Below are 72,089 nucleotides of genomic sequence, written 5' to 3' on the forward strand. Positions count from 1 at the left end.
GAGAAAACACATTTCAGAATCTCAAGTAGGCCTTGAACTTTACTTGAGGACTTTATTTGAGGGCCCCTACCACTCCATCTTAAAAGTCCAAGAGACTCTAGATGATTTCTAAACTGCATAACCATTGTGTTAAACCAAGAATTTCCCATCAAAATCTCCCCGTTGGTTCTCATCTCCCTACCCAAAAGATAAGCTACAGATATTCAGCCCTGATCAGAAAACAGAGTGTCCAGACAGAATGAATGTGTGGGTGACAGTATTTATTACCAACAGCCTCCTTAGAAAAATCTACAATTCAGATTCACATTAGCAGTAATAGGAGATGGATGAAATCTATTGTGGTTTCTAGATGAGGTATGAATTACAGAATTCTCCAACTATCACTGAGGTTTTTTACTTTTAACAGCATATAATCAGTGAGCAAGAGAGTTGGTCATCTTGACCTGAGAGAAATTTTCATCTAAAGACTGTTACCCTACCTGTTTTAATCAAAATATCCACGCGAGTAAGTTTCATAAACCATTTCTCAGAGCTAACATAATCAATCCAATATTCTAGATAATCCTGTTCAGTTTCAAATAAACTGAGACCTGAAAACAACAGTATAGTCACATGGAAGTTAATTGTCTTCCAGGACCGATGTGATGAATCATGGATTCATGGATATGTCTCTCTCATTCAGGCCCTCCCTCCTCACTCTGTGGCTTCTATTTCTAAGGGCTCATACTAGTTTGATGGTTGCCGGAAAACCAGCTATACAAGAGGAAGAAGCACTGTGTTTCCTCTCATGAGGCACTTCAGAAATCTCACCTATCACTCCTGTTTATGTTTCATTATATAGACACCTGGTAAGTCTTTGCCATAAGACATACCCCTTATGGCAAAGAGAAGGGGAAATGTAAGTTTCTCAGTGGGCATCTGGCCTAAGGTTCTTCTGAGAAAGTGGGGAAGCAGATGTAGAAAACATCCCTCCATATTTGTTTTGTTGTTGTTGTTATTTGGGGCCTATACCTGGCTGTGCTCAGGGATCACTCCTGGTGTTGCTCAGTGGACCATATGAGGTGAAAAAAAGCACAGTAGGAATGATATCTGCACTTGTATGTTTATTGCAGCACTGTTCACTGTTCACAATAACTAGAATCTGGAAACAACCCAGGTGTCTGAGAAGAGGCGACTGGTTAAAGAAACTTTGGTACATCTACACAATGGAATACTATGCAGCTGTTAGGAAAGATGAAGTCGTGAAATTTACTTATAAGTGGATAGACATGGAGAGTATCATGCTAAGTGAAATGAGTCAGAAAGAGAAGTACAGACATAGAAGGACTGTACTCATTTGTGGAATATAAAATATCATAATATGAGACTAACACCCAAGGACAATAGAGACAAGGGCCAGGAAGATCCCTCCATGGTTAGAGGCCTGCCTCATAAGCTGGGGAGGAATGCAGCTGGAATAGAGAAGGGACCACTAAGTCAATGTTGGTTGGAGGGATCGCTTGGAATGGGAGATGTGTGCTGAAAGTAGAAAAAGGACCAAACGTGATAGCCTCTCAGTATCTGTATTGCAAACCATAATGCCCAAAAGTAGAGAGAGAGTATAGGGGAAATTGTCTGCCAGGGGGAGGGGTTGGGTAGGATACTGGGGACATTGGTGGTGGAAAACGTACACTGGTGGAGGGATGGGTGTTTGATCATTGTATGACTGAAACTCAAATATGAAAGCTTGTAACTGTATCTCATGGTGATTCAATAAAAAAAATTATTAAAAAAATAAAATTTACTCTAGGAATTTAATTCATTGCTCCATTTCAATTCATGTCTATTTTACCAACATATCCTTTATGTCATTCTGAGATTTCCGGAGTGATAGCACAGCAGTAGGGCATTTGCCTTGCATGCAGCAGCCGTGGGCAACCCAAGTTCGATTCCTCCACCCCTTTCGGAGGAAGCTACTGAGAGTATCTCGCCCTCACGGCAAAGCCTGCAAGCTACCCGTGATGTATTCATATGCCAAACACAGTAACAACAAGTCTCACAATGGAGATGTAACTGGGCCGCTCAAGCAAATCGGTGAACAATGGGAAAACAGTACTACAGACATTGCTACATTATTTCTACCAAGGTTAAATTTTATAATAAAAGGGGGTATGGTGCCACCAGCAGGTCAATCTGTACCTGTGAGGTGAGTGCATCAGCAGCCTGATGGCAACGTCAGACTTTCAGATACCCCAAAATTGCTGCTGTGCCTTTGGCCAGACCCCAAAAACTTGGGGCAAAGTTTACCAAGAAAGTAAACGGCCAAAAGTTAGGTATGTGGGAGACACACCCACAAACCACCTCCGGCTCAGCTATATAATTGGAGGCATGGCCTCTCTGGGTCCTAATCGAACTGCTTAATGGCTATGATCCCAGAGTCTCAGAAACGAATCTCGGAACCCAAAGGCTTTTGGCAGAAATGAGTCCTGTTCCTGCAGTAGATTACTGGTGCTGGGCCACTCCAGGTGGGAATAGGTTTCGTGCCTTGGCCTGTTCCCCCTGGCGGCCTGGTGACCGCCATCATCCAGAGGCCACTGGACAGTCAGGTTTGGGCCTGCAGTGACGAGACACATGGGGCCTCACCACATGGGGGTGGGGCCGACTCTTTCTACCCATCCCAACGAGACCCCAAGTTGCCGCCTACAAACGGCCTCTCTGGCTCCTGATCAAGCTGATTAATAGCCATGATACCAGAGACTCAGAAACAAATCTTGAAACCCAGCAGCTTTTGGCAGAAATGCATCTGGACTGCATACAAGGTGGTCGCCAGCTCAGAGCTTATTGGAAGGCCAGGTATGAGCCGGCAGTGACAGGGCAACTGCAGTCTCATGGGAAGGAGGGTGGTACCGGCTCGTCCTTCACGCCCTACCGAGGTCATGAGTTGCCCCCCACAAGTGGCTCTCTGGCACGGCCATGGCTCCAGAGGCAAAAGGACTTAGTCCAGAGCCCAGCAGTTTGCAGAAGAAAAGTGAATGGACCATGCATTAAACTACAGCGCCATGCCTCCCCAGGAGGGAAAGGGTGTTGCTCCCTTCCGCCTTCCCTCCGCCCCCGGCAGCAAGGTGGCCACCACCTCAGAGCTTATAGGAAAGCCAGGTACGAGCCGACGGTGACGGGGCAACTGCAGTCTCATGAGAAGGGGGGCGGTACCAGCACGTCCTTCACGCCCTACCAAGGTCACAAGTTACCCCCTACGAGCAGCTCTCCAGCACAGCCATAACACTAGACACACAGAAATCAATCTTGTAATTATCTGGCTCTTTGCAGAAATCCAAAATCGTGGCCACATGACATTATATAATTCTCGTAACCAGCTATAGAAAACAAAGTATTTCACAATACCTTTTCAGCAATTCTGATTGTTTGGGGGGAAATTGCAAACAATAATGGTGCATCTTTTGTCGAAATAATGAATGTAATCAATGTAGAGAAGAGTTAAGTAGAAATCATCTGCCTCACAGGCATTTGGAGGGGTGGGGGGGTATACTGGGGTTCTTGGTGGTGAAAAATGAGTACTGGTGTTTGATCATTGTATGACCGAGACTTAAACCTGAAAGCTTAGTAACTTTTCCCACAGTGATTCAATAAATAAATATAAAAATTTAAAAAATAAAATTAAAAAAATTAAGGTGGAGTTCATGCCCAATTCAATCAGCTAATAAGTGGCTGAATAAATAGCAGTACTCATACAAAAAAATTTTATAATCAAATACTGCATTTTAAGTTATCTCAAGAAAAACTTTTTTTTCTATCCAAATTGACAATGCCCGTAGCACTGTAGCACTGTCCTTCCATTGTTCATGGATCTGCTGTAGCGGGCCCAGTAACATCTCCATTGTGAGACTTCTTGTTACTGTGTTTGGCATATTGAATATGTCACGGGGAGCTTGCCAGGCTTTGTCAAACAGGCGAGATACTCTTGGTAGCTTGCCGGGCTCTCCGAGTGGGGTGGAGAATAAAACCTGCGACGACCGGCTCAGCTGCGCAAGGCAAATGCCCTACTGCTGTGCTATCGCTCCAGCCCCAAATTGACAATGCCTAAAGAATAAAAATAACATTCCAACTAATTTGCAAATTAGCTCAGATTATATAAAAGTTCAAATTCTACCTTCATGGCTTCGTCAGAGAAGACCACTAATGAAACATTTCATGGGTGTCCTTCCATAGGAAGCTGTCTTTAAGTTTAATCCAGGAGAACAAAGAGAATAATTTGGTAAAAGTAAGTGTTATAAAAGCAGAGAAGATAAGAAAGCAAGAGGGGACAGAAAGACAGTTCAGAGGCTTTTATCCCTGGCACTACATAACAAGTTCTATATCTGAACACAGAACTGGAAGAAACCCCCTACAAGAAAGACCTCTAAAGTGTTTGATCCAAAGAAGCACAAGTGGACAGTAAAGAAAAGGAAAGCCTTCCCCCAACACCCACCCAGAAGCAGGATAAGGCAGGTAAGACAAAAGCTGAGCAATATGTCCAACTTCTAACTCCTGTCTGGAAAGACAGTGTGGTGGCTCCTATAGGGGGAATGCTTGCCCCTCTCGGAGAGCCCGACAAGCTACCAAGAGTATCTCACCTGCATGGCAAAGCCTGGCAAGCTGCCCGTGATGTATTCAATATGCCAAACACAGTAACAAGTCTCACAATGGAGATGTTACTGGGCCCGCTCGAGCAAATCGATGAACAGTGCTTGCCTTGTACAGTGTTGGGAAATGGCAGGAGACGCCTGAGCAAGGTGGCTCTGTGCCTACAGAGCCTGGGAAAGTAGAAGATAGAATGCTCAGGCAGAGAGGAGATTCTCTTTTTCTTCCTGAGCCCCCAGCTGAACTTCCCCAGGCTTACCTTCTTGGGTACAAAGATTGAAGCTGTGCTTCCTTTTAGATGCCTGGAAGTTGGAGATTGAACTGTTTGTAAATCGGATTCTCTCTATTAGTGGTCCAGCTGCTTGAGACCAGTAGACTCACAGCTCTGCTACAAGTCTGACAGAAACCGGGTGGACTCATGGCAGAGACAGCTGACAAGAAGATTGAAAGAAGACACGAAAGAGTCTCTAAATCCGCTTTACCCAAAGTAGGTGGCACTGCTTCTCCTAGGTAGTGGTGAGGAAGGACACTGGAATGATCCAGGGGACACCTATTATCAGCCACAGGGGCAATTGTGAGTAGGGGCACTTTCTGCTTGTTCACTTAAAAAAGGTAGAATTTGGGGCTGGAGCGATAGTACAGTGAGTGGGGTATTGACCCAGGTTCAATTCCCAGCATCTCATATGGTCCCGTGACCGCCAGAAGTAATTCCTGAGTGCAGAGCCAGGAGTAACCCATGTGCAATGTCAGGTGTGACCCAAAAATAAAAAATAAAAACTAAAAAAAGGTAGAATTCTCGGGCTGGAGCATTAATACTACAGCAGTAAGGGCATTTGCCTTGCACACAGCTGAAACACTATCATTATTAGCATTATTGTTATTATTATTATTATTATATTATTATCGTGCCTAAAATTTTAAATATATTTTTAAAGAAAGGATTCTCGGGGGGGGGGTGGACATTAACATTAACAAGCACATTCTGGGCTTCTCGAGCCAAGCAAAGAGTAAAGCAAGATCCGCACACCCAACCAGCCATGGGAGTTGCTCCTCTGCTGCCCTCTGGTTGAGCGTGTTGCTCTCCCTAAGCGTCCACAAAACCCTCATACAAACCAGACCCCAGTTCTCATTTCATTTTCTGCCAAGGACAATTTTAACTCAGCCTTCCCAATTCTCACAAGACCTCGTTGCAGTTCTGCTGATCCAATGGAATTAAAATCAAGTCCCGAAAAAAAAAATCACCTACAGACCCTGACCTATAACAGTGTTGTGTTCCTTATGGCTAATTTACTGGAAAGGCATACATAAACCCCGCTGAGCCAGACTGCCTGCAGACCCAACCAGAGCATCATCCAAAACGTTCATTTCTCACTTCCTCAACAAGCCAAGTTCAGGTTCCCAGAAAACCCTAAGACCTCGCGCAAGAACGGTTCCAGGGTACAAAGATCAAGGTCTGTTCCCTTTAAGGTGGACTGGAATTCAAGACTTGAAATGATGTTTCCAAATCAGATCCTCCCCATCTGCAGGCTCCAGCTGCTTGAGTTTCATGAGGACCTTCAGATCATATTTCACATCAAACTGAATCTGGTCTTGATTAAAGTCACAGTGAAAAAAGCATATGGCAGTTAGGGCTGAGGCAGCTGGGTAATAAGCCTCCGCCTGGTCACACTGAGGGGGGACCCCATAAACAGCCGCTGTTCATTGAAGTTGGGCCCTAAACCTAACACTCGCATGTGCATTCCCTGTGTACTGTGCGTTGGTGTTCACTGAGTTTTTAATTATTACAAGTGAGTCCAGCCAGCCAAGGGATTTAGTGAAGTATGGCAATCACATGTCATCGGTGCAAGTTTTTCTCCAAAGTCACCCTTCCAGGATGAGTGGAGACCTTCTTTAGGGTCATCTATTTTAATAGGAAAGGACAGCTGGCGCTAAGACCCTTTCATTTTCGGGAGTTTTTACATCTGCAAAATGGAAGGGATTACGTTAGGGGCTCTTGAATTCCTCTAGGACAGGCCAAACACTTCTCCAAGGACATACGTCCATTTGTGTCAGAAACTAGTCCTACAGTGAGGCAGTGTCGGCTCACTTCCTGGCTTCAAAGCTTCAGAGCAGCCCAGACCAGAAATGCTGCCTGTTACCCCTGCAGTCCCTGTACTGCAGCCTGTTATTCCTGCAGTTCTAGTATTGCCGACTGTTACTTCTGCAGTCCTGGTACTCCTCCTGTTACTACTCCTGCAGTCCCTGCATTGCCACCTGTTACTCCTGCAGTCCCTACATTGCCTCCTGTGACTCCTGTAGTCCCTGCACTGCTGCCTGTTACTCCTACAGTCTCTGTATTGCTGCCTGTTACTACTCCTACAGTCCCTATACTGCTGCCTGTTATTCCTGCAGTTCCTGTATTGCAAATTCATCTCCTGATGGGAAGAACCAACCCAGGCGTTTTGCTCCAAATGCTCAGGAGTTCTTAACGCTGTACAGATGAACTTTAGAGTCAAGATTCTCCTACTACGGGAAGCTTTTGCTTTCTAATAATAATGTGGACATTTTTCAAAAAAAAAAAAAAGAGAGCATCTCAGCTGGGTGCCCTTTGTAAAATACCTATTTCCGTTCCTACAAAAGCTGTTTATTCTTCTACCCTTTCTCACATGTGCAATTTTTTTTGGTTTGTTTTTATTTGGGGGCAGCACCCTGTGTTGTTCAGGGTCTTACTCCTGGGCAGACTTTGGGGGCAATCTAAGGGGTGCCAGGGATCAAAGCCAGGTCAGTCATGTGCAAGGTAAGGGCCTACCAAACAGTACTGTGGATGCTGGTATTGACATGGGACAGACAGCCTTCCTCCCTCGGACAGCAGAAGTATTGTTCCTGGGGAAGATATGGAGCATCTCAGTTCTCTGAACATTACCCTCTCCACCTTATCCCATTGAAAGGGAGCAATTCCATTAGCTCCTTTCCCTGATTCCCAGGCTATCCTCAGTTTTCTAACTTCTGTTCCTGGGCTTGGGCAGTCATAAATTGTTGTACAGATCATTGGGAAGGCCTGCTGGTGAATGCAGGCTGCAATAATAGCCCAGGAAAAACAGCTCCAAAGCACCCAGGTTACCAGGGCTAGTTTTGTATGGGCTATGGTGAACACATATTACTATGGTATCTTTAGGAAGTGCTCATATTTTTATTTTTATTTTTTATGGGATATTTTGTTTTAATTCAAAGTATCTCTAGTAACTAGAAAAAACTTTTTACAAAACAAACCCCCACCCCCAGCGTTCCTGACTCACTGTAAACATAAGAATCACAACATAATCCCTGAGTGTTCGTATTTTTAAAAAGCCGCAGTCAGTGAATTGTGCATGTGAGGGGCTTTTAGGTTAGATTATATGACACTTTTAAAAAATTACAGATGAGGGCCTGAGCAACTGTACAACAAATAGGGCATTTGACTTGCATGCAGCTGACCCGAATTTGGTCCCCAGAACCGCATATGGTCCCTGAGCCCACCGGGAGTGATCCCTGAGCAGAGTCAGGTATGGCCCAAAAGCAAAAAAAAAAAAAAAAATGTAGATGTATGCGGAGATGGCGCCCATATTTTCTCAAAGGCTCAAGGACTCTGAAAGCAAAGCAACACCCACAAAGTAAAAACATGAAGCCAGTCTTCAGAAACCTGTAGAGACAGTGACCAGCCTGCACACGTGTAGATGGCTCTGATGTGCAGCCTGTCTTTAATTAACAGAAACACCCACTGGAGAGGAAGCCAGTGGTGTCTGGAACATTCCTTCTGCTCTTTATCACAGGGACAGCACCATTGCCCCCTGATCTCAGAAGCCCTCTCCACACAGCTTCCTGCACAGGGTCCCAGGCCCATGACTCTGACTGCAGAGTCCCCTGCCCCAGGCCATCCCACCCATCTCCACTATCTTAAGGTTGAAGGAAAACTGAACAAGGGCGCAGGGCTGTGGAATGATTCCCTGGGCTTACGTGCTTCACTGCCTTCTCTGCTAAGCTCTGACAATGCTGCTGTCCTGTGTATGAGGCTGGAGTAGCAGCTGAGCTTCCATCAGAGTCAGCCCACACCAGCATTCTTATTTCCTAGGGCTGTTTGTCTTAGGGTTTGGCACAAGAAGGGGTCAGCTACTCAGCACAGAGCCCAAAATAGTGCCTAAATGCTGCTAGATGTAACTCCCCCTGGAAAGCCCCCAAATTTATACAGGACAGACTGTTGGTCCCCTCCAAGCTTGCACAGATCTGCAGTTATATGGGAAGAAGGAAATAGCAATCTTACTGCCACAACTAAGAATGTTTAGAAATTGGGCTTAAGAGATAGATGGGATGGGAGGGGGGGACACAAAGATATGCAAGGACCTAAATTTTATTCCAGCACTGTGTGACCTCAGGGCTGGAACAACATTGCCTCCACACCACAGCATTCAGCATGCAGACCGACTCGCTGAGATTCACAAGAGAGTGGCCCCCAGCAGCTCTGAGAAAAGTTGGAGAGGCCCCAAAGAGCTTAAAAATAAAAATTGAGAGTATTTAGAAATGTTAACTTCTCTTGGGGAGGAGCAGAGAGTCTCCAAGAGGAGATTCTGCAGTGTCACCAAGAGTGACCCTGTACTTAATCTAGTGCTTAATCTGTGTTTAATCTAGTTCCCGTTGCTCTTCGGAGATTGCTCAAGAACCATCATGCAGCTACTGGAAGGGAAGCTCTTCTGGGAAGTGATTCTCCAGAGTAAAGAGTAAAACCAAGCAAGGCAATATTTTCAGAAAGTGGAGTCAGGGGACACAAAATAAGGCACACCATGATGAACCAGACTTCATAAATGTGAGATTTTCCAAGGAAAGGTCTCTCTTCCTGACACATTCTCTTTCAATGTCAGTATTAGAGATTCACATTTTCCCCCAAATAAAAGAGCTCCTTTGTTTATTGAATCTCTTTCAAGTTTTATTCATCAAATTATTGAATGATTAGAAATGCCTTTTAGGTCTGCTAACTCTCATGTCCACATATGGGAAAACTGATCATTTCACCCTGTAGTTTGTATTGGCCTAGAATCCTTTTAAGAATTAAAAAAGGGGGGGTGCTGGAACAATAATATAATGGGTAGGGCATTTGCCTTGCATATGGCCAACCTGGATTTGATCCCCAGCACCTCACAGGGTCCCCTGAACACTGTCAGGAGTAATTCCTGAATGCAGAGCCAAGAGTAACCTCTGAGCATCACGGTGTGTGAACCAAAGACAAAAAAAAATTAAGAATTTTTAAAAAATTTTAATTAAGTGTTATATTGACCAACCCATGGAACACAGTTGTCATGAACAGAAACTGAATTTGAGCAAGTTCTCATTTTATTCTGGGCTCTGGCTTATTTTTATTTTTGAGGCTACAGAGAAAAGTTGCTGATAAGCACAATTTCATTTGACACAGAAACTTATCTTAGTTTTTGTTGTTTCTAGCCTGATTTCCTGAGAGATGCAGATCATAGGACTCTTCACATCCCAATGACATAGATGAACAGAGCCCAGGTGCAAACAACAGAATATACAATCAGAACCCATGAGAATGCATTAGCTGTATCATCCTGTCTTCACTTGAAATGCTTGCACTTGGTTTCTGGTGGAGTTTTTTTTTTTTTTAGCTATTTAGCTTTGATTTTTTTCTAATATTTTCTAATCACTTATCACTTAACTTCCCGTTAGTCGTCGATTTGCTCGAGCGGGCGCCAGTAACGTCTCCATTTGTCCCTGTCGCGTGCTAGTGTAGCCCAATGGCATCTCTTCGCTCCGGGAACATGGAGGGCCTCAAACCGATCGTTAGGGTCAGGTGAATGAGACCAGTTGTAGTTACTGGTTTTGGCATATCGAATACACAGCGGATAGCTTGCCAGGCTCTTCCGTGCGGGCGGAATACTCTCGGTAGCTTGCCAGTCTTTCCGAGAGGTATAGAGGCTTTTGGGGTGACCTCTAATATTTTTATTGAAAAATATTTTCTAATATTGCATGAAAATATTTTATGACTAAAGTTTTCATATCAAATTTATCTGAACATTTCTCACCTCACTCTGGTCCAGAGTCAAGTTTAAAGAATATTGTACCAGGGCTGGAGCAATAGTACAGTGGGTAGGGCATTTGCCTTGCACGCAGCCAACCCAGGTTCAATTCCAAGCATCCCGCATGGTCCCCTGAGCACCACCAAGAATAAGTCCTGAACGAAAAGCCAGGAGTAACCCCTGTGCATTGCCGGGTGTGACCCCACCCCCCCAAAAAAAGCAGAAAAAAATTTAAAAATATGGTACCTGTTTATTCTGCAGGAAAATAGTGAAAAACGGTTCTGATGAGCCAGAGACTTTCTTGAACACAGCTGACCTTGTTCTATCCCCTGCACCACTTCTGATCCCCTGCACCACTTCTGGTCCCCGGAACCTGAGTAGAAATCCCTGAGCAGAGAGCAAGGAGTAAACCTCAAGCATCAAAGGGTGTGCCCTCCCCCCCACAAAGGCAAGCAAAAATACTAATCAGGTAGATACCCTAGTTGTTAACGATCACGATCAAGATCACGATCATCCTGTTGTTCGTCAATTGCCTCGAGCAGGTACCAGTAATGTCTCCTTTGTCCCTGAGATTCTAAAATGTGTCACATTCAAGGCTCTGTCAGGGTTAGGAGAATGAGACCCATCATTGTTTCTGGTATTTGGCATATTGGGTACACCACGGGGAGTTAGCCAGACTCTGCCATGTGGACAGGTTACATTCGGTAGCCTGCCAGGTTGTCCAAAGCAAGAATGAGATAATAAGATGTCTTCCGGGAGCTGGGTTTTATAGTCTCTGGGTCTTGGCCGTTGATAAGATTACATGGTGCCGTGGCTGGGGTGGGGGGGTGGGGGGGGTGGGTAAAGGCGCCTACTGGAAGATGGAGAATCTGGGTGGAGGTTGTTCAGCCCCAATCAGAGTAGGCTTTGAGATCTCAGCCCTGGGACCTGCATGCCTGTGTTCCTCTGCCGGTACCTTCATGCGTGTGGAGAGTGGTCTCAGCATGGTTGTAGCTGGTTCTGGAAGTCTTCGGTTACCGGAGCTCTGCTCAGGGTGAGGAAGGAAACTCAACCCGCCCCCCTCCAAGGGGCCCCGGTGAGGACAGCCAGGCGCTAGGGCAGGAGACTCTGTGCTGTTCTCTTCCTGTAGCTGGTTTTTATAGTCTCTGGGTCTTGGCCGTTGATGGGATTACACAGCGCAAGGGTGTGTGGGGGGGGGGCAGTTGGTGGGTGTGACCCCTGCCTACTGGAAGATGGAGGATCTGGGTGGAGGATGCTCAGCCCCGATCCGAGCAGGCTTGGAGATCTCCAAGTTGTTAACAATTAATGCAAATATTTTAGGCTCACTGCTCATGTATACAACAATTATTCCAACCTAGCCCATCCTTGTTGACAACAGCACACGTGAAGGAAAAGTTTCCTTTTCTTCTGTCATCAGTATAATAGCATTTTAAACAAATTCAATCTCTTAGGATACTCCAAAATTGAGGACTTGAACCCACCCCAAAAATCTGAGCTAACAATTCAGAGCCTAAAGAGCTGAGCTGAAAGCCAAGATTAGATAGGGAGAAACAGAAAGACCGTGTACATTATTATAGAGGGCATGGGCAATGGCTCAGTGGCTTAAAACACTTGCCCAGGAAGCATCTCTCTACAAAGCCTAGTCCTGACATATGCACAGAGGCAGTCCTTTTTGCTTGGAGATTGCTATTTTAACCGAAACTTTTGGTGTGTGGTCTTATGCAGATGTATGTTTGATTCACAGGCTCTAAAGACATTAATTTAAGATCAATGTTTTCTGAAAATGTTTCGTAAGCAATAAAGTAAGGAAAAAGCAAAAAAGAAAACATTTTTACTGGAAATATTTCTGCATCTGCAGTTTTGTTTTGTTTGAAGAAAAATTGGACTCTGTAGCACTGTAGCACTGTCCTCCTGTTGTTCATCAATTTGCTCAAGTGGGCACCAGTAATGTCTCCATTGTGAGACTTGTTACTGTTTTTGGCATATTGAATACATCACAGGTACTTTAGGTAGCTTGCAGGTGTCTCTGAGTGGGGAGGAGGAATCGAACCTGGGCCAGCCATGTGCGAGGCAAATGCCCTACCCGCTGTGCTATCGCTCCAGCCCAATAAATAACAAACTTACTTATGTAATTGGACTCTAGTGATCCAAAAATACAATGCAGAAAAGCCATCTGCACTCATATGTTCATTGTAGCACTGTTCACAATAGCCAGAAGCTGGAAATAACCCAAGAGCCTAAGAACAGATGAGTGGATAAAGAAATTATGGTACATCTACACAATGGAATGCTCTAAGGCTGTTAGGAAAAATGAAGTCATGAAATTTGCTTATACATGGAAGGACATGGAGAGTAACATGTTAAGTGAGTGAAATCAGTCAGAGGGAGAGGAACATAGAATGATTGCATTCATTTGTGAGATATAAAAAAATTACATGAATATTACTCAAAGACAGTAGTAAAAAAAGACCTAGATGGCTGGTCCATGGTAGGAATCTGGCCACCAAGGGGAAGAGGGAATGCAGTTGGGACAGAGAAGGGACCACTATGGCAATAATAGCTGGGAATGGTCACTCTGGACACAAACTGAGTGCTGAAAGGGGGTAAAGTGACAGTGCCTAAAGGAAAAATAAGAGGGGTGGGGCAGAGAGAGGGGAAAGAGAGAGAGAAGAGTATCTGTCATAGAGGCAGGTTGTGGGGGTGGGGTTGGGGTAGGCAGAAGGGAAACACTGGTGACGTTGGTGGCAGGAAATGTGTTGGTAAAGGATGGGTGTTGGAACATTGTATGACTGAGACTAAATCATGAACAACTTTGTAACTGTATGGTGATTCAATTTAAAAAAATCAAAAGAAAAATTGGGGCAGGAAAAAGGAAAATAGTTGTTAATGTAATCAATTTTTCTGCCCTTGAAGCCGCAGAACTTTTGCTTTATCACTCTAGCAATATTTTTGTGGTGAATCCCTTTATTTTCTCAGAGACTTTATTAGCAATATGTTCCATCATCGGGGTCGGGGGGGGGGGAATGAATGTATTTGCTTAGAATCACCCTACAAGTTCCTAAAATTGAGCTCTCTACCCAGAACCTACAAAATATGGGCCAGGTGAAATGCAAACAAAGTCTTGGAAAGTTAGAGTTTCATTAAAAAATCCATGTTTCTCCTCAGTTTTATTAGAAAAAGGTCATCAAAACATTTAACAAACATTTAACAAATTCATTAACAAAATGAATTATGCCTCTGTAAGAACTCAGTTGACAAGATGATATTTTTTGCTTGTTGGTTGGTTGGTTTACATTAGTTTGGTTTGGTTTGGTTTGGTTTGGTTTGGTCTGGTCTGGTCTGGTCTGGTCTGGTCTGGTCTGGTTTGGTGGCCATACCCAGCAGTTCTCAAAGCTTATTCCTGGCTCTTTGATCAAGGATTACCCCTGGCAGTGCCTTGGAGATCATATAAGGTCCTACGGTTGAACCAGGGTCAACTCCATGCAAGGCAAACACCTTCACCTGTGGCAAACCTCTGTCCAGAGGGGATTGAAGGCAAAGAATAAGACAAAAACACACAAGGACTGTCCAAACTTTGGGTTTACCTGGGCAGCTATGGGAGAGCTCATAGGCACTGTCATTTTGTCAGTAAAGTATCAGTCACCCACCTTGGGTCCCAACATGTGAGCCATTGTTGATGTTAATTGAGACATTAAGGACGTTTAGGAAGGACAACAAAATTCAATGGGTACATTAAAAGCAAAGACTGGGATATTTCACAGAAGCAATCAGTTTAAAGTCATGACAACTTCTTTTTCATTTTAAACTCTTTCCCTCTACATTTAACAGATCTTAAAATTTTATTCTTTCCTTTCCTGGGCCCACCCATTTTGTCCTGAAATGTTTTGCCACCCCATTTTATACTGAAAAACCTAACCTGTTGTGCCCAGGGAGTCTTCTGACCTCTGGTGTGCTCTCTCTCCCTTAGGGTGATGGAGAGAGGCAGTATCCACAATGGGGCCCAAGAGCCAGTCACTGCTTTCAGTGCTTTCAGTGACACTAACCCAACCTGGCTAGGGGCTCAAGTCCAGTAGGAGTTAGTACTGCTTCTGCCCAGTGGGATTCGGAACCCTTGGGCTATCCAGGAAAGTCATCTTATTTCTTAAACAACATTGCCATCTTGTGGCTAAATGCACATACAAATTTCAAACCTGAATGGGCTAAAGATACTGCAAAGAGTACAAAGATTGAAATTAATTTTTATATTCCATCCCTAAAAATTTTCTACGTTATACATCTGGTTGGTTGGAAGGAAGCAAATCACGTCACCCAAATTTTATACTTTTGGTTTCCAATAATCGATGTGGATTTTTCTCCCTTTTCCAACTTTTGGAACCAATAAACACTGAAGTTATGCGAAGTAGGTATGATAGCTTCTTTGGTTCCTTTTTTTTTTTAATCTATCATTTCCACAAAATACTAGCATCCTAGCATATCGTCATGTTTCCAAATGCTGGTAGATTCAAATTAGGTTGCCTTTGATCCCTTTGTGCCAGTATTTTTTTCCAGGAACTTTTAAGAAGTTGGTTTTTTTTTTTTTTAACCCAGAGACACTATAAAGATAATTTTTAAAATAGGGCCATTTAAAAAAAAACAACAGGGATCTTCAGTTTTCATGAATGGAAAATGAAACCACGTCATTTTTAGTGTTTTCTTTGAAACATCTGTTACTTTGTCAAGTAAACAGGAAAGGCCATATGTGGCCAGTTTGGAGGGAAATTCCAGATTAGATCTCTCAAATGGGCCACCTGAGTGGTCTGGGTGTCAGTTTCACTGTTTTAGATATTTCCCTGGAGACTCATGAATAATCATTTGTTCCTGAATCTGAAGAGCCCAGGTGACTCCACTACTTGGCATATAACCACGACTAGACAAACTACAGCCGGAGAGGGACTCATTATTCTAATGGGAAGTCTCACTCATTTCTACATCATTAGACACATCTACAGGGCAGACAGGAATGACTTGTGAGTTTAGCAAGAAATGAAAATTCTGACAGCTCAACAGAGCATCTGCACAAGCATGAAACTGAGAGAAAAAGTTGAACCTTTAGGGAAGAAAACTTCTCTTTTATTGATAATCTGTTGTACGACCCATAATAAGCCATATTGTATAAGCGCTTAAATATATATTAATTTTTTTCACGGATTTCTCTATTGCTAGGACATATAAGCCATTCTCAGAAAGGTTTTTTTTTAATATATTCTTTTTTATTTACAAAATTCAAGACAGTTGAGCATGTGTAAAAAATTTTCTGCTACCTTTTTCTTGTACCATGAAAGGCAGATCTTGATAAGTGGTCTTATTTTGTTTACATATTTGTCAGTGTCAAAAATAGAAAATAATGTTGGATATTTTCATGAGTGTCTTATCCGAAACAGGACCTAAATGCATCTTTCTGTGGAAAGCTTACTCAGTGTGAACAATATTTATTTCTCTCTTTTATTGATGTATAATCAAAGAGTGGGTGAAGGTATAATCAAAGACACGAAAATGGATCTGCATAAGAAAATTAACTAGTACTGACAGAAAAGGAAAATAGAAGAGAATTGGGGAAACGAAGATACTATCTAAAACTTCAAACACCATGATCGAATAATATTCATTCCGGGGATGCACAGATGATTTAACATACACAAATCAATTAATGTAATACAGCACTTCAATAAGAGGAAAGTTGAAAATCATATGATGATATCAATAAATGAAGAGCAAACTTTCAGGCAGCTCAGATAGAGAAGGGAGCACCAAATAAAGGGTATTGGGAGGATTCTCCCAGGATGGGAGAAGCATGCTGAAAGTAGACTATAGACCGAATGTGCTTGCCACTCAATGGCTCTTTTGCAAACCACAGCACCCAAAAGGAGAGAGAGAACAAAAGGGAATGCCCTGCCACAGAAGCGGGGGGGGGGGGGGGGGGGGGATGGGGGGGAGGGATACTGGGATCCGTGGTGGTGGAAAATGGGAACTGGTGGAGGGATGGGTACTTCATCATTGTATAATTGAAACCCAAGCACAAAAATTTGTAAATCTACAACTGTACCTCTTGGTTTGTCACTAATAAAAATTAAAAAAGAAAAAAGCAAACTTTCAATAAAATTCAACATCCATTCATAATTTGGAAAAAAGAAAGCCTCAACAAAATAGTGTTGGAAGGAAACTTTCTCAAGATAGTCATGGTAAACCTAAAGCCAGTATCATTCTCAATGGTGAAAAAACTGGACACAATCCTGAGGTACAAGAAAAGGATGTCCACTGTCTCAGTTTTTATTCAATACAGTATATTAGAAGTCCTAGCACCAGCGACCTAGCATGAAAAAGTAATCAAAAGGATCCAAATTGGAAAAGCACTGTAGCACTGTAGCACTGTCCTCCCGTTGTTCATCTATTTGCTCGAGTGGGCACCAGTAATGTCTCCATTGTGAGACTTCTTGTTACTGTTTTTGGCATATCAAATATGCCATGGGGAGCTTTCCAGGCTCTGCCGTGCAGGCGGGATACTCTCTATAGCTTGCTGGGCTCTCCAAGAGAGACTGAGGAATCGAACCTGGGTGCAAGGCAAATGGTCTATCACTATGTGCAGATACTGTGTAAATCATGGTGCTTCAATTGTTTTTAAAAAATCAATTTAAATGGACACCCAGCCCCTGCTCATGGATCGGGAGAAATAACATTGTCAAAATGGCAATAATCCCCGAAACATAATCTCCACATATTCAATGCAGCCCCTATAAAATACCCATGACATTTTTTCAAAGAGATAGACAAAACCCCCACAGATAGCTAAAGCAATCCTTGGGAGAAAGAAGATCGGTGGCATCACCTTCCCCAATTTCAAACTACTACAAAGCTGTAGTAATTTAAACAGCATGGTATTGGAATAGAAACAGACCCACAGACCAATGGAACAGAGTTGAATATTCTGACACATTCTCTCAAGTATATGATCACTTAATCGTTGATAAAGGAGCAAGGAATATGAAGTGGAGCAAGAAAAACCTCTTCAACAAGTGGTGCTGAGAAAACTGGACAACTACATGCAAAAAAATGAACTCGACCCCTGTCTAACGCGAAGCACAAAAGTCAGATCCAAATGGATTAAAGACTTCAGACCTGAATCCATAAGGTACATGGAGAAAAATGTAGGCAGAACCCTCCATGTTATTGACCCTAAAGGCATCTTCAAGGATGAATCACAACTGACCAAGTAAGTGGAAACAAATATAAACAAATGGGATTACTTTAAACTCAGAAACCTCAAAAGAAACAGTGACCAAAATAGAGAAAGGGCCCACAGAATGGGAAAAATTATTTTCCCAATGTCCATAAGATAGGGGCTTAATATCCAGGATATACAAAAAAACACTGGTAGAACTTTACAAGAAAAAAACTTCCAACCCCATCAATAAATGAGGAGATGAATAGAAACTTCCTCAAAAAATAAATTCAGATGGCCAAAAGGCACATAAAAAATGCTCAACATCACTAATCATCAGGGGGATGCAAATCAAAACAATGAGATATCATGTCACACCACAGAAACTAACACACATTAAAAAGAACAAGATCAACCAGTGCTGGCGCGGATGCGGGGAGAAAGGAACGCTCCTTCATTTTTGGTGGGAATGCTAACTGGTTCAGCCTTTTTGGAAAACAATGTGGACATTTCTTAAAAAACTAGAAATTGAGCTCCCATATGAGCCAGCAATACCACTTCTGGAAATATATCCCAGGGAAGAAAAAAAAGCATAGTACAAATGACACCTGCACTTGTAAGTTTATTGCAGCTCTGTTCACAATAGCCAGTATCTGGAAACAACGTGAGTACCTGAGAACAGACAACAGGTTAAAGAAACTTTGGTACATCTACACGATGGAATATTATGCAGCTGTTAGAAAAAGATGAAGTCATGAAATTTGCTTATAAGTGGATGATCATGGAGAATATCATGCTAAGTGAAATGAATGAGAATGAGAGGGACAGACATAGAACGACATAGTGTTCATTTGTGGAATATAAAGTAACATAACAGGAGACTAACACCTAAGGACAGTAGAGATAAGGGCCAGGAGAATTGCACCATGGCTTGGAAGCCAGCCTCACATGCTGGGGGGAAAAGCAGCTGAGATACAGGAGGGACCAGCAAGTAAATGATGGTTGGAGGGATAGCTCGGGATGGGAGATGTGTGCTGAAAGTAAACTACGGATCAAACATGATGGCCTCTTAATTACCTGTATTGCAAACCATAACACCCAAAAGGAGAGAGAGAGTAAGAGGGAAATGTGCCTGCAACAAAGGCAGGAGATGGGAAGGGATGGGTGTAGCAAGAGGGATACTGGGAACATTGGTGGTGGAGATTGGGCACTGGTGGAGGGATGGGTGCTCAATCATTGCATGACAGAAACATAACCATGAAAGTCTAAGTCTAACTGTATCTCACGGTGATTCAATTAAAAACAGAAAAAAATTAGTTTAAAGATACATTTCTTGAGGATCCCATGGTAGAAATTATAAATGTTGACATATTCTGTATATGAAGTATCAAAACTAATATCTGACATTATTTTTAAAAAGGGAAGGGGCTGGATCGATAGCACAGCAGGAAGAGCATTTCCCTTGCACGCGGCTGACCCAGGTTCGATTCCCAGCATTCCATATAGTCCCCTGAGCACCGCCAGGGGTAATTTCGGAGTACAGAGCCAGAGTAACCCCTGTGCACCCCCGGGTGTGACCCAAAAAAAAAAAAAGAAAAGTGAAAATGCTGATTTCACAATAAAGCATTACTGAAAAATATTGGAATGATATAAAAATAGTATCAATATAAGTCCTACACTCATGGAGATTTTATCATACAACTGACAGGTGGAATTGCAGCAGAGGGTCCTGGAGGCTTTGGGGGAGGCAAAACAGTATTTTATGGTCAAAGAACCTACAGATACAAATATACTCTTTCCTTCATTTTATTAGATGTTAATTGGTGATACAGAAAAACCTACCCAGATTATGAAGTAAAACTTTTCCATTTTTCAAAGTCACTGAAGTGAAGCAACAAAGCATGACCGAGTGAAAGGAGAACAGCTCAGCCTCATTTGATTGGGGGATCCTTGGTCAATTACTCCAGCCCATTTCCTGTTCCCTGCATTGTCACAGTCCCCATCAGAGACTTGAGAAACGGCACTGGGCAGACAGGGTACAGAGCCAACACTCTGAGCTACAAGGGACCTTTTTCCCAAGGTGGGCACGTAGGTCTGTCGAGAACTCCCGCAGAAGTTTAAGATTTGCAAGCATTTGAATTATTTTGTGGTTTTAGAACTGACCTCTTCCCATGTGAAATAAAGGAATTGTCCTGTGGTTTTAATATACACCCACTTTTCCAGGAAAACCGGAAAACTGACCTGTGTAAGACAAGGCACAAGGGTAAGACTTTTGTTGAGAACTGGTCAGGAGTGCCAGCTGGTGAACAGCTCTGAGCACCTCTCCATGAGCCAGGCACCCTGCCCAAGTGGCTGCTGTACAGCAGTGACACCCTGCATTTGGGGCGGGTGATTCTACAGACAGGTGCAGACACAACTCACAGCTTAATTTTGCTCTTTTTAGATGTTTATACTTTTAACTTTTTATCATTAAAAATTAAGTTATTAACTTTTTTTCCTTTTTTCTGCTTTACTTGATAGCTAAGGATACAGTGTGTTTCTACACCTGGATTACATTAATTTTGAGTTCAGTATAGCGAGAATAAAATAGGTATTATAGCAAGGTCAAGGTTTGGGAGAGGCAAGGCCACCATGGGGCTCATTCAAGCTCCTCCCTTGCCCCAGGCCACTGATTACTGATAATCAAGTCGGATGAAATTTCTTTCTCCTTCCAGTATTCTGCCTTACCTCCCAGTAATGACTGCACAAATGCACAGAGGGAGAAAAACTAGGATTGAGAGCACTAGCCTCCACAGGATGAGGCTGAGGTCTCTGTCTCTGTCTTTCAGCAGGAGGGACTTAGAGAAGTCATGCTCAGGAACAGAGCAGTACTCAGGGGTCACATGCTGTGTGGGGGGAGTGAGCGGGGATCAGCCACATGTAAGGCAAAGGTCTTATCTCCATCCAGCCCTGGAAAATTTGTTTTCTACACCAAAAAACCTCAGATGTAGTCGTGAGGATTGAAGGTAAGAAATGGTGTGGTGCCCTTTGAGACTCTCCCTTGCCTCAAGGCTCAAAGCCAACGCGGCCCTTTAGTCTGGCTTGTGTTCAAGGTTGCTTTGATGTGACACAGAGGAGGGAGATTGAGACAGTGACACTGAACTCTTCCTTGAACTTCAATTTCAACGAGGTATCTCGCTATAAAAAAAAAAAATGAAGGGATCCTAACTTAACATTCATAGTGACCCATGATTTAAGGTTAAATCATTTTTGCTAGATGAAGTTCCCAAGATTTTGTAAAGGGCTCGGCAGAGCATATAAGGTGGGTCCTGGGTAGCTTCTATAATAAAATGAGGGCATTCAAATATAAAACATATCCTGGAGAGGAAGGCAAAACAGTGAGCAATTGTCTCCAGGCTGGCTTCTTACCCAAAGCACTGTTGCACACACATAAAGTGAGAAAATTCTCCCTGGCAAGCAGCTTCTCTAACTGATCCATGATTCAACCCAGCTGCATCCTCTGAGAAGGGGAAGAGAGAAGCCATTGGACTGAATTCCTTTCAGTTATCCTCCTCTACATTTCGTCTGAAGTCGCACGTACCTTTGCCCCACCTGAGCTAGGACTGTAAGACTGTCTTCCACACCTTCAGAACCATTAACTCTCCAATATTGTTCTCAAGGTAATATCAACACAAGAAATTATGAGTTTAGGATCAATCAATAAACTTTAAGAATTTGTCTTTGGAATTCAAGGCCAAGATTTTTTTCACTATGCCTTATTTAATGGCTTTTTTTTTTAAGCCTCGTTCATATTTCAGGCCAAAAAAAAAGAAAAAGCTGAAACCTATGGCATGGACTTTGCTTCAAATGAATATGATCCTAAACACCTAGGCAAGAGTTTTTATCGAATTGATGGCATCCGTAGCTATAAAATAAAATAGAATGCAATATCTTTGACGTTGTAAATGCTCTAAACCAACGCATTTAACTTTCTGTGTGGAGTGATACACAGAATTGCCTTTTCACATTATCTTAAGTGATGCTTAAGCAGGTCCAGCAGGAAGATGGAGACACTGGGGAGGACGTGGTTGCGAATGTTCTATGGCAAAAGAACATGTCAAGTAGTTCAAAACCCTGTGGAGAGAGACAGATGGTTGGTTTGTCGGGAAGTTATTAGAGCAGGTGGTCTAAGGTGACCCTCCCTTAGGCTGAGAGGGTGTTAAGAGGATGGAAAGGAAATGGGAGGACCATCCATGGTTTTGTTGTTGTGGGGTTTTTTTTGTTGTTTGTTTTCGTTTTTGTTTTTTTACTTTTTAGGTCACACTCAGCGATGCACAGGGGTTACTCCTGGCTCTGCACTCAAGAATTACTCCTGGCGGTGCTCAGGGGACCATATGGGATGCTGGAAATCGAACCCGGGTTGGCTGAGTGTAAGGCAAACACCCTACCAGCTGTACTATCGCTCCAGCCCCCCATGCTCCTTTTAGTACACTCTCTCCAATAAAGGTGCCTCCAGCTAAGCCATGGGAGCTGTCCAGGTCGTATCAGCCAGAGACCCCACAAAGGAAGGTGTCAGGCAGGAGGGAAGATGTTCCCTGGGAAGAGAAACATTCCTTTTGCTGAGTACGAAAAAGAAAATGAGTGGTAAGGGCCAAGAGATTGTACAGTGGCTAGGGCACCTGGGTTTGATGTCCCACAGTCCCACAGTCCCCCTGAGCATTGCCAGGTGTGGCCCTGGATGCACCCAAAGTACTGTGGGTGGTAGGGGGTAAGCTCTGCAGGTCCCCAACAGTCCTGGAACCACAGGGCCAAGGCAGTATTTTGTCCTTGGGCCCTTGCACTGAACTGAGGGCTAGATGACTAAGAACAGCCAGTGGTGCTCCTGGACCTCCTGAGAATCCCTTGGGAGAGACCCCCTCCCCCCACACACACACACTCACACACACACACACACACACACACAGTACTACAAAGCAGAAAATATGGTCTACCTGAACAACCCCACTTACTTGGCAATACACATCTTATTGGAGAAGGACTTCGACTTCGAGATATCTGGAAAATATAAAAGTATCATATAAGGGCCCAGAGAGATAGTACAACGGGTAGGGCATTGCAATGTGGCCAACCTAAATTCTGTTCCCAGCACCCCAAATGGTTCCAAGTCATCCAGAAGTGAACCCTGAGTGCAGAGCTAGGAGTGAGACTGAGGGTGTGCCCCCCCCCACGGTGTCATATAAATTGCAAGTAGAGTTTAATAAATTTTAAAATAATTTTTCCCTAAAACTAGCTGAGCAATTACTCTAAGAGCTGTGACATTCCTCTATGTTTGAGGACCAAACTTCCATATGTATTTTGGGGTACATTTTTGGTGCAGGGGGATCCAGCCCAAGGTCTCACACACTTGCAAGGCAGTTGCCCTGCTGCTGAGCCCCAGCCCCTCCTGACAGAACCCAAAGTAAAGAAGCATTCCCAGCTTAGATTACAATACTCATGAGCAGCTGGGTTCAGTTGTCTCTATTTTTGTTTTAATCATCACTAAATATTGAGCTTTGATGCTTAATGACTATATTAAATTTAGGATTTTCCAGATGTGTTACCTATCCAATATGCCTCCTTACTAAGAAAAGTCCCTGGGTATAGTCAGGATAAGATCATTTTTCAGATCTCATCTCCACTTTCATTAAGCAAAGCCAACTTAATGGGCACCTAAGGATCTGCTTTGGCCCAGATAACAGAGGCTTCCAGCAGCTTCCTGCTCTAGACTTTCAAACATTTTAAATAGTTGCTACTCAAAATGCAAGCTCTTTTGGATGCACCTTTTAAAAAAAATCTCATTGTATAACTGAAGCCCAAGCACAAAAATCTGTAAGTCTACAACTGTACCTCATGGTATTTCACTAATAAAAATTTTTAAAAAAAAATCAAATAAGCAACCATACTCCCTGTGCCCCCCCCCAAAAAAAAAGTAGTCAAACTACTTTTATTTTATTTAATCTGGCAGGTTTTATCCAACCTGTTGTAAGATGATGTGGAAAGGGGTAGAAAGTTGCCAGCAAGTTTGTCTTCAATAATCTACTTTCTCATGTAAAGCTTAAGTTACTTGACTATCCCTAGACACAAAGTCAGAAAGAGGAGGAAGTGGTAGAAAGCCATAGAGGGGCTTCTTACAGAGAGGCTGCCCATCTTTAAGGCTTCCAATAAGACAAACAATGGCTGCAAAAAAAAAGAATACCAAAAGTTGTCTGTTATTATTCCTTCTTCTGATATGAGGCTTCCCCTTAGAAAGAACAGACTTATGATTCTTCAGTTTGAAACTCGCAAATCTTCCTTTTACTCAGTTTACCAAATGCACTACTCTTTTGCTTCTTTCTACTGTGAACACTTATTCCTCAATAAAGATGATTACATTCTATTTAAATCTCCAAAAGCAAAAGAGCAGACACATGCCCTTTTTCATTATCAGGTCATTTCCTGCATCCCTATATCCCTACCCAATTTCCCAGCCCACTCAACTTCCAATCATTCTGATCAGCCAGCTCAAACATTAACTCCACCACAAACCCCTTGCTCACCATCAAATCCACCAGGAACCTCTATCTCCTCTGTGCCACCTCGTGCCTCTTTGATGAACTGGATCATGTATCACACTCTGTTACTTGGTTTAAATCATATTGGTAATCCTATATTGGAACCCATTCAGAAAAGAGAGCAATTTTTATCCATTTTTGTGCTACCCCTCCCAAACTTAGCATCCATCAGCTACAGAAGGAAAGTGTCATAAAGAGCAAACTGGAGTAACATCAGCTGGTCATTACACTCAGCAGGAAGGGTAGGGCTCTTGTTAACTGCAAAGGGGTTTCTTTTACTGGATCAAGCTTTCTGCTTTTTTGTTTGCTCAGCAGGAAAGCTAGAGCCGCATGGCAGGAGGTCGTTTCAGAGAAGCACAGATGTGGCTCTCCTCCACTACTCCCCCTTGAACAAGTCTGCACAAATATTTAGAAAATTTCATTTGAGGGAACCATCACTCTGGTGTCCACATGTCTTGGTCCAAGCCTGCACTCAAAGACAATTAGGACTGACTGAGTAGACAAACAGCTATGACTTTTTTTTTTTTTTGCTATCGTAGTTGCTTTCCCTGTTATTTTCTTTGATGGAGATAAATAATCCTCACAAGAATGAGAAAAACTCATCTCACTCTTCATACTTTGAAACTTGGAAGAGAGTTTGTGTCTGCAATGCTCTGTACAGAAATATGCCCTACACTGAAATCCAGACCATTGGAGCAATGTCTCAAAACATGTAAAAGTTGCAGAGAAAGAACCTGTGTCCTGATCAATTGATTAAGGAGTCCCACACTTTGACATCTAACAGTCCATTTCCAGCCAAGGATCAAAGGAGCGTAAAGCTATTCTTAAAATGCACCAAGAAAAATCTGCTGTGCCAGGAAGAGCACTCAATGGTCAGGAAAGAGGGCATGTGCAAGGGCCTGAGTTCCATCCCAGCACTGCATGGCATAAGCACACACCATGGGGGCCCTGAGACCGCCACCTCAACACTGCAAGCCTGGTGGCTGCCAGAGACACAACCTGGGCAGCACCACAATGCCAGGCCCAAGCACCAAACCAACTGGGCCAGTTAGCCAAGTATACCAGGGAATGACCCCTGGGCTCCTGAGCATAGTAGGAGAGGAGAGGAGGGAAGGGGAAGAGAAGAGAGGGGATGGTAGGGGAGTATAGGAGAGACAACTACCTTCACTTCCCTCTTTCTAGAACAAAAACTTCCTTAGCCTGGGGGAGCAGAAAATAGATCTGGGTTATTTCAAGGGGTGCTCTTTTTACCTAGAGACTTATATTCACCATGTTAGGGCAAGTACTCAAGGCCTCCTGTTTACCTAGAGTCTGTGGTGGGTGACTGACAATACCTCATGCCCACCTGCCTCGGAATGCACGTTTCAGCTGTCTTCCCTCTCCCAGCAGCTACCCAAGGTCATGTCTTCGAATCAACTGCATTACTAAAACCATCTGGACTATGCATGGGTGAGTGAACCCAGTTAATGCCTTTACATAAACTTTAAAAGCTTGGAGACAAGTGCAGAAAACCACAGGTCAAGTGATTTGGCAAATTTACTTTGTCAAGATCAAGTCTCCATTGAAGTCCCTGGGGCAGAAAAACTGCCACCTGCCAATCTGGGGGGGGGGGGGGGCGGGGGTGGATGGAATGGGGAAGGGCTCTGCCTCTTGCTCTCTGTTCTGTCCTTGCTCCCATCTGTAGACAGCTGAGTGCTTCAGATTCCCTCTGGCTGATGAGGCAACAATTACTAAGTCAGCAAGGAGATCACAGGAAAAAGACACAGAAAGAGGCTGGGGGCAGGGGAGTAGTGGGGTAGGAGGAGAGGTGGGAGGAGTCCCATGCAGGATGTGGCTCCAGGTGCAGAGGGGTGGTCCATGGGGCAGCCACGAATGCATCGAATGCATCGTGTGAAGCAAGACCTCCAGATGCTTCTCTGTGCTCAGATGATGTAAAGCTATCTGGTATCTCCACTGGATTGGAGAATTTACTAAATTCACTACTGCTAAGTCAATAGAGCCCCAAGACAAGCAAGAGGAAACCCAGTCATGCCTGCTGGAGGCAGAAAGTCCAGTTCATAAGCTGGGAGAGGGGCCCAAGGCAGGGCTCACCAGGGAAAAAGCACCTGCCTCATATGCGCAAGGCCATAAGTTGGATCCTCGTGACTCCTGTTCCCCACATGTCCCACTTGTGGTCCTAGCAGCTCTGCTCTCCGCAATCCCCAGTGCCACAACAGAGGGTGTGATCTCCAGCACACAAGCATGTGTACAAGAGCACTGGCTGTGAATGCCCAGAACAAGAGTTCAAGTCTTGGAGGGCATTACAACTAGAATGCGTGCAAGTGCCTAAATTGCTATGCGAGTGCAACCTCTGGCATCACAAGCTAGCTTAAGTCAGTTCCCTCTCCACCCAAACAGGGCATCTCTACCATGGCAACACAATGGGCAGGGAGGAGCCAGAATAAGAACTACACATAGGACATTTACTAAGTCCTTTTGTAAAAATGAGATTTAGGTTCAAGCACTTGTAACAAAGCCTGATTAGACCATGAAGAACTGGTATCACCAGCAAGTGAGAAGAGAAAAAAATTAAATAACAATTACACCAAACTTTTTTCCCTCCACTTGAAACAATAAATCTAATCAATCCTTGAAATAAAAAACACTTAGGGAGGTAACCGAAACAGTGCCTAAGAGACTGAAGGGGGAAATGACAGGGATTTTAAATTCAGACTCTCTTTAATAAACAGTCTTCACCTTGTGAATGCTGATTTAATAGATAAAATTTTGAAATTTATAACCAATACCATGCTATACATCTTGAATGCTTAACGACCCACTCCTGATTATCCTGATTATCTGCCTCCTGGCTTCCTAAAGGACTAAAGTACCACCCCAGGCTTGAATTATATGTGTATGATCATTCAATAGGACTAGTCACCTTCTATGCTGCCGAGGTAATGAGGGTCATGGATAACTGTCCTTCCTTTGACACTTCCCACAAAAGAACATGCAGTGCTGCTAAGAACACCAAGCCCGTTATATCTGGAAAAGGTGTCATGCGTTGGAATTAGCAGAGATGTCCCAGTGAGACAGGTAAGTGGTTCTGTACTCCTCAGTAGAAAGGAAGGACTTAGTCCCTACCAGAAACCCATTGCTGTGCTGCAAGTTGAACCTACTGAGATGAACTGGAATGGATGGGACCATGATGCACCACTGAATGAAAGGTGGAGGTGGGATCCTGGTACAGCTTATCCCCACCCCTCAACTCCATCTCCTCACACCTGACATAGCAAACAACTTGTACATATACAACTAGGTCAAGCTCCCTCTTGTCAAGACTTAACACATGTTCTATGTCCACTGGTGTCATCAACTGGCCACCATCTTTGCTCCCTCCATTGACCTGGAGAACTTACAGAATGTAAAGAAGCCCTTGCTAACTTTGCTCAGCAAGCCTGGAATGATAGCCAACCAAGTCTGCCTCTATGAAACACTGAAGTGTTTCAAATGAGCAAAGCTGTCCCCCAAGATGGAATGCCCTTAGACATTACAACATCCTCACAGGGAATTACCTTGGTCATTATCCAGAGTAATGGTGGTGGAAGTGGTGACAACTATACACATAGAGAGGGATGGAACCAAGTCTCTGAAATTCCACAATATTGTATGCTAATGTTAGTTGTTGTTTTTTTTAAAAGCCCTCCCCATACCAAGTTGCACGGTCTCCGGTTTTTCTTTTTTCTTTAATTTTACTCTTTTTTCTCTTTGAGGAATTTCAGATTACCTCTGGGGTGTGACCCAACACCTCTTTCATAGGAAAGTGTTGAAGATAAGAGAGTCACCCATAGATGAGTTGTGTATAGACAATTCAGAATGTAAATGTACCATGTTTAAACAATTGTGACTACGGGGGTAGACGGGACTTAAACTCCTGCTTCGGCATCGAGTTACAGATCGCACTGAATTCCACTGAAAAAAAAAAGACAAAACAGTGACTACCTCGTCATAATTTAGACATAACTTAAAACAGTATGCATATGCCGTAGATTGAAAGATTTAACTCATACTACTATACTACTACAAGTCAGAATATGGAATATTTCATTTCTTATAGGTGTCCAATATTTGATAACAAATTTAGGGTATTTCTTAAGTAAAATCCATTATATGAAATCTGGAATGTTCAACTTCTTCGTTCTTGTAGAATTTTGTTTTGAGGAGTATGCTGTTAAAAAGAAGAACACTTAGGTTTGCAAGTACTAGAGAATATAAGTTCGCCATGGGCAGGGATTTGCATTGTTTTGTACATTGCTAAATGCCCAACACCTGGATATGATCATAAATAACTTTGAAAAAAATTTAAGGAAACTAATAAGTGAGTGGTTGAACACTGCTACCCAACTACTTTCTAAATTAAACGATGAATAAAAAGGAAAGTATATTCACTATAATGGACTTCACTAGCAAAAGCCTTCCTACAAATTTCCCTTCATCCAACCCTTTCCTCTTCTGAGTGCACCCTTTTAAATTTTCATTTTGTTTTAGGAGACTGGAAAAATATTGATAGCAATATACTTGATGGAAAAGAAGGAAGTTATAAGGCAACTGTTATTTGATACAGAAAATAAAAATAGTTCCCATTGCCTTTTCTTCCATTCCAAATTACACTGCAGGTTGTCTTCACTAAGTATTTGACCACAAAGGATGATCACTGTAGGGGTCCAACACATGCTTTCTGAGCTCATTTAGAAAGCCCATGCTGTTGTCAGATTAACACAATACCATGGGCTCAAGCTTCAAAGTGCAAGTATTTTTCTTGAGTTACTACTAAGCTTAATGAATCACTTCAGCTGCAATAGGCTTTTTCTTAGGTTTCTTAGCACTACCCTCCCTTGTTCACGCTATGTGAAAAATGGCTGTGTAGCACTTGCCCCCATTCTCCAGTGTAAAGAGAACCACTCAGGTGGCGGTGTTGGTGCTTCAGATTTTCACTTCCCTCTCCAGGAAGGACAGGGAGGACACTCTATAATATGAACCCAACAGAGCACTCACACACACCCAGGCTCCCAATTGCAACACCCACTCCTCACTCCAGCAACTGCACTCACACACTTGCACACCCAAAACGCTGTTTGGACACCACCCAATGACAGAACAAGCCCAAAGCTTTCCTCAGTCCATGTGTACATAACAACCGTCCAGCACCTATTAGCTCCTCACCCCCCTTTTCTTCCTCCGTCTAAACTCATGCCAAGGAGAGAAAAATTAAGCATGCTCATTGTTTCCCAACGTGGAGGATCATCCATAAAAACGTGGCAAACTGTTTCCTGAAAGCTAATTAATCATTTTTGAAATGCTTAGAATTATACAGGGCCTCCAGTACAGTGAAGTCCATTGGCTTTTTGCCCTTTTCATGGCATCGTGTATCTAAGAATGGAGCAGGCAAATAGGACAAGTGGACTTGTTTCCTGTGGTCAGGAAAATGACCAGGGAATGAATATGAAACATCATGGAATAGAGAAAAGAGCAGTACTTTCCCCTTGCCAGTTCCTTTTCTCTCCTTGGTATGAAATTTTATCCAGCAACTGCTTTTAAACTTCTTTTATAGGATCTCGGGGTTATAAATGTTCTCGAACTTGTGGCATAAACACTTGGGATGAATTGTCACAATGCAAGGCCACCGTACAAAAGCCCCTCTCTTGGTGACAGCTTCTCCCTTCATAATGACAGTGTCATTCTCCATGAGAGCAGGCCACACGTGGTAGAAGACCAAGGGAGCAGTGAAATCAGAGTCATAGCTGCGGCGGTACCTGTGTTAGACACAAAAGAAGGAAGAGGAGTTAAAAAGTCCTGCACCCTAATGGGCATGGAGGGGAACAGAGGTTCAATCCCCAGCACCCTGTATAGTTCTCCAAACACTGCCAGGAGTGATCTCTGAGCAGAGCCCAGAAGCATACCCTGAACACTGCTGAGTATGATCCAAAAACAAAACAGAAACCAATTAATATCACATCACAGTCACATGTGATGTTCTTTTCAGAAAGGAGAGTTTCCCCAGGAGCAGGTCTGGCCTTGCAGAAGCATGTAGCAGGAGCTGGGAATCAGAGGGGACCTGAAGATTTCCATCTAGACCTCTTTTCCCTACATTGTTCCCAGGGGACTGAGACAAGATTCATTACTTCTAAAGGATCCTTTAGCTTCTGCTTGAAGGTTGCTTACTTGCAATCATTAAAAATTTCTCCATCAGCTCCAAATGCTATGTCTAGGGGTGGTTCCAAGGTCTGCATAGCAAAAGCAATGCAACAGATCTCCTGGATGAAACTACTGAGGAGGCAAAAGTCCACCTCAGGAGGAAAGGAAATCTTGGGGTTGACGTTCATGGCTCGAATCACGTCCTGAAAAACAAAGAAAGCATCACCTGATTACCACCATGACCCAAGAAACTTACCAGCATAAGTCTGTTCTGACTAACAGGAGATAGGGAAAACTCATGGGGAAAAAAAATCATGACTTGTATTTATCATTTCTTTATTTTTCAACTGTGCAATTTTTTGTGAAAACACTGATTTATTTATCATCTAAAAATAAAAGGAATAATAAACAATAAACAAAAACATAAATTATAAAAATATAAATAACAGAGATAGACTCATGTCTAATGTTATTTTAAATATGTTCATATTTATTATTTTTAAAAATATATTAAATAAAATTTATAAGTAAATAAAACATGACAACTATCATAGCTTGCTTTCACTATATGCCAATATAGCTCACTATGTACCAAGTTTTCTTCTTTTTTTCCCCTATTTTTGGTCTTGGGACCATGCTTACAGTGCTCAGTCTATTCCCAAGCCTGTGTGCTCAGGAGTGACCCCTGGCAGTGTTCTGGGAGCCATATGCCGTGCCAGGTATCAAATCTAGCTGACGAAAGTGGCTGAATGCAAGGAGTGCCTTATCTCCTGGACCATCTCTCCAGTCCTGCTTGCTTTTACTGAATCCTCTCAAGCACTCTATGAAAACATGACCATTATTGTGCTCACTTAAAGATGAGACACTAAAAGTACAAAGATGTTAAGCAAACATGCAAGGTCACACAGCTGGTAAGTGGCAGGACTAGGATGTGAATCCACATCCACCTTCCCAAAGTCATTGCTCTTCAGAACTATCGTATTCTCCCTTCCAGTCTTAAGGACCCCTCTAGGAACTAGGGCTATAAGTACAGAATACTTTTCCTTCACCATAAAATATGTGAGAAATAGACCGCTGACAAGAGCTGGTGCTACCAAACAAGTTGGCTAATGCTTACTTCTGCTCTTTTATTACACAGAACCACTGGATGCATTTCTGAATTCTTAGTATTCAAATGATCAAAGCCATCCTTAATCCAGAAGAAGATGCATATGTGAATTCTGAAAATCACATGCCCACTTGTCTGTTGCATGAAGAATCCAACACTTACGTTAACACTGCTTTGGGAGTCATATAGGTCAAGATGACAAATGATGTAATCTGAGACGGCATCCTCAAAGTCACTGGACCCCACATAAGACGGTGTCAGTGACTTCCTCACACGAATCTTGAAGTGTCTGAATGCCATTTTAGCTACATGGAACGCTTCCTGCACACACAAAAAAAAAATGCAGCCAGTAAATTTGGTGAGGGAGTAAAAAGAGCATAGAGTGACGTAGGTAAGAAATGAAAAACAAGATGGTTATGGGTATAGTGCAGGAACTATGTTCATGGGAAACCATCATTAACAATATTGTAAATCACAGTTTCTCAATCAATAGGAAGAAAGAAATGAAGAAAGAACCCCAACAAAAATGCAACAATTTCCACCTAGACCTCTTATCTTAATCCTAAGTGTAAGAAGCTAGAAAACATAGTTTGAGGAGAAGAAAAATCATCTGTAGTTACATACCTCATTGAAAAGTGCCAACTGATACTAGGATTCCCCAGAAATATGTCATTGACAAATAATAATTAGATAAAATTATCAAGCTACAGAACTCAAGGGCTGGAGCAATAGCACAGGGGGTAGGGCATTTGCCTTGGATGAGGCCAACCTGGTTTGATTCCTCCGTCCCTCTCGGAGAGCCTGGCAAGCTACTGAGAGTATCCCATCCTCACTGCAGAGCCTGGCAAGCTCCCCGTGCGTACTTGATATGCCAAAAACAGTAACAAGTCTCACAATGGAGACATTACTGGTGCCCACTCGAGCAAACTGATGAACAACGGGAGGAACTTAAATGTTTTGCATACTCAACTATTGCATGCCTGTTATGGAATGTGTCCTGAAAAAACTGAGCTTTACATTACAGTCATGGCTTCATGCTACAAGCTTGAACCAACACAGTAAGCAATTCTTAACTATATAAACCAGGGATTGTCAAGTGCTCTTCTACAAAGGCCCAGATAGTAAATAACACAGATCACATAACTGTACCTGTCACTATTTTCCCCCAACCCTTGAAAAATGTGTCACTGTCCCCTGGTGGCCTGGTGCATTTGGGATCAATATACATTCCCCAGGCTGATGGATGGGACAGGCTACAGGCTGGTGGCCAGCAACATTTTAATTGGGATCATACAGAGCTTCTATATATAGGAAAAGAGGGACCAAGCTCCATAAGGGTCTGGGGACAGGGATTAACATGGGTTTGGTTGAACATAAGTATAAGCATGGGTTTGATTGAACACAAACATATGTAAAGCGCTTCCTGCAGGGGAAATTCTGCTAGGACACCTGCCCAGGGGCGGCACTCCATCTCAGGGGCTCCAGCATTCTGGATTCTGGTCCCCAACTGTTCTGTTGTCCTGTTCTCAACCCTTAGGTGGTATTTCTTCTTGAAATACAGACTAGTGAGACCAGACAAGGCCCACAGGTCATACTCTGCGGACTCAGCTTGAAATAAATGAACACAGGAAACATTCGGTCACAGATAATTCAGCTTATAATAAGGTTTGGTTTTATAATCAACTGTCTCTTAACAGACCCTTAACAGACCCTATGTTGCTCCCATAGAACAAGTGTATCTGTTTCAGACTCGAGGCTTTGAGTCTGAAACATATGAGCACTGTTCAACCTGGCGCATTCAAGTTGCTGAAGAGTGGCAGTTTTACTAATTGCGTCAATAAACAAGCACATACACTTTCCCCCTGCTGACAGATGGAAACAGACGGCCATTGATCTGATAGCAACAGATCGACCAGGGTACAAGAGCCTGTATTTGAAAATTCCATCCATACCCACTTAGTATAGACACAAGTATTTACAGTCCTACAGGTATGGGTACTTCACCTGCTGTCTGGTCAATAAATGTTTTAGTTATTGAAGGGAAGGAAGGAGAAAGGAAAGGAGGGGGTGGGAGCGCCGAAGAGGGGAGAGAAAGGAAGGGAAGAGAAGGGAAAGGAGGGATGAGGGATGAGGAATGACGGGAGGGTTGAGGGGAGAAGGGAAAGGAAGGCAAGGGATGGAACAGAGGGAAGGGGAGAAGGGAAGGGAGGGGAGGGGAGGACAGGGGAGGACAGGGGAGGGGAGGACAGGCGAGGGGAGGGGAGGACAGGCGAGGGGAGGGGAGGGGAGGGGAGGGGAGGGGAGGGGAGGGGAGGGGAGGGGAGGGAAGGGAAGGGAAGGGAAGGGAAGGGAAGGGAAGGGAAGGGAAGGGAAGGGAAGGGAAGGGAAGGGAAGGGAAGGGAAGGGAAGGGAAGGGAAGGGAAAGAGCGAGGGGGGGGGGGGGACCCCGGAGTCCCTACGCGCTCCTGCCTCGCCCCCCGCCCCGGGCCCGGGGGCGGGCACCTACCACGGTGGCGATGTAGATGATGCGCTGCACCGTCTCGGCCTTGTCGATGCAGCGCCGCAGCAGGCACTGCGCGTCCAGGCGCGCCTGCGAGTAGGCGTCGCTGAAGCGGGACAGGAGCGCGGCCTTGCGCGCCACGCTCGAGCCCTTGGCGCGGCTCGGGGACGGGCTCCGGGTCTGCGCGGCCAGCGCCGACGGGCTCTCGGGCCGGCTGCGGGAGCGGCTGCCGCCGGGGCTGCACGAGCGGCTGCGGCTGCGCTCGGGGCTCTGGCTCGGGCTGCGGGTCTCGTCCACGCGGTCCACGCGGTCGTGGCGGCTCTGGCTGCGGCTCTCGGGCCGGTGGCGGCTGCGGCTGCGGCTCAGGCTCTCCCGCCGACTGCGGCTCTGGCTCACGGGCCGGCTGCGGCTCATGCTCTCGCGCCGGCTGCGGCTCTGGCTCACGGGCCGGGTGCGCCTGGTGGTGTCCGGGCGGCTGGGGCGCGCAGAGGGGCTGGGGGAGCGGCTCCTGATGGGCCTGCGAGGCAAGGGTCGGGCCGGGAGGCGCTCAGGCTCGAGTCACGCCCCGGGAACCCCAGAGGGGAGCTCCCTCCTCCCCACCCGCGGGTCTGGAGGAGAGACCCAGCGGGTCCCCCTCGTCTGAGATGGGCTCAGAGATGCTCCCCAGCCAAGAAACGAGATTCCTGAGATGCAATCCTGGATTGGCAGGTCTAAAGCAATTCCAACGCACTGGGCATCTCGGGGCACCTTTTCAGCGGTCGCAGAAATTCCAGCGCGCTTTTACAGATGAGGAAATAAATGAAAACTCAGGAAAACTCAGCAAGTACGCCACAGCCACAGAGCCAGCCAGCGAGAGACGGATGTAGAGAAGGAACCCCCCAGCCGCGGAGGACCAGCACCCAGGTATAAGATGGAATGAATGCACGTTGAAAAAAGGAGAAAGAGGATCTTTGTTCTGGTCCCCAGCACTGCTTTTTCATACCAGGGCACTTCCTGTCTCCTGTCCGAGAGTCTGTTTAATATAATATCTCTATAATATCTCTGTCCTGTCTGAGAGTGGGATTTGGAAGACGGGATGAGCTCGTTCATTTGTGAGCTTTTTCTCCATGGGAAAGCGTTGTGACCAGTGCAAAGTCCAGAGTGACCAGATGAGCTAACCCAAAAGGAAAGGGGGAGTTTTATAGAAGAAGCTCTGGGGCCAAGGAAGGGCAAAGCAAACTCTCTGAAGAGGAAAGGGGTAAGGAAAAACCCTCATTTTCAAGGTTTCTCTGGTTCGATGGCATGCCCAGATATCACTCTCAGTGTGACACCTCTGATTCCACAGGGGACAGAGACTCACAGCGTGAGTTCTTGGGAGTTAGAACAAGCTGACAGCAGCACAACCCCGGGGGAGTGATTTCCTCAAATGAAGGGCTAAGGTGACATCTGGGAAAAGATGGGTGTGGACAGCAGTGAGTCAGGGTAGGATTCAGGAGCATGCCAGAGAGGATCCCAACTTATGGAGAAACTGGAAAGAGGAGGAGAAATGTGAACTCCAAAGGAAACCCGGCTGCTTTGCCTCACTGAGGGCAGAGTGAGACACAGGAGTTCAAACACTTGTCTTGCTGACCTTAGATCAATGCCCAGAACTACAAATGGTTCCTGAGCAACAACAGGACCTACTTCTAAGCACATAACCAGAAATAGTCTCTAAGTACTTCTCTGGCCCCCAAGTCAGCAGCAGCAATGATGAAATACACTGAATAATCTGTCTTCATGCTCTGCCCATAATTAGAAAGGGACAGTGTTAGAATTCTAACCAAATGTACACTCTCCATCCAACAAAGGAAGATCTAGCACAAAGATCACCTACAGTAGGATGACATCATCCCTGGAAAGAAAAGGACCTTCGTCTTATAGATCATTCAACAAGAAGGCACCTACTGCAATCCAAACCCATTCCTCACTGTTTTCTTTCCATCTAAGAACTCCCCTTCCTCTCCACTTCATGCCTTAAGACCTTAACATGATCACCTTTTAATTCCTGTATTGCAAACCACAACACCTAAAAGGAGAGAGAGAAAGAAAGAGAGAGAAAGAGAGACAGATAGAGAGAGGTGTCTGCCATATAGGCAGGCTGCAGGTGGAGGTGGCAGGAGGGAAACTGGGGACATTGGTGGTGGGAAATGTACTCTGGCAGAAGGATGGGCATTGGAACACTGTCTGACTGAAACCCAATCCTGAACACCTTTGTAACTGCGTGGTGATTCAATAAAATAAATATACATTCGCCACCAAATCAAACCAAAACACCCCAACATCAGCCCCAAATCAGTGCATGCATTGGTGTTCACAATCCAGAAAGTGTTTCCTCTTGCTGGAAGGTTGCAAGTGACAGAAAGCAACCTCTTTTACCATTCAAAACTATGAATATGGTTGATTGGGGATCAGGATATCATTTTATCTCCTCTCCTTTCCTATCCAAAACCAAAAAATATATATAATCATTCAACCAAGAGAGTTTAAAATGGAATGCTCTATAAAATAGGTCAGACCTTCCTTGGAGTGACGTTTTCTCAGCAGATAAAACAGCTATCTCGTCCTTCAAGTTCCGGACCTGCTTCTCATAATCGGATATGCCCGAGTTCTGCTGATCCACAATGGATGGCCTCTCACTAGTGGACGAATCAATCGTGGTTCTCCTTCTCTCCAGGAGTCTATTGTCTGGAGCCCGCTTTTCTGAGAACCTCAATTCTGACTCCCGAGGTATTTCTGAGCGCCTAAATTCCGAGTTTCGCTGGTCAATGCTGCTTCTATGACGTGCCTCTTCCTGGGCTTGAAGAGATTTTAGCCTGAACAGGGAAATTCAAAAAAAAGTTATGATGAGAAAGAGAAAGAATGAAGAAATAAGCAACACTTAAAGTATTTAATAACAGCAGTTATTCCACTGAGTATGCCATCATTACTTGGGAAAAGCTGATAGAAATTTAGAGGAACAAGCACAGATGAATCAAGGGCCGAATTGCTAGGGTTGAGGTGCGCTTCATTTCTGCAGCTTGTTCAGATAAAGGGGTAAAAGATCAGACACTCGGGCTGATACTTTAGCAGAGCAGAGTGAGCTTCAGTCCCACTGTCCCATATCAGACTGAGCTGAACTACACCAAACTCTGCAAGCGCTGACCTCCAAAAGCTACCTTCCAAACTGCTCAGATACTGTCTCATCTCACTAGCTCAAGTTTTTTGAAACAGCTAGACACTGAAGGAGACAATCCTATGGAAATGGACTAACACCCACAATGCTAGGAGGAAGTCTAGGCTTATGAGCCTACTATTACAGAAATAAAGGTTTTGAAATATTAGCATCATTAAAATACAGAGGTCTGGCCATCATTAAATACTAGTAAAACTCATAAGAAGATACTCAGGGATGAAAATGACAAATAATATAGGATAAAAGGGAAAGGACTGGATCTTTTCAAGAACATAGGAAGGCTAAAAATGCAACCACCACATTCAAAGCTGCACTCACTAGGAACAGTGAAGAATGAGATTGGTGCTACAGGAAATCAATATAATCAAAGAATCTGAGAAGATATAGCAAATAGGAAGTAAGAGATTAAAGTGATGACAAAGGAAACATCAAATAGAAAGTGGAGCAGTTCTCCCAGCTAAAATGTATGGGTGTTCCTGAAGAAATGACAACCGGTAAACATGGGAAGCGGGCAGAAAGATGCTTGTGTCTCTAGGTATATTTATATGTTTACAATTTAGAAATATTTATGTTTTAGTCCAATTCCCATTACTATTTTAGGGAGGGATTCAAAATTAAGATCAAGAAAGGAATAACTATTGGAGAAACAGTACAGGGATTAAGGCGCGTGTCTTTCACATAGCTGAGGGTTCAACCCCCGGCACCCCATGTGGTCCCCTGAGCCCTACCAGGAATTATTCCTGTGCAGAGGCAGGAGTAAGTCATGAGCACAACCTAGTATATAGGGAAAATAAGGAATAATAAGAGATTGGTGGGTTGTTTTCCCCTATAGAAAGTTTTTAGAGTAATCTGATATGTAAACTGAAATTTTTGAGTAATCTGATATGTAAACTAAGATTTGCCACCAAAATGAGCACAGTATTATTTCCAATGTTGAAAAATGAGTGTCAAATATCCAATACTAAGAAATACCTAAAAGTGATGAAACAAGAGAAACTAAATCATGAAACTAAATCATGGTATGTTTATCTTAAAAACAAACTATTTAAATAAAACATAATGTCTTCCAAAGTTGTGCGTTTAAGATTTAGTTTGTAGTTTTGACTCATTAATTGGAAGAAATTATGAAATAGTAAGAGGAACTGAATCTGGAATTATGAGAAAATTTTAGGTTCTTTGTATCTAGGAAATGTTAATAGGTCATGTTTTTGTAGTAAGAAAGACATAGACATCATTAATAAAAATATTTCTGCCTTTTATCTTGGATAGCAAAAAAAAGAACCTTTCATATTGTAATGGAGAGCTAAACTTAGAGATTAATCAGCAGGCTGCAATTATCCTGTCATATTTCTTACTGCTTTCTTAGCTGATTTATTTCCTCCTCTGCAGCCATAATGGATATGGACGATCTGTCCTTGTTGTCTTCAAGAGTCTTTTCAGTTGCAGACATACTGTAAGAGAAATCAGTAACGAAAGAGATTTTCCAGAATTGGCATACTTTCTAAATCAAGACATAGGTTCTCAACAACTTTTGACATAATACATAAATGCAACATAAACAAGGTCGAATTATAAGAAGTCTGCATCCAATCAGATGATATTGAAAATATTATGGTGCACTTGTATACAATTTATGCCAGTATCCTTTCTCTATGTCAAACACAAAGACAGTACAGAGTAATACCCACTTAAAGGACTATTAATAGTTGTTAATCTTGCAATGTTTTAGAAATTAAGACTTGGTCATTCTTCTCTCCCCTTCAAATTCACCTTCAATAATTACACCAAATTCCCAGGCTGTCTCTTTCTATGAAAACTCCATTTGTGGGCAACAGAATAAAACCTATTCTCTTTAACTTTGCCCTGTCGATCTATATTTGACTTCATTTCCCCAAACTTCTTAAATAAAAGTAAATAAAGGAAATCCTCCACCATTACACTTAGCTACCAACTATTTTGTGTCTTCAGATCTCTTCCGCCACTTACTAAGCATGATTTTCCTTAATTTTCACCATAGCTCAAGGCTTTGTCAATATCAAGGACTCTCTTGCCTATACACAATCAAAATAGCATATTTTATTACATGACCATTGCAGATTTTTGCCAAACTGTTTTTCAAAAAAAAAAAAGTGAGGTGTGACCATTGTGAAGCTTTTAGAAAGGGTTGTAAACCAGTTTTATTAACTAAGGTGGGGGAAGAGGGGGAAATGTGACCATTATGCAGTTAAATAGGGTAAATAATACTGTTTTCTAATTCTCTCTGAATTTGAAAAAAAAAATGGCAGTGTGAAAGATTACCCTGGATGAACACCAATAGCTCTTCTTAAGTTGTTCTGATGCAGGGAGAGATCCTGGGGTGGGGGTCAAAGGCATCCTCACTTTTCAGATCCTTCTGCCCTGGCCCCAGCAGCCTACTTTCATCACTGTGATGCTGAGTCTGAGAGTGAGCAATTGCTTTAGAAACTCACACCAGTCTTCTGCCTTGCCCTCAAATGTAAATAGGGAAGACCAGGCTCTGGTCTCTGCCCTCTCCCTAGACAGAGATGCAGACTTCTAATCTTCAGATCCACACCAATCAGAAAATACACAAAAGAGGAGTTACCACAATTCCAGCCCACCTACTCCTCTAGCTCACATCTACCCATCCTGCACCAGAATCTCCAAGTGTCTCTCTTCTGCTCCAGCACTCCCAACGCTTCACCATCAATCTATCAATAAGACATCATCTCTTTACAAACACACCATGAGTAATATGAAGGAAAAGATTCTATCTTGTTATCCACTTTATCCTAGCACGTACAAACATGTTTTGTCACAATAAATTGGAGCAGGGGGGAAGATGAATGAGTGGGACTCTGAAAGCCTAAAGCAAAGTAACAATAGCATCACAGTAGGGCTACAGGAGATGGACAGGAAAATGTGAATATTATTGCTCCTTAAAGCATATATAGGAAAATAAACTTTTTTATCAAGAGAAAACTGTCAAAACTGAATAAAAAGTACCAAGAAAGGAGACAGTATATAAATAGGAACAAGGTATTTTCTCTCTCAAGATATGTAAGAACATGAACACAGAAGCAAACATTCTGCTAATTGGGTACCCTGGCATAATATAGAGAGAGAAGAAATGAGAGTATTTCATGTCAAACATTATTTTCAGCATTATCTTAACCTTAACATATTTTCTTTAATTTTTTTTTTGTTCATTGAGTCAATTTACTCTGTGCCAGGCATGGTGGCAAATGCTAGAGATATAAGGGTTTTATCATGGCAATACAAGGGAGTAACCCTTTGTTAGGAGTCCTAACATAAATATATAAATTCTTTTTATGTTTGAAATTGTAGTAAGTGCTTCTTTTGTAGCATTACAAAAGGAGATTAAAGGAGAAGAGCAGGGAGCTTTCTAGGGAAATCACTCCCAAGTTGAAAGAAAGGATAACAAAGAACCAGCCCTTCAACAAGGACAGTAGAAGACTCCTCTGTTCCTTTGCCATAACAAAGTACAAATAGATTTTGACTAGATGAGGAGAAACCGGTTTGAGCTGGAGACAAGAGTCAGGCTACATCACACAAGGCTGTGATGTGGAGTTTCAATTCCCCTCCCTTACCCCAATATAAAGAAAGACACTGAGTTTTCAAGCCGGGAGAGTGACTTGATAGCATAACATAACTATATTTGCTATGTGGAAATTGGATTGTAAGCAAGCAAGAGTGAATGGAAGCAAAGAAGTCATTTGGAAGGCATCTAGCTGGTTAAATATTGTCAAACTGAACTGGACAATGGTAATAAAAGGTTGCACGGGGGAAGGAACAAATGTAGGAGATGTTTAGGTGGTATATCCAAGCAGAGAACCAAACAGATTGAAAAGAGAAAACGAGAACAAGACTGACAGTGAAAGCCAAGCATACACACCAATGGTCTCCTCTTGTGTAAGATCTGTCACACATGATAAGAACTGTCCTTACTCAGCATTAAATTGGAATCTGGTTTCTATAGGTTTAGAGGGAGTGAAGTTCCTTAATTGTACAGTAGGTGACACTCTGGTTTTAGAGATAAGTAGGCAGAGTGAGAGAGCTGTGTCCACCATAATATTGAGGAAAAGGCAACATTTGAGATTTGTGTGAAAGGGTAGAAAGGACATAAAAGGGTGTGCTTAGGAGTATTCTTGCAGCTTTTCTGTGTTTACAGTTATTGCAAAGTAAGGGGTTTATTTTATTTTTTTGATAAAATTTTTTTGTATGTTTGGGAAACCACCACAATAAAGATAAATGCATCTATGTCACATCTATGCATTCCATTGAACACATCTCTCAGAGCATTCTGTAACTCTTCCCTCCTACCCAATGTCAAGGGAGTTGCTTTTAAAGCGTGTGTTCATAAATAGTCTGAGGTGGGGATGGGTTGAGGAGGGTGTCATATTTATGGGTACCTACAGGACAATAGGAAAGAATTCTTGACTCCACATTGTGCTAAAAGAAGTCAGAAACCAGCAAAGTTTTATAAAGGGGCCTGGTCAATATCAGCAGCTGCCAGTGAATGCCCAAGAGATCTTCCCAGAAGAACCAAAACTCAGCACCCATCAGTACAGGACCCTAGTGTCCAGGTAGAACTGAGGTCAGCAAGAGTCCAGAGGATAACATCCAAAGCCCTTCTCTTTCAGTGCCAAGAGATCATGCAAGCATTATTCTTCCCTAGATGCCAATCAAAGGAAGAATGGAGACAGTGAGCCCTTGAAGAGGGCCAAAAATCGTTTGTAACCAACTTAGAAATAACTAACTACCTTGAAGGAACCAAAACAAACCTACAAAGAGATTTCAACTTTAAGGATCTGCCTCACTGCACTCCGAATCAGCTAACCTGAATTAAAATCAGTTGCAGAAATTCAAAGGAAATACTGTTTGCAGAATGTGTTTGGTAACTGTTTTCTACTACAGCTATAAAACTGCCCTGATAACAACTCCCACTGTGAAAATGAACGAATGGACGGGGGTAACTATGGATATGTGTGTGGGGACACACACACATACAAACATCTGGCCTGGGATATACTAAAATGTTCACAGAGATGAGCTAACAGGTGGTGTTCATCTTTATGCTGTTGTTTGTCAGGTGCACACTGAGGAGAAAATGTGTTCTACTTGGATCATCATGAAATGAAATCAGTAGAGATGGTTCCCTTTATAGGAAATATCTTCAGAAAACTAGGCAGAAGGCCACACCTCCTTCCATCTCTTGCCTTAACTAGGTTCAAAAAAGAATTTCTAGCTGTCTTACACATGTCAGAGATGGGGGCAATGCTGGATCATCCAAATTCCTTACTGATGGCAAGGGATACTGAATGCAGTTTATTCCCATTTATCTATCTTTGTTAAATACAAATTCAAAGGTTATTTTTAGTGATGATCACTTGAGTTTACTCTCCCCATTTCTACATAAAGAATATATCAGCTGGGGCTAGAGTAATAGCAGAGCAGGCAGGGTGTTTCCCTTGCATGCGGCCAACCCGGGTTCGATTCCCAGCATCCCATATGGTCCCCCAAGCACCGCCAGGAGTGATTTCTGAGTGCAGACCAGGAATAACCCCTGAGCATCGGCTGGGTGTGACCCAAAAAGCAAAAAAAAAAAAAAAAAGAATATACCAGCTGCTGTCTATTGATGAATGGCAATGCTTAGCTTTTTTAATATACCTTTCTACTTAGTAGCCATTCCCCCAAATGCAACTGTTCATTCTTTATGGAGTTGGACTCTCTTGGTCAGGTGCATATATCCCCTACATGAGTCTCTCTGGCAGTCACAAACAGCCTATTCCATACAACTTTTGCTTGTTCTGCCTAAATTTTTCTCTTGAGCTCATCTATAACCCTGCTTAACCCTTCCCATCTGCATCCCTTATTGTTTTCCTTTCAAAAGGAAAATTTTTATGTAGCCCTCTTCCTCTGTTCTTCACTATGGGTATTGATAGGTGTATGGGGTATTGATGGGTGTATGGAGAAGATGAAACTCTAGAAATGGAGTTAAGGTGCTCAGGATTCTAGGGGTCATAATATTTATATATCATTTCCAAATCTAAATATAGTGACTCCTAACTCTCTCCTCTTTCACCCTTTTCCTCATTCTCTCCCTCATCTCTTACCCCATATATCAAATCACTTATTTGAAAGTATATACATTTTATGAGTCATTATTATTCCCTCAAATATAAGACATTACATTACGAACTAACAATTCTTTTTAGAAAAAGATAACTTGCATTCCTCTTACTCGTCTTGAACCTGGTTGAGCTGAGAACGAGTTGAGTTCAAGTCAGAATCTAATTGTCTAAAATCTTGCTCACGAAGAACAGACTCTCGTCTCTCCTTCTCAAATGAGTCCTGGATTGATACAAAAATCCCAGAAAAAGAGCCTGAATAAAAATCATAACAAGGGCAGACTGCAAAAACACTGTGTTGGGCTAAAGAAGCCAAGTACAAAAGAACACATCCTAAGTGATTTCATTTACCTGAAGTTGTATTGGGAAAACTGATCTCAAGAGATACCTGGAAGGTGAATGGAAGTAGAACCAGAAAATGCATTGTTGCAGGGAAATGTTTTCTGACCTTTCCTATAAGTTACAAGGATGCCTGCATCGATCAAAATTCAGTGCCCTGGGACCAGAGCAATAGCACAACAGGGTGTTTGCTTTGCACACAGCTGACCCAGGTTCCATCCCCGGAACCCCATACAGTTCCTGAAGCACCACCAGGAGTGATTTCCTGACTGCTGATCCCTGAATTAGCCCTAAGCACTATCTGGTGTGCCCCCACCCACAAAAATTAATTTAGTGTCCTATGGTTTCCACCATTGTTAAACTATATCTCAATATTTATAAAGATATTGAAATATCATCCTATATTTCTATATCTAGACCTATGCTGTAGAGGTCAGTAGCAAAATTTTGCTTCACGACAAGTGACAAGCTAAATTGTTTCACATAACAATCACCTCTAAGTTTTACAGGAACCTTAGGTCATTAAAAGCATCATTCCCACTCAGTATATGAAGAAACTTAGACATAAAAAAAATTATATCAACCTACCCAGGGCCATAAGAAATGGAGTATAATTCAGTGATACTTAACCATCTCCCATGGTCCCCTTAATTAGAAAAGTTTGCTTTTATTTCAGAAGGAACTTAAGTACATCAACACAAGCCTTAAAAATTAAGGCGACTGCCTACCCAAGGTTTTGCATGCTCAGAAATAATGATACAGTGCCATAAGGAAGGTTTGTATTCTCTTACCCTTCCTCTCCTAGAAAAGTAAACACTGTCCTATTGAAACCACCAACTTTGACCGAAATTGTAACACACTTTCTTTCTACCAGAAACTAAGTTTTCCTCTGATCTTGGAAGTTTCCCATTCATTTATTTAATTTTTCAGCATACTGAACTTTCCCCCACCTGAGGAACTCTTTCTCTTCTGAATCCCCATTCAGGGTACCCTACCTGTCCAGATGACTTCTATGTGTCACTTAAAAGTTAGGCAACTGGGGTCAGAGCAACAGAGCAACAGGTAGAGTGTTTGCCTTGCAAGTGGCTAACCTAGGTTTGATCCCTGGCACCTTATAAAGTCCACCAACCCCCACCAGGAATGATCTTTGGGCACAGAACCAGAAGAAAATTCTGAACACTGCTGGGATGACCTCAAAACAAAAGAAAACAATAAAAAAAAATTATGCCCACCTCATGCCAGGTCCCAGAGGACATGGAGGCAATGTCCCAGAGAGAAAGCATTGGCTGTTATGTCAAGTCACCCCACTACCAAGTAGACCAGGCTAAGATTTGAAGACAGGTCTATCTTGAGAGAAAACCCAATCCATTATTATCACTTTCAACAGTTTTCCATGTTCCAATTCCCTGAGTGGAGTGGAACCGCTCACCAGATGCATGAACTGTGTCTTAGGTATGGTTTGTGTGTCCAGCACTTAGGAAGTGGGCTGCAAGTCAAAGGGGGTAGGGGTGCCTTTAGTGTCCCTACCTGTAGAGAGGGGAGCATGATGTCAACCGATTTCCCTGCCGTGGCAGAATTAAAAGATGTCTCCAGCCAAGGCAAAAGACGTGATTTGATAACTTCCATGCCGTCAAAGTGTCCTCCTAGAAGAATCCACAAATCAGACCAGGGAGAGAAATCTGCCCTCTCCACCTCAGTAAGGGTGCACAGAAAAGCACCACAGTAAAAGAGGTGATGGCAAGAGCAATAATACATTTGTTAAAGACGTGCTTGCCTCACACAGGTTTGATTCCCCGCATCACATCCCAAGCTCTGCCAAGAGTGAGACCAGATACCAAAATCAAGGAAAAGGGCACACAGGATGGAAGAGCCTGGACGAGGCTTCCTCACCTTCTTGGGCTGATTCTGAGAGGATCTTGAAGAACTGTCCCTGGACTCTGGCAATTTGTTCAATGAATTCCAGACACGTGTTCAGATTTACGTCGCATGAGTTGTTCTGCAAAACCAAGAGAAGAGACATGATCTATGCAATTCCTGACTCCAGGGTACACTGCAGGAAATGGAGCCTCTCTTTGTACAGATTCTTCCTGCCTCTGGGATGCCCCAGGAGGGAGCAATGGCTGAATGTTCACCAAAATGCATGCCTGGTCCTCCTGCGCACACAGCTGGACCATCCTCCCACCCTCACCTGGCAGGGTGCGTGGAAGTACGGCCGAGCTCTGGAACTGGAGGGATAGTGAGCTGTGTTGCTTCTGTAGTACCCAGAAGAATAGCTCTTCAGTGAGTCTCCTCTATCTCACTCTAGGCAGTCCAATGCAGAGCACCAAAGAAATGAGCCTCTGGTCAGAAGAGTATGGAACTGCAGAGTTAGAAAGCTGCTCACCAAAAACTTGCATTGAACTTTTGGAGAATTGAGAAAGCTTTATGGCTATTGAGTCAGGGAAATTTGGAAGTTGTTTGCTTGTGTTTTTGGTTTTGTGTGGGGCCACACCTAGTGGTGCTTATACTTGGCTTACACCTGGATCCGTGCTCAGGGACTACTCTTGTTGGGACTTAGGGGACCATGTAGTGCCTGTCTCCATTCTGTCTCAATGGACTCACTGTCTCCATTCTTTCTTTGGCGCATGCAAGACAATTGCTTTATGCACTGTGCAATCTCTCCGGTATACTAGAGAGACAGTCCAGCAAATTGGAATACTAGCTTTGTATACCAATAACTCTGACTCCCTTTTCTCAATGGAAACCTGGAAAAAAAAATCTCAGGGACAAGAAAGATAGTACAGCAGGCAGGGTGCTTGCCTTGCAAGCAGTCAGTCAAGGTTCAATTCCTGCCACTTTATACAGTCCCCCAGGCACTGCCAGGAATGATCCCTGAGTACAGAGCCAGGAGTAGCCCTGAGCACTGCCTGCTGACTGAGGCCCAAACACAAACACCTAGTGGTGCTTACAATGGCTTACACCTGGATCAGGTATTTTCTTTGCTAGCAAAGAAAACTAGCACCATGACAAATCCCAAATTTCTTGATTTATCTGTTTTATTGGTCCTGGTGCTCAACCTAAGTTCAGTATAGTATAAAGAGTCTGGATTCTTGTGGATACAATAGACCAATACAGAAAATATAGCCCAGAGGTCCATGCACCTAGTAAGGGAGTTAGGAGAGCAGACAATATTGGATGAATAAATGAATGAGTGATTTAACAGCATGATATTCACAGCCTCTGTTTCATTTCTCTGAATGTTTCACTCATGCACTGTAGCACTGCACTGTTCTTCCGTTGTTCGATTTACTGGAGCGGGCCCAGTAACGTCTCCATTGTGACACTTGTTACTGTGTTTGGCATATTGAATACGTCACGAGTAGTTTGCCAGGTTTTGCTGTGCGGGCGAGATACTCTCAGTAGCTTGCCTACAGGGCTCCGAGAAGGGCAGAGGAATCGAACTTGGGTCAGCCAGGTCGGCTGGGCTGCATGCAAGGCAAACGTGCTATCACTCCACGCTTACATTTGTCTGAAATTCAATTAGGGGCTTCCAAGCTTTTGTTCTCTAGCTAGATCATGCTCTGTACTAACTGAGCAGAGAAGGCATTTGGGATTTAAGAAGGCCTGATGATGCAAAATTTGTTACAATTCTGTGTGCTCTGACCCCATAAAAACAAGGAAAATGTCTTGCAAAAGAATTAAATCAAAATAATGCACATCCCATGCCTTAGGGAGAGGAGGTCCTTAAGAGTTAGACCTACAAGATGGTGTGCAGTAGTGAAAACAACAATGAGTTCAGGAATTGTAGGATAACACTGTTTTGTCCTTCCTGCATAACCTCCGGTAGTTTAGATTTATTGGGTTACTCCCATCACAGTGTTCCCATTCCTCTGGAAACACTGTTTATTTGTAACTTTGTGCTCTATTGACTTGTAAATATTGTTTTTCTCTTCTCCCTAAGTCCTTTGCATAGTTTATTCAGAGCAATGTCCTTTTTGTACGTACACAAGAAGACATGCTTTTGTAATGTGACTCTCAGTGATATTTCCCTCTTGGGCATCTGTTCTCTCACCTAAGCCTCAGCTGCGCTTTCTTCCTAGCACCCCAATAGCAGGGTCCCAACAAGGAACTGGATGGAACCAGGGCAAGCGGTAAACTATGTGCTATCCTGGCATCGAGATGGGCCTGGCCAAAGTGCCATAATGCTTAACTATAAATTAAGAGCTTGGTCATGGACAAATGCTGTCATGATCCAAAAAGTAATAACTAGATTTGAACCCTGCTAGGGTTAGGAATGATTAATCTGGCCTGAGCATCGTAGTCTGAGTCTGTGGCTAGATGTTCCCAGGAGAGTTACCCAACAAGCCTTAATGTTATCTCTTACTGTGTCAAAAATAACTAGTATTGAGATGTTGATAGTTATTGGACTAGGGAAAAGAGAAAAATACCTTAAGGGATATTTTGCCCTTGGGCAGTCGGGAAGGGCTTTGGAATATCCTAGGAGGTGTTCCCTTTGAATTTGGTGGGCTTTCTTATGTTGATTTGGCTAACTGACTGGGGTCAGTGTCAGCCTGGAGAGATAAGGGAGTTGGAGAGAGAGGATAGGGGAGACAGGAGTGAATGAAGAGAGGATTGGAATAAACTGCAACTAAGACCAACCATCCTGGCTCTTATTTCTCCCTTCAGCTGCCCTTGGCCAACAGCCGTCCTAATCCAGGCCACACACAGCGGCTCTAGAGCATCGAACGTGGGCAGTGAGATAGAGCTGTCCAGAGAGCCCACCTTCAGCATGCATAGATTTTACAAGGAATAATGCAGACCCTGGCTCAGTCTGATTCTTTAGCTGTTGGTTTCTTTTATTTTTTATAGATCCCATGTGTGCTTAGAGGCAGTGCTGGGGGTCAAAACCAGGACTTCAAACATACAAAGATGTAAATCACCACTTGAATCACATCTCTAACCTTAATTCTCTTCATTTTAAATATGATCCTCTGTTTCCTTGTATTTAGGAGGTGGTGAGTCTCATGAGATAAAGCAGAGATGGTAAAACAACATTAGAAGAATAATGTAGTTGTAACAGTATATGCCCTTATGCCTTGCTTGTGACCTGTAGGTATAACTTGGTGCCCCAAAGAATGTTTGTCTAATGTGTTTGTTCACACAACTTACAGAACAAAAGAGAATATATTACTTTAGGCAACTCCCATTTCCAAGACATGTCACTACATGCTATGACTACTAACAGAAGGCATTGCACAAGATATTCTATTTGCAAAAGGATCACATTATTCTATAAACATGTACTTACACAAATAGAGAAATTATTTGAACTAATCATGCTGTTTCCTGTTGCCAGAGCAGATTTCCCAAAGTTTATTCGTTCATAAATCATTGAGATCCTAAAATGTGTTAAGAGATTGGACTGACAGCTCAGGAAACAAACCAACAGTAGGGGGAAAAAGATAATTTCTGCTACTAATGAGCTAGCTCTACAGTTGAGGAAATGTAATGGAGAATCCGAGATACCTGGGGACTAAATATTTACCTTCTAATTCACTCAGTGCTCTGTGAGGACAATGAGTTGTACAAGAGCAAATGAGCAATGGTGAAGGGTGAGGAGAGAGAGAAGGAGCAGCAGGCACCCAGGCAAGAAGCAATGAATCATCTGATAGAGAAAAAATGGACTCGAGCCCTTTGTCAACTTACAACAGGGTTACTCCCCAATAAACATAAATTGAAAATAATATAGGTGGGAAATGCATTTCTGAGATATTGCTTCACCGTGTGGCATAATGGTCCAAAAGGCAGGAAGAAATGACTGTTGGGAAGAATGTAAAGAAAAGGGAACCCTCATATACTATTGGTGGGAGTGCAAGTTGGTGTAGCCACTATGCAAAACAGTACAAAGATTCCTCAACAAAAATAAGAATAGAATAATTCTATGAGTCAGCTACTTGATTTTATCTGAAGATGACCAAAGGCACCATTTAAAAAGGATAGCTGGTAGGGGCTGGAACAATAATACAGCAGGTAGGGTGTTTACCTAACACACGGTCAAACTAGGTTTGGTCTCTGGCACTCCCTATAGTCCCTGAGCACTGCCAGGAGTGATCCCGGAGCACAGAGCCAAAAGTGAACACCAATGGGTGCAGCCCCTCCTCACAAAACAATAATAATAATTTGAAAAAGACACATATTCATTTGCACACTGTGTCCATGTAAGCATTATTTTCAATAGCCAAGATCGAGAAACAACCTAAATACCCCTAAAAGATTAAACAGGCAAAGAAGACATAAAACTATTCACAAAGACTGACTCTGTTGTGTAAAATGATGAAACCTGGCAATTTTTAGCAACAAAGATGGGCTCTGAGAGTTTTTTGCTAAGTACAATAAGACAGATGCTAAATTTAATGCTAAGTACAAGAAGACTGATGCTTACTATGCTAAGTACAAATCTCAAGATGAATACCATGACATTTTATTAACCTGTGAAAAATTACTAAACCAAACCAAACTAAAGAAAAAACCCCTCTTAGTCTGTAAGAAAAAAATAGCATTAGCCAGAAGGGAAGGGGAAAGGGTCAGTTGTATGGTAAAGGAAGAAAACAAGACTTTTGGGGTTGACATCATAGTGAGGCATATGCAGATGTCAGATTATAATGGTTACACCTGAACTTTATGTTACATAAACTGATGTGACTGCAATAAAAAAATGCAATATATTTCAAATAACCCACCAAAATTGCTGTGGGCTCTCCTATTCACATTTGTCTTCAGTTTGACAGCACCAACTAATCCTCTTGATTACCTGATGACTGATGAAGGTGACTGTGTATCACTTTCACATCATCATAAAGTCAAAAATCATAAGATGAATTAAGTCAGAAACTGTCTGTTCAGGGTACAGAGACCAAGTACTGATACTTTATTGGCCCCATGAAAACTTCTGGACTTTACCCCATCATTGAAAACTTTAATGGTACAAGCAGAGTAAGGTAGATTTGTTTTGCATTTTACAAAAATCACTCTGGCAAGAGAAAACCTCAGTTTGGGTCAGAGAGAATCTGATGAAGAAGCTGATGGTTATAATAATTGGGCTGAGAGACACTGAGCGTCCTCTTGAAATTTCTTCCTAGCCCCAATCATACCTATCAGATTCCATACCTAAGAAATTTCCTGAGCTGGAAGCGAGCAGGTTTAGAAAGAGGTAGGAGATGTGAGAGGGATGATTCTATTTGAGGACAGCTGAAGAGTACTATAGGGCCTTTGGATAATGATGACTAGCAATAGTACCTAACAATTATTGCTCCTTACTCGATTGCCAGTCAGACCCTGAACTAAGAGATTAAAAAAAAAATAAAAAGCACCCTACTGATTGCCATTCATCTTCCAGAATTCACTGAGGAGCAAAACAAAGAACTTTAAGTTAAATGGAAGAGATGGTAATCGAGCTGGGCATTAATTTGAAAGGGAATCCATGCAATCCAAGACTTCAGGGGCTGGCCCACCTTGCTAGACAGAGAAAGAAGCCCAAGAGCAGAGGCATTCAGGTTAGAGAGAACATCCTAGTGTGCTACATTTTGCCCAGATGCCTGCTCCATCCTCTTCTGGAGCACGCTGGCTGAAAGTGCTCCTTGCACTGGACGGGCAGTAGGAAGGAAATGCATGGAGTGACCAGGGCAAACAGCTATGCTTCCCTGATGGTTCTGCTCCACCCTGCTCACCTCTCCCTGTCCTTACAGAACCTGCTGTTCTGCCCGAAATCCAAACTACACATACACCAAGCAGAGATTTTAAAGATAGTCAGAGAACGCCAAGAGGAGAGTTTCTGGAAGCGAGGTAATTGTGGCAAGGGAAGGGAAGTAAATGTACTAATTCCATAATATCCTCATGAATGTAGAGGTGTATTGACCAAGGAGGAACAGCCAAGGCAGTCAAAAAGCCTGTTTTGGTCCTAGCTACAGCAACCTTTTGTACTCAGGATTGTAGTCTCTCCCAGAGAGAGACAGCCTCTCCCTCAACCACAAAGATTCTTCCAGCACCAAGGAGACACCCTTCAAGATCTGCTTTCAGTGTGGTTCCGCGTGCTGATATTCAATATTCTGTTTTCACCTTTAAGTATAGATTTCTCTGACACAAAGGTGAGTTATGAAAGAGTAAGTGTCCCTGACCCCTTTTCATTCATATACTAGGGAATCAAGTTTCTAGATTGTAGTGCCCTGGAGGATTATTTTTTTTTACCTTAAGAAAAATAATCTTGGGGCCCAGAGCAATAGTACAGTGGATAGGATGCCAACTTTGTATGAGTCCCACTGGGGTTTAATCCCTGGAACCCCATATAATTCCCTGCATCTGCCAGGAGTTATCCCTGAGCATAGATCCAGGAGTAAACCCTGATCACAGCTGGATGTGGCCAAAAAAAAAAAAAAGATAAATATCGGATGAGGGTTGGGGCATTTGCAGGTAGCTTGCAGAAGAGTACAGAAGCAGCAATTCCAACTCATGTTATCTGGTAAAGCAGAATCCGGAACACCTCAAGGATGTGAACATGTTTGACATATGTTACCTCAGTTTACCAAGGTTACAAAGCAAGACTAGGACCATCTCAAAGGCACCTTGAATACACTCCATGGTTATGACAGCATACTCAGCTGCCCTTGACAAGTCCTATTCTCTGGTGTTGGCCTGCATAAAGTGAGCCTGTTTGAAACATCTCTTTTCCTCATCATGAGTGGAAACTAAACTGTCTCCAGGAAGGAGAGTTTCAGCCTAGAGTTGAGCACCGCTGGAGATAGCTAATGCTGTAAGGTCTTCCCTTCTCTTCTCAACATCTCCATGGAATAGTTAGAAGGTGAAATACGGTTCGAGAAAGATTACATGACTTTTAGGGTTAACCACTAAAACCACAGAGATTTGCGTGATAAATTGGGGTGTCTGGGGATATCATGATCTTACATGAACCTGAAAGACACTCAGATTTCTTTACCCTTTTCACTAACTGGGAAGTTGAGAAGAGGAGGATCTATATAACTTCCTGTCACCCAGACCCATCCTTTCTCCCTAAAGTTTCCTATCCTCCACCTTTCCCAACACAATTCAAATGTGTCTCCTCTCTGGGGAATGCATCCCACTCCTTTCCCACTGCCTACGGGTTTCAAAAGAAAAGGATGTGGAAAGGGTCCTGAAATGATGAATTGAGTTAAGTAATGAGGTCCACAATTGAGGCATGGGAGAGGCTAAGGTCAGTTTTAGACCAATATGACCTTGAGATGAGAAAAACACAACTAAAAATGTCCGACTAATAATCATCAGAGAAACTAGGATAAATTCAGGCCTGGAAAAAAGATGTGAGATTTAACCACATACACCTAAAAGATGCAATGGGAATGTAGAGGAAAGATATTTCTAATGTCTGGAACCACAGAAGTGAGTGAGGAGGAAATCAACAAAGCAAAGAGTACCAGAGACAAACAGGGATGGCCACAGAGAAATCAGTTGTCAGGGAGCTCAAGAAAGGATGCCCAGGAAATAGCCTCAGCATTTGGAAAACTCAGAGTGCAGTTTCTCCATGGAAGGAGAAGGGAAGTAGAATCAGCAAGGGAAATCTAGGTAGAAATGAGTAGTGAGAACAGAGGAATGAGAATGTGCACTTTTACATAGAAGATATAATAAATTCTGGGTGCTTCTCAGAACTTACAGGGAGCGTATTTGTACCAAAATGAACATGCTTTCTGAAGTTCATAGTTTTTACAGGCTACAAGGCAATTAAAAATATTTCTTGCCCTAGCTAGGTTTTGTTTCCATTTTGTTTTGAGGGTGTGGGGTTGGGTTCACACCCAACAGTACTCAGAGCCTACTCCTGGCTCTACACTCAGGGATCACTCCTGTGGTGCCAGAATCCAACATAGGTCCACAGGTGCCCGATAAATGCTTTACCCCTTGTAATATCTCGCCACCCCCAGAGAGTTTTAAGGGTGAATTCGTGGATTAGGATTTTTTTCTGCCTTCCTAACTTCAGTGACTAGACTAAAAGTAGGGCCCTACGGGTAGGCTTGTGATATAGTTGGGAAAGTTGGAAATAATTATGATGGGAAGGTGCAATGGTGGTGGGACTGGCACTGGAATATTGAATGAAATAAATCACGAACAACTTTATGGAAATAAAAGAGTAAAATAAAATAAATAAAATTTTATAAAGTAAAAGTAGGCCTCTTTTAATTGTGCTGTAACTGCAAAAGAAAAAATAACAAAACTCCTGGGCTTGGTAAAAATGAAAGTGCTTACTGGAGGGAAGAAGGGGTGAGAGGCATGGGGAAGAGGACCTGTTTGATGGTGGGATGGCAATAGAACTTTGGCAGTGGGTGTGGTGCATTTTACAACTTCACATCTGGCACGTGAAACCTGAAATCCTATAGCACTGTTTAACCAATGAGAAAAGCAGTTAAAAATAAATGATGGCTATAAGGCTACCCAAGGCTTTTCATTTTTAATTTTCCTGAAATTTTCATAGAGAAAGAATAATCAGTGCTGGTTCTTAAAAACTAGGCCAAAGGCATGGATACATACACTAGGAAGAAAGTAAAGGAGAGACCTAGAGATACATTTGCGCTTTCTCTCTGCTCCAACTGTCCTGATTCAAAGGTGAATGGCAAAAGCCAGAGCAGCCGTTATTCTTACCACAAAGATTTAAGAAACAAGCTGGGGTTCTTTGTTGTTGTTGTTGTTTTGTTTTTTGGGTCACACCTAGCGATGCTCAGGAATTACTCCTGGCAGTGCTCAGGGGACTATAGGGGATTCTGGGAATGGAACGCGCGTAGGCTGCCTGCAAGGCAAACACCCTATCCGCTGTGCTACCGCTCCAGTCCCAGAAATGAGCTGGTTTTGACTAAAGTGCGTGACCAGAATTTGGTGTATCATCTAGAATAGTTTCTTGCATTTCACAGAGGGGTAGGAATCAATTATCCCAAGTCATCAATTAGCGCTACAAAGAGCAGGATTAGAAGCTAGGGGTACTGATCCAGGATTCCCTCACTCTTCTGCCTCACTGTTCCACTTGTTTTCTAATGGTAGAATTCTTCTATTAAAAGCGGGGAGGCTGGGGCTGGAGCAATAGCACAGTGGGTAGGGCATTTGCTTTGCACACGGCCGACCTGGGTTCGATTCCCAGCATCCCCTATGGTCCCCTGAGCACCGCCAGGGTTAATTCCCGAATGCAGAGCCAGGAGTAATCCCTGTGCATCACCCGGTGTGACCTAAAAGCAAAAATAAATAAAGAAAGAAAGAAAGAAAGAAAGAAAGAAAGAAAGAAATAAATAAAAGCGGGGAGGCTGAATGTTATGCTCTCTGGGTGCGGAGTAATGACAGGGAACCCGAGGGGAGAATGGGGACCCCACAGAGAGCTCCTGCGTTTGATGGCAGAATATTGGTTTCTTGCAAATGCCATGGTGTAGACTTTCTGCCTAGGCGTTGAAGCTGCCTACGTGCCGTAATGACCTGCACACACGTGAACCCCACAACACGGACGTGTGATCCTCGCAGGACTTAACGCCCGGGGTGTCTTTTTTTTTTTATAAAGATCTGTTCTAAACTAACTTCTCAGATGGAACGTCACGATTGTAGTAAAATAGTAGTTGGGTTAAGGGTAGAACGGTGGGTTGCTGGAGGAAGGAAACAGTGGAGAATAGATAGCGGGTTCCATCAGATCCACAGTAAAGAATGCGGCTCTTTCCTGTTGCTAGGGCCTTCAGCGTCCTTGGTTACCGCCATTCTCTTCCGGGGGGCCGTGCCGCCGCAGCGCCCCCTAGCGCCGCACGGAGAAAAGGGCACCGTCGATCCCGGCGACACGCGCACCCAGGGTGCTGCCTGCGGGTTAGAAGCCCTAACCGTGCCGCCTTTGCAAAGAAATCCACCCAGAAGTCATCCTCCTAGAGTCCAACCGCCTCCCGGGGCCGTGCAAGGACCCAGAAGCCCCCCTATATAACCCCCCGGTGGGGGGGCCCTGCTAGCGTGACTCACATTATACTCCCTCATCCACGACTCCAACTTGTCCTGCAGCATTCCCAAAGTTCCGTTAGAAACCAGTTTCCTCAAGGTTTCCGCCATCGCTCGCTTTCCGCTCCACTCCGGGAGATCGAGACGCGGAGAGGTCTAGGCGGTGGTGGCCTCTGCGAGACGGTGGGCTGGTGGCGCGGGGGAAGGGTGTTATCTTCCAGGTGGGCTCAGAGCGTTGCTGTTGCCATCCTCCCCCTGGGGTTGGACCGGGCAGGGTGCGGGAAGCCGGGGGGAGGTGCTCTGGGCCACAGCCGCTGCGCCGCATCCGCTGCCCGGTGAGTCTCTGGCTTCCCTGCGGCCGCCGGCTGCCGCGGCCATAAATAAGCCCCCGATTATTAAACAAACTTTGACGTGGGCCCGCGGTTGCTAGGGACGCAGGGCGGCGGCATCCTAGCAACGCCCGCGGCGTCCCGCCCACGTGGGGCTCCAGCCGCCCTGCCCGGAGGGTTGCGACCCTGACATCCCTCTCCACCCGCAGCCTGGTCACCTGCCACTGAGCTTCTCGCTCTTCCTCCCCCGCTGCCGCTCCTATAGGAAAACTCCTGTACTCCTGTTTCCTTACTCGCACTCGAGACCCCGGTTTTGGGGTGAGGGTTGGTGGGCGCCTCCACTTTAGCTGGCTGCAGCGCGATCCCCGAATGAACCAGTTCTTTTTTTTTTTTTTTTTTTTGAACAACAGCCAGAGACCTCGTGTCTGGGAAAGCTAAGGTTAAAATTAGTGGTAACCTGGGCTCACAGCCGACCCAGGCTCGATTCCCAGAACACTATAGGGTCCCCAGAGCCCACCACGAGGCAGCCCTGAGCATTACTGAGTGTGGCCCAAAAGCACCAAAAAAAAAAAAAAATTCAGTGGTAACCATAATAAGGTGGTTAAATGGGACTGGTCGCTTACTGTCAAGGATCATACTTTTAAAGATCAAAGTATGACCTTTCAGTGCTGCGCTTAATACACCAATGCTACTTTGTAATCACACATTTCTGAAAACTGCTGATTATTGTTCCAATGTTCCTTCAATCCAAAAGGGAATGGTTATTTCTTGGGATCTTCCCTTACACTTGATCAGGCCTTTAATTCATTCTAAACACCTTTCTCTCGCCAGCCTGGAACTTGTTTTATCTGGCTTTGCTTTGTTCCGTGGTGTACAGGGTATGCCTGAATCTCAGATTTTAATCTAAATCTAGATTTAGAATATACATCTACATCTAGATTTTTAAATCTAAATCTAGATTGTTTAGATCCAGGATGTTTCACAAGTTAATACTAAGCCCCCAGGTTTGAACAAAATTTGATAGTATATTTTTAGGATTCTCTGGAAGTTCACTATTTGATGTGCCAGGATCTCTGATGAGACTTGGTGAAAGGCTTGTGTCCTTTGGAAGACCTTGTTTCCAAAGGGTGATTAAGCCAGCGGTCCTTGGAAAGAGTCAAGAACAGAAACAACTTCAACCACCACAAACTTCTTAAGAAGCCTTATTTTCTATGCAATTGGAAAAGTGCAGATTCAAGTTATCCTTAGCTATTTGATAAACTACAGAAAGGAGGAAAGGAATGAGAAAAACTTCACCAGTTCATTTAAATCCTTACACCACTGAATCTTTTGCTCATGTCAGGTTTGGGTTAAATCCTCCTCTGTGCTCTAGACACTAACATTTCAAATGAGGAATAATAGTTCGCCACTCAACTGGATTATAATGAGGCTAAATAGAATAATTCATGTGAAGTGCTTAGGATAACACATGGAAAAGTTCTTCATAAATGTTAGTCATCTTTAGAAAAATGCAGATGACACAATTGTTATGAAAGCTAGGATGGAAATTAACTTTCCAAGTAAAATTTAATGGTTGAACAAACCATCCGATGAAATGTTATACAGTGAGAAATGTGTTATTGAAATGTGTTATATTCATCTAATATCTAGAAATTCTCACTGTATAATAAGTGAAAAAAGAACTTACATACATTTCGTGTTGTGATAAGAACCTAAGAAATGATTGTGATTTAAATATGCTCCCTTAAACTTCTCTGATTTCACGAACTTAAACAAATTGCTTTTATGAAAACTCATTCAAAAATGAGGTTACCCTCCCAAAAAATCCAGCCTAGAAAAAATTTAACCAAAATACTCATACTTAAACTGATCCAAAGCAATAAAGTTGACAATAAGTCCCTATTACTAATGACTCATTAGACTCAGAGTTTTAGAAGGAATCTTTGAAATCTTCTTAGACTCTTCTTCCTGCTGCCATTTCTCCCTGTGACACTCACATCTAGATTAAAAACCCTCAGATGTGGCTGTCACTTTCTGAACCTCTTGGTTCTCTAGATCTCTGGTAAATGTAATTAGCAGGAATTGTGTTTGTTAGTAACCAAAGGCAAGACTTCGTTTACTCAAAGTAAATGTTTTATTAATTTATTGTTACTTATCACTGACAAGTTTCAAAAAGAGATCTGAGGTGACTCAGTAATATCTCTCTTCATTTGTGTTTGGACCATATCCAACTTTGTTCAGGACTTCAGGGATCACTTCTGGAGGTGCTCCCGTGGTCATATGTGGTGCTAAAACCAAATTGGGGTTGACTACATGTAAGGCAAGTACCTAATCCCCTGCACTTTCTCTTCAGTTAAATGTCTTGTAAAATAGATTACTAAAATAGAAATATGGGGAATGAGACATAGTATAATGGGTAAAGCATTTGGTTGCATGCAGCCAACCCAGGTTTAACTCCCAGCCCCCATGTGGTCCCCCAAGCCAGCCAAAAGTGGTCTCTGAGCACAAAGACAGGAATAAGCCCTGAGCAATGTTGGGTATGGCCCCAAAGTTCCCCCCAATAGAAATATGGTTAACAGGTAATGCAAATATGTCCCAAGTTAAGTTTATGTACTAAGATTTGAGCCCCATTTAATATTTATTTTTGAACTTTATGGAAATCAAGGCAGAGAGGAAAAGGGGGTATTTATTATTGTCATTCATAGTAAAGATAGAATTTGATTTCCAAAGTGTATATATGAATGCCTTTCTATATGAATATAGAAAGACATTTTCTAGCACCAATGCATCTATCCTACAAAGAGATAAAAGGGATTTTTTTTTGGTCAAACTCACCTTTTGAGATTAGAATCAACCTTGATTAATTGCTTTCGGCAATTCGTTTTTATCAATACTAAAGGATATCCACATGAAAAAAGCATTATCAAAGAGAGGGACCATCAAGTTAACACTGTTTCATTACTCTCTCATCACGTTAGTCAATATTAACTGAAGAATTCCTTAGTGCTTGTAAACTGTGGACATCTTTGAACACTTCCCTTAACCACTTTATCCTCTGCAGAGTTTTTCCTGGGTGCTGGGTAGCATGCAACATAAGAGAGTGCTATCATCTGGAGCCCAAGTACAGTACAACCCTAATTGAAGAACCCTTGTGGTCCAAATTGCAGGCACAAAGTCAAGAAGTTTAGGGATTATTTTTTAAAATTGTATGTAGTGTAGATGAAAGAATATATCAGATAAGTAAAGCTTCTCTTTGGAGAATATTGCCTCAGTTTAGTTTAGAATATTCTTTTTTTTTTTAGTTTAGAATATTCTTAACTACAAAATTATTTCGAAGGCAGACCTCAAAATCAAGTCTTTCTTTTGTGATACACTAGAAGGCACCCTGAAGAAGTTATTGCAAGAACAATAAATGTGAATCGTTAAAACTCTTGCTTTTGTCTCACACTAACTGCTCTGCCAATTAGAAATTCCTTGTGATTTTCCCTAAGTCCAAAATCACAGAGCCTCATTCTTTTCCCCAGATGAACTCTCAGGTCCCTTGCAGTTCTGACATTTATTGATGTCATTTAGCGTTTTGCTTCTGTTTGTTGTCAGCACACTGGTTAAAAGTTCAGATTGAGTCAATCTTACCCTTTCTTTCCATATTGGCTCACAGTTCAATTTGGGTCAAGCTGTGTTTATGAGGAGCAGAATTATTAGCTAATTACCAAGAACTGAGCTTTGTTCCTGAGTTATTCTGCAGAATCATTACCATAACTAATGCACCTAATCTCCAGAAAATAAACAAGGTAGTTCTCTCTGTTGCACTTTTACTCAATTTAAACTATGTTCAAACAGATAAAATTTTCTTAATTCCTCAAGTTGGTCCCTTAAAAAATCACTCTCTTCTCTGACTCTGGAACATACTGATTTTGTTACAATGATCACACTATATTCTATTCCTTTGTCTCCTATATTATGCTTGTGAATTTCTTGAAAGGATGAACATTTATTTAGCTTATGTTCCTTAACACAGCAACTACCACCGCCAATGGTCTCTATATGAGTTTGTTTTAAGCGGATGGTTTAAACAAAAAAAAGTAAAAGGAGGCAATGAGGGAGATTATTGGCTGTTCCCAGTCTGATGTCATAATTGACTGAGATAGGAGAAAACCAATCAATAACTGGTTGGTTTCTCTTATGGCATCATAATCCTACCATTCATTCAGGAGCCATTTGATCTAGGGAAGAAAAAATGTACCAAACACTTAGAATAGGTTTTTCTGAGTGTCCTTAATTTTGTTCATTCTGCATGTTACCCAGAGCAGTCAACTGCAGAGATTTCATAGAGGGGATTTTAATTTATCAACCAGCAATGAATGGAATTGACTGAGTATGTAGGCACTGTGCAGATCATTGCACACCATATGAAATGCCAACTGGCACCAGCAGCTGCAAGAAGAGAAGGTGGGATCCTCAAGAGAATTTCCAATTCTTCTTTCCAAGGACAGTGGCAAGGCTTTCACTAATGTGACCAAAAAGAAAAAAATCCATTCTGCTGGTACCTATGCTGTTTGAGATACCCTAATCCTCTCTGTGCATGCCAGCTATTCTTGTCCCGCAGCTGTCTCTGTTGGATTTGCTGCCTCGAGTCAGGGAGGGCGTGCATTACTCTAAAGAAAATCTGAGCTGACCTGCTTGCATGAAGTTTTCCTCAGCTCCAGTTTTTACTTATGCTAGTTTTTCTTGCTTTAAGTTAGTTTTTTGCCTCTAAGATAGAAAAACATGAATGGCTCCACCTTCAGTGTCCTCCGAATGTTTTGTGTTCTTATTTTTTCACCTTGATTTGGTTCTTCCAGTCTTCTGTCATGTTCAGAAAAAAGTGAAGATTTAAACAAAGGAAAACACCTTTTGGAAATAAGAATCAACTGGTTGGTATCTGAGTTGAAGATAGGTTTCCACAGTGGGTAGAAGCAAGAAACCGGTATGCACTGTACCAATAAGCATTTCCACTCAGAACATTAACCGTTCTGAGTATTTCTGTAAAATTATTTCATGCCCACTGTGTGTTTTTATTTTTTGATTTCTGAACAACACCCAGCTGTACTCAGGGTTCACTCCTAGAGGAATTCAGAGGAACATTTGGTGCCAAGGAACTAACCGAAGTTGGCCGCATGCAAAGCAAGCACCTTAACCCCTGTACTTTCTCTCTTACCTCATGCCCATTATTGGTTTAACTACAAAAATAAAAATTAAAAATGGGCTATATCACACCCATGTCACTTTCAGACCTAAATGAGGCATAGAGCACTTTATAGCAAACCTAAATTGAAAACAAACCCCACAAGAGCTTCAGTGTGATGTTCTCAAGGACCAGAGAGGTTTCCTCTCTTGGCCAACGCTCCCAGAATTATAGGAGACAGTTCACAAATTACCTCCTTGCTTTCTATCTGTTCAATCCTGCTAGTTCTGTGCAATGGCAAATACTCTGTGAAAAGTCATTTAAAGAGCACAGCAGCTTAATGTGCACGGCAGCTGCTGCAAAGGTTCTGTGTGCAAGACTGATGCTGTAAGATTCCCGGGGCATTCAAGAGAAACACAGCTGGCTGGAGGTCAGTACTGAGGATGCACAGGGTATTAGAATAGATCATGTGTGGACAGTGGATAAACATTTACTGGATTTCTAGTGTGACAGAAACAACCCCCTTGATTCTATGGCAAAATCAGATTCAGCCCCAGCTCCCTAGTCTCTCCCAGTCTGTTCAGGAGAGGGTATGGCAGCCACCATGGTCCAGTGTGACAAGTTAGGGTCACTGTCACTGTTCACTGTCCTCCCATTGTTCATTGATTTGCTCAAGCGGGCCCAGTAACGTCTCCATTGTGAGACTTGTTGTTGCTGTGTTTGGCATATCGAATATGTCAAGGGTAGCTTACCAGGCTTTGCCCTGCGGGCGAGATACTCTAGGTAGCTTGCCAGGCTCTCTGAGAGGGGCGGAGGAATCAAACTCGGGTCAGCCACGTTGGCTGCTTGCAAGGCAAATGCCCTACTGCTGTGCTATCGCTCCAAGTTAGGGTAAAGACAAAATTCTCTGGAAATACTATCTTTCACCCCCTCTCCCGCCCACTTTGAAGGGAAAGTCAGGGGAATTTAAAGAAGAAAGTGATATTTTGAGTCAGATTGGAAAAGATGGAGATGGAAATGGGAGAGGAGAGATGAATTAGGAAGAGAAGACAAAGGGGAAAAGGAAGTACAGACCCAGCAGTTGGCCCTATAAACAACTGGGTGTAGCCCCCCAAAATGAACAAAAACCCTTAAAATATCAGGCAAGTTTTTAAGATATAATATATTTTATCACTACACTAGGTATTGGAGGCACAAAAGGATGAGCAAAACATAGAGCTTTTGATACAGAATCCAAGCTTGGGTGCTCATCACTCTTAGACCAATTGTAGCACTGTAACACTGTCCTCCCGTTGTTCATCAATTTGCTCAAGTGGGCACCAGTAATGTCTCCATTGTGAGACTCATTGTTGTTACTGTGTTTGGCATATCGAATATGCCATGGGGAGCTTGCCAGGCTCTGCTGTGCAGGCGGGATACTCTTGGTAGCTTGCCGGGCTCTCCGAGAGCGACAGAAGAATCGAACCCGGGTCGGCCGTGTGCAAGGCAAATGCCCTACCCACTGTGCTATCGTTCCAGCTCCTAGACCAATTACAAGAAAAAAAGATTACATCACAATTATTCTAAAAAATAATGACATTATTTAGGTGCTAGCAACCTGAGAAGATGGTGGACTCCTATCCAAAAAAAAATAAGAAGGAAGGATGAAAGGAATAAAGGATGAAGTAAAAGGTAAGAAAAAGGGAAGGAAAAAAGGCAGGAAAGAATAAAACCCATCTTACCCTCCGGTTGTGATCATAACCATAGAGGAAGATATTTGTGGTGTGAGCAGAGCAGTAAGATACATCTTGTGTCTTTTAGGTGGGCATAGGTGGTTAATTGATTCCTGAAGACTGACAGTCTGTTCCTTCTAACATAAACAGTCACCCTTTTTCAGGAACTGCATGATAACCTTCAAAAGTCTTCCAGAGGCCCTGCTGCTAACTTTCCTCGAAAAGAGAGGATGCAATAAGTCCCAGGACTGATCTCCATCAACAGCCAGTCTGTTGATTTTTTTCTCTACCTCTATCCATAACTGGATTTGATTCACTATCAAACAGCATAAGAACAACTTTTAGAATTAAGAGACAAAAACTCGTGGAAGGTAAGGTTATAAGAAGTACATATGTGAGAAGCAAGATTCTTCCTCACTTTTAGTAAACTCACTGTCTTTTAGATGAAGTTAGAGGATTAAGATAAATTTCAAGGCAATTGCAAAGATACAGATTAGGTGCAAAGTTAAGGAACAGCAGCAAAAACTGCCTGTGGGAGCCTGAGAAAGCTTTAAATGACATTTGAATGCACTTTTGAAGGATAACTCTGAGAACATGTTTTGCCAGAGATAAAGGGAAGGACCTGGAAAATGAGGCAAAAAACAAAAAGTAAGGGTTACCAGACCCTAACAGGAGGTGGGGATTTGAACATCAATCAAAAACACAGTTATCCAACTGATACAAGGAATCAGAATCAATTCTCAGGGACCTACTCCTAGCTCCCAACACGTTAGCTATAGATCATCTCTAGAATCCCAGAAGGTGAAAATCTGGGGATAAATCTTGTGGGTCTAACATTTAGGAAAAACTGTGTGTGTGTATTTTTAAATGTAGGAGTACTGCTATTTATTCATCCATTGATTAAGCTGATTGAATTGGACATGAACTCCACCATTTAGGAATAACTTATAAGCAGAGTGTGATGACCAACTAGTTAGGACATCAGCCAATATCAAGGAAGAAAAGGAAACACCATGAGATGGATTATGTGATTGATGACCTAATACTTCACAGTCACCCTCTGATACAAAGTAGGCAGAAATGATACACTCTTGGACAGGAGAGATCGTTTAGCAGAAAGGGCACTTACTTTGTACTGGGCCAATTCCGGTTCGATGGTTGGCACCATATATGGTCACCTAAGTATCCCAGAAGTGATCCTTGGGCACAGTCAGGAGTAAGTCCTGAGCACAGCCAGGTGTGGCCCAAAAAGAAAAAGAGAAGAAAACATACCAATAATCAACGAGCAAAACAGGCCCACAGAACAGGAGTGAAGGTACATGTGCATGCAGCTGAGCAGGTTTGTGATCCTGGCCACTGCATGGTTCCCCCATCATTGCTGTGTGGTACCCAGCATCACAGGGTCCTACAGTCCCTTATCCTCAGTCTTGACCTCTCAGGAACCATCCTCTGGTGGAGGGCTCCTCCTCCACCCCCACCAGCGCAGAATGCAAAAATGCAAAACACACCTAGCTTCCAGAAAACGTGTTTGTGCAGGCTGTTCTCTTTGGCGCCTCCTGCTGAGACCTCAAGGGCTCAAAGGTGACCAGTGGAAACAGTTTCAGGTACCCAAGGAAAAATTCTTGCACATTGTCCACTGATTGCCTCGGTTTCCTCTGAAAGGATTGCAGCATTAATGGCCCACAGGGAACAGGGACTCCGCTGAGCGCATTTGGGTGGCTTCGTGATGTGCAGTAAATACCGTTACAGGAGAGTCCACCTGCAACACTCTTGAAAAAATATGACATCCTCCAACTTTATCGGCTTTGAAGTGATCGAAATTCTGTTTGAGGATTCCCAGGTATCAAGATGCTGGTGGGGTAAATGGCCATTTGATCACATCGGTCCAACCCCAGCTCCCCATCCACAACAACCCTGGGAAACGCCCCTTCCCCACCCGGCCGGTGCAGTCTGGTGACTGTCCAGCTCTGGATTGTATCAGCTCCCCGGAAAGGGAGAGGCAGCTCTGGATCGTGAGGGAGCCCTTTCGGGAGCCTTCAGAGGCGGCCGAGGGCGCATGGAACTTCGAGACTCGGAAAAACGCCCTCGAAGACACCGTTCTGGGGATCCCGGGGACCACAAGCGGGATCCGAACCTCCGATCGGGGCGGGGCGGGGCGGGGCGGGGCGGGGCGGGGCGGGGCAGGGCGGGGCGGGGTCTGACTGGAAGTGCCAGGGAGGGGCGGGAGCTAGCAAGGGGCGTATAGGGTAGTGTTCCTGGGTGGCGGAGTGAAGGCGGGGCCTGACTGGGAGGGCCAGTGTGAGGCGGGGCTTGACTGGGCCCACCCTTGGTGGGCGGGGTGGAGCGGGGTGGGGCGGGGCCTGACTGGAAGTGCCAGTGAGGGGCGGGGACAGGAGGCGTGGTCTGTCTGGGAGTCCCACTTAAGGGCGGGGCGAGAGTCAGTGAGGGGCGGGGCGTAGCGGGGCGGAGCGGGGCCTATAAGGACGCGCCAGTGAGGGGCGAGAACTAGAGAGGGGCGGGGCCTATCGGATAGAGCCCGTGGTCCACGGAATGGGGCGGGGCCTGGCTGGGAGGGCCGGCGTGAGGCGGGGCTTGACTGGGCCCGCCCACGGTGGGCGGGGCGAAGCGAGTCGGGGCTGGGCCTGGATGGAAGCGCGCAGGCGCCTTAGCGCGGGGTGCGGCCCAGCAGGGTCGGCTGGCGCGCGAAGATGGCGGCGGCGGCGGCGGCTGCGGAGCAGGTCTGTGAATCCCGCGACCACCTGGGGCAGGGCCACGTGAGGGGTGGCCTCGGATGTGCGGGTGCAGCCGGCCTTGAGGCCGCCGCCGGGAGTGGGGTGCGAGAGGCCGCCGCGCGGGGCGGGGCGGGGCGGGGCGAGGCGGGAGGAGCTGTCCGCTGCCCGGGATGCTGGCGAGGCCCACGGGACCTTCGCGGCGGGACAGCGGCCGGCTGACCCCCGGCCGGGAGTGCGTGCAACGGGGTCGCCGTCCCGAGGGGCCTTGTCTCCCCACGGCCGCGCCACGGCGAGCCCCGGGCATGCCAGGCACGGCTGTCAGCAAAGATGCGGGTAAAAATAACCGGGACCTGGAGCCCGGAGGCTCCCTGGTGGCCGCCAAGAAATGGGCAGTTGCTGCCCGGCTGTCCCCTTGTGGCCGCGGCCAGGCTCTGTGGCCGCGAGGGGCAGACGTCAGCGCTCCCCTCCCGCTCTGCTTTTGGGAAGATGGTGTCTCCCTCCTAAAAGGCTCTCCCGTGCAAGTAGCTCTTCCCCCCTACCTCCTGTCAATCATTTCCTCATCCGCATCATAACTGCGTGTATCTTGGAATCGTTTCGAGGCTTTCTCCCCTTGCCCCCCCAGCGAGCACGCGTGTACACGCGACACGGACCTGTGCACACTCTCAAGGTAATTTTCAGGGGCTGGAGCAATAGCACAGAGGGTAGGGTGTTTGCTTTGCATGCGGCCAACCCGGGTTCGATTCCCAGCATCCCATATGGTCCCCCGAGCACCGCCGGGAGTAACTCCTGAGTGCAGAGCCAGGAGGATCCCCAGAGCATCGCTGGGTGTGACCCAAAAAGCAAAACAAAACAAAAAAAAATCAAGGTAACTTTCGCAGTCACTCTAGCCACCTTCCTCCCACACCCAACCGCCTTTTATTTCCCCCTTTGGGAGAAACATTGTTCAGCCACGTGGAAGAAATTTTATGTCAAGGTGTCCACATTCTGTTTCCAGGAAAGCTCTCCTTTAGGGACACAGTCGATAGATCTCATGGGAAGAAGAGACCTTCCCAAAGATATAAATCCCGTTTGCTTGGGGCTTAGACTCACATAAATACACAGCAACCAGTGAAAGACAGTAGGAGCTGAAGAGATCATATCGTGGGTACACTTGCCTTCTACACAGTTGACCGCTGTTCAATCCCAGCACCGCACATGGTCCCCAGAGCACCATCAGAAATGATCCCTGAGCACCACTGATATGGCTGAGAAATTTTTTTTAGTTTAATAAATAATAGGAGTTGGGAGCAAAGCATTTGTACAGCACATAACTCGTTTGCCTTGCATAGGGCTGGATTTGATTCCCGACACTCCTTATGGTCTCCTGAACACCATCAGCATCACTGAGTGTGGCCCCCAGACCAAAAACACAACAACAATAGTAATAGAAGGAGTAGAGAAAGCAGATGGAGCATCTTGGAGATGTTGAGATTAAAGTTGTTCCTTAGCTTTCCTGATTTTCTTCTTACCTCCACACCTGTTTTGATAGCTCCATATTTGTTCACCTCACCTTGTGATGTTCTGAAGATTCTGCTGGGGTGGGGTTTTCTTCTTTCTTAACCAAGAACTTGGTTCATTCCCCTTTCTTCACTTCACAGTTCTGCACTTTAAATACCTATTCCAACCTTAACTGAATTTTCCACACACACCTCAAAACCTAAAAAGTGTTCAGGACCGGATGGCAATCTAGTCTCCCCTGAAAAGGCAACCACAGTCCATCCCATTGGTTATACTGATCAAACTGGGCGCTCAGAAGCGCCCCCTTACTTGACCCTACTGCCCACTGTCCCAGACTTGATATTTGAAAACTGGATGCCACATTTTCTTATGAATGCTGGATTCCACAGGAAGTGTAGCAGATTCCATAGGAAGTGTGGCAGATTCCACTTGGGAGTTCCCCTAGCTGTGTCTCTGTCGCCCCACACATTTAACGAATAACCAGGTCCCATTGTCCTCCCCAGTCTTTCCTCTGAATATCCAAGAACCAAGGCTCAGCCAGGCCTTTGTTTGGACTGTCAAGGACATCTATATCCCTAAGCTGTTCTATCCCCACTTGTTGCTCTTTGTTTTGATTTTTCTCTGAAGCAAATATCATCCTATCACTAACCTTGAAATCTCCAGAAGTACCCGAGAACCTCCAGGATAAAGTCCATGGTTCTATGTATTTTTAGCACAAAAAAGAAAAGGGGTCTTGCAGACAGACTAGTATGGTAAATTGGCCCGATCCTAATAACATTAACCATGGCGAGCCTTTGTCCATACCTCTATTTGCTATCTCAAACCTGTGGATTAAGTGGAAGCATATTGAAATTGATGTGAGAATCTCTTTTTTATTTATTTATTTTTTTGCTTTTTGGGTCGCACCTGGTGCTGGGAATTGAACCTAGGTTGACCTCATGCAAGGCAAACGCCCTACCCGCTGTGCTATTGCTCCAGCACCGAGAATCTCTTCTTAATGCTATTGCCATGTAAAGATCCATCATTCTTGCTGCTGACCATGTCCATATATTTACTGGCCCTTTACCACATCTCTCACTTCAGTCTTCGCCCCACTTCTATATTCATCCTCTTCTCCACCCAAATAGTTGTCCCAGAGAAGACTGGGATGCCTTTCTCTATGATTTTCTCTGACATTCTCCTGTTCATCAAGATCCAACTCGGACCCAAGGATATGACTCGGTAGTAGGCAGCCGCTGTGTGTGTGTGTGTGTGTGTGTGTGGTCCATCCCAAATTGTGCATTGTGATTCCGCCACACTACCACAAATGCAGCCTCTGGCATGCTGCAACGTAGCATTACCCCTGATACCACAACTGCAGTTGCAATAGTTGGCTAAGTGAAAGGGAATGGAGGAGAGTCCATTCAAACCTCTGCTTTTTTTAGAAAACCCTTCCTGGGCCAGAGAGAGAGAGAGTAGAGCAGGTAAGGTGCTTGCTCTGTTCGTGGCTGACCTGGGCTCGATCCCCAGCACCCTGTATGGCTTCCTGAGCCCACCAGGAGTGATCCCTAAACACAGAACCAGGAGTAATCCCTGAGCCTCAGGTGTGATCTTTGGTGTGGCCAAAGACCAAAAGAAAAAGAAAACCATGCTGCCTGTCTCCCTAAGTGTTTGCACTCCTCTCTGCCCTGTCAGTGTTGTACGCACCATCTGTGTGCTCGTCTGGTGCTGAAGTGCAGTGGTGAGTGGCAGTAGCTATCCAGCCTCCTGGCCTGGAAGGAAGCACTGTGGCTCCATCATTTGATCTTTTTTTTTTTTTTTTTTGCTTTTTGGGTCACACCTGGCGATGCACAGGGGTTACTCCTGGCTCACGCACTCAGGAATTACACCTGGCGGTGCTCAGGGGACCATATGGGATGCTGGGAATCGAACCCGGGTCGGCCACGTGCAAGGCAAACGCCCTACCCGCTATGCTATCGCTCCAGCCACAATTTGACCTTTTTTGAGCGCTGGCCTCTTCTGCCTTTTTTCCTTCCTGTGTTCCCCTATTTTACCATGTGCCCCCCCCCATTCTCAAATTATGGTCCCCCACTTACATGAATTGTGTTCACCTGTGGTTTTGGGAGACTAAAGTGGGGTGGGAGGAGCCAGGGGACAATTGTTGTCCCCAACTGAGAAACTCTGGTCTAGACCCTCATTGTCGTTCTTCAATAAATGTTAGGTGCATCAAATTGAAGGTGATGCACTTGAACTGGCAGAGAGAAGACCACCTCCCAGGAGCCATCAGTTTTTCTACTTCTCTTCACACGGGCCCCTTTTTCAATGCTAAATGGCTAATCAAACAGTGCTACCCCGTGCCCGTACTGTGTCTGTGCCAGTCAGCAAACATCACGCATCCTGTGCTGCCTTCCTCCAGCACCGTGCCTGCCCTGCCTCCAGCACCTCGAGGCTGTGCTCTCTCCCAGCTGGTGCGATGAACCGCCGCCTGCACAGCTGTCCTTGGCAGCCGGATCTGCAGGGAAATATTTGAGAGTGTAGCCAGCCATCTTGGCTGCTCTGTGAAACTTTGCAGTTTTCTCTCTGTTACTGTCACAAGGATCATGCCTGTCTTTTTTCATTTTCCACGGGCCCTCAACCAGCCCGCTCTCCCTGCTGCTGCACTGAGATTCTGGTAGCCCTCTCCACTTCTCCTTAACTGAAGACTTCGCCTTTTCTCTTCTTGGTGGGAACTGGGTTCTTAGTAAAGTGCGAGATTCGGCTTCTCTCCTGTCGGTGTGGCTGTCCCCTGCCGCCTGAAGGTTCTCGCTGCTTCTCGTTACCCTGCTCTCCTCTGGGGCCTGCAGGCTTTGCTCCTTCTAGAACCGGATCCTCAGCCATCAAACACACTCATCTTCCTCCAGTGAGGAGTCGGGAGTGGGAAGGAGAGACTGATAGCTGCTACCACAGAAGAAGCATGTTCCTCTCACAGTACATGGCTCCTTAGCGACAATCTTCTTTCCTCTTGTTGGCTTGCAAGTAGATGTCTAGATATTTGTAGTTGGCAGGGCTTCTTCCTGTGTATTGATTTGCCACTCAGTCCACCGGTGAAGTTTAAGGCATTGCATCTTGACAGATCAAGTACAGTAACACTGTCCTTGGCTTTCTTACCATTCATCATAGTTTCTCATTTTCCAATTTTCCCGCCCATTTAAAGTTCCCAAAGACCACATTGTTGCTCTCTTGCTAATGTTTCTTTCTGGGATGGTTCTTCTTAACTTGCCTTTATACCGAGGGCGCTCTGATTCATGTCTCTGGTCCAGGCTAACCTCAGAGCCGTTGCATACATCAGTTATCTCAAGACAGAACATGGCAATTTCTCATTCAGTTAGAATATAGTAGTATTGAACCTCCTTCGTTCCCCATGTTTAATGACTACTTGCTAAACACGTGATTCTTTTTTCATGAACCTAACTCTTTTCTTGAAAGCTGCTTTTCAGAGACCCTTTCCCTGTCTCATTTCTGCCTTCAGCCCTTCTCCCGCTGGTGGCTCCAACACTCTGGCAGCCCTCATCCAGGTGCTCTTTTCTTTCCTGCCTGCAAGTGCCCACGCATTTTGTAGTCTGCATCGTAGACCAGTCTCACTCAGAAAACTTTATCCTTTTATTTATACTTAAACAGACATACAAAATAGAATTTTCTTTCGTTTGAGGCTAAACCCAACTGTGGCCAGGGGCCATTCTTGGCTCTGTGCTCAGGAATGACCTCTGGCAGCGTTCAGAGACCATATGTGAGTTCTGGGGTTTTGAAAAAGGATGCACAAAAGGCAAGACAAGTGCCTAAACCCCTGTGCTGCTTCTTCACTCTTCAGGACTAGAAATTTTTACCCTGTTGTTCACAAATTTTCACAACCTGCCCACTTCGTTTTTACTCTCCCCACACTGCAGGATTAAGCCCACATACTCCTCACAGTTTCCCTCCCGCCTCCCATGGAATTCCACAGGCCATACTTTTGTAGTACTTGTTTTGGTACCGGAGCAGAGTATTGTTATCTTAACTCTCTCACGAACCTCAAATGTTATTATAATATCGAGAGGAAATGGATTCTATCCTATATTTCTTTTACATTCTTATTTGCATCGGTGTTTGGGATTGGTGGTTTAAGCACAAAGTGCTTTTAACTGCCTGTTCAATAAGTGAATTTCAAAATTATATGGAACTTGGGCAGTCTAGTATTCATTTCTGCCCATTTCTTTTGTGTTGGCAGTGTACCAGACTGTTTACTGAAGTGTCTCTCAACCACAGTTAGAAGTTCTCTGACTTTTTGGTCTCAGATTCTTTGTTGGTTTGTTGTTGTTGTTGTTGTTGTTTGTTAGTTTGGGGACCATACCTGATGACGCTCTGGGGTTACTCCTGGCTCTTCACTAAGGAACTGTTTCTTCCGGTGCTCAGGGGGAATATATGGGATGCTGGGATCAAACTCAGGTTGGCAATGTGCAAGGCAAGAGTCCTCCGTGCTGTTTTATTGCTTGGGACCCTAGGATTCTTTTCAACACTCTGAAAAGTTAACTGATTATCCAAAAAGGTTTGTTGTTGTTGTTGTTTAGTGTGGGTTACAGCATTATATTTATAGTATTTCTAAATTCTATATTAGGAATTAAAAGTAAAAATAAAACAGAATCATACAAGTACACCTTGCATTAGCTGTTAGAACAATGATGTCATCACATATAGTCATGTAGCCTCTGGAAAACTTAGCTTACATGCCTGATAGGAGGGGAAAGCAGTACGTTAGTGTTATTTTGAAAATAGTTTTGAGTGGGTGGGAGAGAGAATACAGGAGTT

General features: G+C 43.9%; 2 protein-coding genes across 2 annotated transcripts in view; one reads left to right on the forward strand and one right to left on the reverse strand.

Moving 5' to 3' along the window:
- Positions 1 to 21,467: 21,467 nt before the first annotated feature.
- Positions 21,468 to 56,310, reverse strand: SPATA18 (spermatogenesis associated 18). The gene is made up of 15 exons (XM_056111431.1): positions 55,880 to 56,310; positions 45,773 to 45,878; positions 45,410 to 45,525; positions 43,657 to 43,766; positions 38,750 to 38,845; positions 36,943 to 37,035; positions 36,739 to 36,900; positions 34,689 to 34,721; positions 34,211 to 34,460; positions 31,867 to 32,025; positions 30,624 to 30,799; positions 30,091 to 30,214; positions 28,290 to 28,373; positions 22,842 to 22,887; positions 21,468 to 21,966 (listed from the first exon to the last, which is right to left on the reverse strand). The coding sequence occupies exons 1-15, from the start codon at positions 55,964 to 55,966 to the stop codon at positions 21,959 to 21,961; spliced, it is 1,650 nt and encodes a 549-aa protein (XP_055967406.1). The 5' UTR covers positions 55,967 to 56,310; the 3' UTR covers positions 21,468 to 21,958.
- A 9,435-nt stretch (positions 56,311 to 65,745) lies between these two features.
- SGCB (sarcoglycan beta) overlaps positions 65,746 to 72,089 on the forward strand; it is a 23,433-nt gene continuing 17,089 nt past the window's right edge. Inside the window, exon 1 of the mRNA XM_056111442.1 lies at positions 65,746 to 65,798. Coding sequence (XP_055967417.1) covers positions 65,769 to 65,798 — 30 coding nt within the window. The 5' untranslated portion in view covers positions 65,746 to 65,768. The remainder of the gene's footprint in view (positions 65,799 to 72,089) is intronic.

This window comes from Sorex fumeus, unplaced genomic scaffold (genome assembly GCF_029834395.1).
Source record: "Sorex fumeus unplaced genomic scaffold, SorFum_2.1 ptg000013l, whole genome shotgun sequence".
In the NCBI taxonomy this organism is placed as follows: domain Eukaryota; kingdom Metazoa; phylum Chordata; class Mammalia; order Eulipotyphla; family Soricidae; genus Sorex; species Sorex fumeus.

Excerpts from the sequence above, each read along its gene's own strand:
- SPATA18 (XM_056111431.1), bottom strand. The coding sequence starts at position 55,966 with ATGGCGGAAACCTTGAGGAAACTGGTTTCTAACGGAACTTTGGGAATG. Across the intron at positions 36,901-36,942 it reads CGCTCAGAAATACCTCGGGA|ACTCCTGGAGAGAAGGAGAA; the intron begins GTCAGAATTGAG and ends TCCAGACAATAG. Across the intron at positions 30,215-30,623 it reads GAAATTTTTAATGATTGCAA|GTACCGCCGCAGCTATGACT; the intron begins GTAAGCAACCTT and ends TGTCTAACACAG.